We start from the raw sequence: 72,089 nt of genomic DNA on the forward strand, positions 1-72,089 counted from the left end.
CCTCCTGGTTGGGGCCGTCGCCCCTCCTCTTCCTCACGACCGAGGCCGCTGTGGTCCCTCTTCCTCCCGGAATCGCCATCGCCCCCTGGTTCCCCTTCTTCCACCTTTCTTCGCCGCCCACGGGCGGCCCACCGCGCCTCTCCTAGTCGCCGCATCCCTCACCAATTCCTGGTCGGCATCGCCCAGATCCGGTGGAGCACGCACCCGGTCAGCCACCGGGCTTTGGTGGCCAGGGGTGACCGCTGTCGGAGGAGGAGGTTGGGGGAGGTGGTGAGCCTGTCGCGGCGCCAGGGTCGCAGGTTTTGAAGATGGCCGGAGATCGCCGTCCGCCTCAGCCCCTCGTGCAGGTCTCTCCTTCCCCTCGTGCAGGTCTCTCCTTCCCATCGTGCAGGTCGCGGCCGCAACCCATGCCTCTGGCGCTGGTCGGGGTAGCGCTCCAACTCGCTGCCGCCTGGATCCGGCGAGGCCCGAGGCATCCGCAGCCACCTGGACTCCCGGCGACGGGTCCGATCCGGAAACCGCCCTGGCGTGCTCCCCGGCAACGGATCCGGGTCGGCAACCACCCCCCTGCGTGGCCACGACCAACCTCCGCCGCAGGATCCGTCCGTCGACAGGACCCCCAACGCAAGCCACTCCCCTGACGCCCCGATCCAAGCGCCGCCGAGCCTCCCAGGTGACATCTGGCCGCATCCTCCCCCACGAGCCTCCTCCTAATCCCGCGCTGTTCACCCAGATGGAGCTGCCTCGATGCGTCGAGCATGCCTCTCCCCCTCGCTCAACCTCAACGAGGGGCTCCTCCCAAGGCCCCAGTGCCCCGGTGCAACCTATCTAGGCCATTACGCCACCACCGTGGCCTACACCAGCCATGGCCACTGCGACTTGCTGCCTCTGCCGCCGCATCCCGCACTGGATCCGCGAGAACAAAGGTCTTCACCGCCCCGACCGCATCGAATCAGCAAACTGCACACCCGAATCCGCTCTGGATTGATTGCGCGCGTGCTCCCACGTTCCTCTGCTCACCTTGCAGTTCGCGGTACGTTCCTGTGTAGTTTGCCCGTCGCCCTGGTCCTCTCAGCTCCTGCACTGCCTGCTGTCGATCGTGGCGTCTCCCCTCCTGCTCCGCTGTGCAGTTTTCCGCGTGGGGCATTGCAGTGCGTGCGTGTCGTGGGATCATGATTACCTTTTTGTGTGTTTTCAGATTTTTGTTGTTGATTTTAGTGAAATCAGTGCAGTAAAATCTCTAATGCAGTTTAATAAACTCTCTATGCAGTTCGTCAGACGTTTTTTGTGTGGCTCGCACTGCAGTTCATTCTTTGTTTTTCCTAATGCAAATCCATGCCGAAGGGTTCGCGGATCACTTCAGTAAAAAAACGTTCTCGGAGTTCAGCGGATGACATGTTGCCTTGCTGGTCATTATGTGAGAAGAAAAACAAAACAACGAATGTGGTCCACGTCCTCAAATTGTAATTTGGTTGGCTGGTGGTGCTGACATTTTTATCTGACTAGTGCTAATTTTCTGTGTATGTATGTGTGTGGCTGTGTAAAACAACAGATGGATGTATTGTGTCCATGAGCATCGTCAGCGGCCATAGACAGTGGGGCAAAAACATAAAGTGTGCGTGCAGCTTGGTTAGCTCGGCCATGGAGTACTTTATTTTTGTTATGTGTGGTTCACTTGTTTGCTAAAAAATACAAAAGAATATTGGTGGGAGCTAATATTCTTTGGATGCAATGTAATTTTAGATGCAGTCCGGTTGCCTCATCTATATATCTCACTAACATTAACCATGTAGTTTAGATGAATTTATGTGCAGCTCACTGTACATAATTGTGCAGCTCGCTAAACCCTGTTTGAAACTTTGAAAAAAGTGAAGTCCCTGAGTGGTTCACTTTGTAAAAGAAAGAGAGAAATCTCCACGGGAGGTTCACTTCTTTCTCTAATGCAATTTGTTTTGTTTTTGAAAAAGAAATTCACTCCAATTGTGTGTAGTAGCTCGTTACCCCTATGTATAAAGTGCAATTTATTTAGTGTGTTTCAAAAATCAGTCGACTACATCAACACCTGCAGTGCATTTGGTCCTCGAATGTGGCTCACTTTTGAGAGTGATGATGTTCACTTGCGCGCACACGTGTAAGTGCGGAAAAAATAGCAAAACAACAAAAAAGTAATGGGGTTCACTTTGATATATGTTGTGGTTCACTTGCCCCATCTCTGCGGTCTACTCTCGTTCGTAAAAAATGTTGAAAAAAGACAACAAAAACTCGTCTGAGAAAAATTACGTCCGACAAAAGAAATTATGCAGCTCGCTTGCCCATCCAATGCAGTGCAGTTATCATTCTGTTCATCCCGTAAGTGCAAAAAATTATTACCGAAGCGAAAAAAGTAAGGCGGTTCACTTGTTAATAGTGTTGTGGTTCATTTACACCCGATGTGAAGTACACTCTACTTTCTCGTTCTTGAAAAAAATACGTTTGAATAAAAGAAAAACCATGCAGTTCTCTTACCCATGTGATGCAGTGCGGTCTTTCGTCCGTTGCAGTGCGGTTTTCAGTCGGATGAAGTACCCACGTCGATTTGGGTGTCGTGAAAAACAGAGTGTCCGCATTTTGGTAAATTCGAAATTTCTCTTAAACCGTAAAGAATTAGAGAGAGTGTTCTACATGAAAAAGTTGCGCCTCGTCGATACCTTTCCAACGGCGTATCGTTTGAATCATTCCGACCAGCGGTTTGCAAAAAATTTGCGAAAAACGGCCGCTGCCACTCGTCGTCCGCCGCATAATTTTCAAAATTAACTTAAAACCGTAAGGAATCTCAAAAACATTGTAACATATGAAAGTTGCGCCTCGTTCGTAGCTTTCCAACGGCGTATCACATGCCTCGTTTCGACAAACGGTTCAAAAACTGGAGCGAAAACAGTACCGAAAATTTTAAAAAACTTCAAAAAACAGAATTCCGCGATTTAGTAAAGTTGAAACTGCTCTTAAATCGTAACGAATTAGAGAAAGATTTATATATGAAAAAGATGCGCCTCGATGATATGTATCGAACGGCGTATCATTTGCTTCATTCCGACAAGCGGTTTAGGAAAAAACGCGAAAAAACGCTCGCTGCCACTCGTCATCCGCCGCACCATTTTCAAAACTGCTCTTAAACCGTGTGAAATCTCGAAAAATGTTCAACATGTCGAAGTTGCGCCTAATCCATAGCTTTTCAACGGTATATTACACGCCTCATTCCGATAAACGGTTAAAAAATTAGAGCGAAAACAGTACCGAAAAAACACCGCGTGCAGTTTTTTCCGACGAGAAATTCACTAGTCTATATTGCAGTGCTCGTCGTCAAAAAGATGCAGTGCACTTGCGTTCAGCGTGCAGCGCGGAAGTGGTGTGCAGAATAGTTATTCTGCTAATATTAGCAGAATAGACTGTCTGTCTTTATTATATATAGACACACACACACACACTTCACAGTGAAGACACCGGTACTAGTCAACCTTTATTGGAATGTATCTGATGTCCGAGTTAGATTGATGGACATCAACCTATTAACTATATTTATTTGCAAGAAATATACAACCGTATTAATTTTACATTCTCAATCGATATATTTTTGTATATATTAGTGGTCAAAGGTCCAAAAACATCTACTGTACACATAATTGTGTGCCCAATGTTTTGGAATGGAGGTGTAGATGCTACTAACAACTAACAATTTTCTTATATGCCTCTAGAAAAATGGATCCTAGATAAAACATGGGTTCAACGTAAAGGCAAAATTTTGGAATTCCAAATCGGTCATGACTCATTGCCATAAGAACAAATTTTATTGTTCATAGCAGGGTGCATGTGTGTTGCGAACAACATACCAACGTGCATACCGTGAGACTTGTGGCTACAGAAGATCTATGTAGATAAAACTTAGTCTTGTGGCTAGCCACAACGAATATAGACTATTTATGTTTATTGGCACACCGAAACCACTACCAGAGAAACTTACAAAGATGTAAAGTAGACTCGCTCAGACCACAAACTGGAATGTTCGTCGACGCTATCATTTAACAAAGACAACATGCTATGGTTATGGTTGATAACATTTCACTCCAGTAAAGAAACTAAGCGATGGTGATGGTCGGTTCACATTGGCTTCATACCAACCATCCAAGTTGCTACCAATCGATGATGTTGAAATGCGGTTGCTTAATACCCATATGTTTTGCAAAATTCCGATCTACCAAGTATTTTGTGGATGTACCAAGCAACACCTCGAATCAATAATCAGTTGATTCAATGGATTTTTATAGTAATTTTTGGAAGATCAAAATCCATAGGAATTTTCCAGTGCAAGTTATTTGATTTGTATGATTGCATCCAATGGGATTTTTTTTCTAAAGATTTTATTCCACTAAATTCCAAAGGATTTCCATCTCATTTTTTTCCAATGGGTTGTTTCTATCCGCTTGAGAGCTTCTTTGGTTAAAGGATGTTTTCCTATGGAGGTTCGTTGATCCGATAAGATTCGAATCCTTAATTTTTTTTTCTCCCTAAGGACTCCCATGCACTTTATTTTGGGGGACATGCACGTCCACTCATACCTCTTACTACAGTTCCATGGCGTGTGTTGAACAAACAACTTTGTACTAATTCATCCATTTCTGAAATCCTATAAGGTTCGAGAGTACTTGGCGTCCTAATCATGTATTATTCATGCTCATGTGTTTTAGAAATCAAGCAAACAAAAAGGTGCTCAACCCTATTGAAAAAAAATCTTTTATCTTTTCTATTCATGTTTTTTTAGATAGGATGGATCAAAGTGTTCTTTGCTAGTAGTAGTATTTAGTCACCAATAGGGTGTTTGTTCTTTACCAGCAGTAATGTTGAGTCACTTGTTTGACTGTTTGATCTGTGTGAAAATCACTCAAGTTGAGGCATTGACACATCGGAACCACTACCGGAGAAACTGACAAAGATGTTTGAAATAGCGAACTCGCTCTGGCCACAAGCTGAAATGCCCGTCGATGCTAGCATTTAGCAAAGACCACATGCAATGTCTTTTTTTATAGGTGTCCAATGGTTGTGGTTGATAATATTTCATACTTGTAAAGGAACTAACCAATGGTGATGGTTCGTTCACATTGGTGATGGTCCGTTCATATTGGGACCGTACCAGCTGCCCAATTTGCTACCGATCGCTCATGTTGAAATGTGGTTTATCAATACCCACTATGCTTTTGTGGACCATTCCGGTCTACCATGTATTCTGCAGTTTCACCAAGAAACACCCAACTTAATAATCAATCAAATCAAACATATTAATACTCATATTTATTGTCAGTATGTACATTCCTTTTTATCTCATCACTTGGTGGACATGTCCGCTTTGATCAAGTTGAAGAAAGAGGCGCTTGGGGCTGCCCAATTTTACAAAGTTTTAGCTTGGTGGAAATTAAGAGGGAGGCTTACACAGTGGCACGTGAGATTGCAAAGTTTTGTTTTAGTGTGTGTTTTGTTGGTGTTTTAGTAGGCAGTGTTCCATCACGCATGACAAGTTTTGTAGACAATGATTGTAGAAACTTATCTTTATTAATATATTGTTTAGAGGATTTCAATAGTAAGTTTTGAAGGATTGAAATGATTTTTTATGTGAGTTGTTCGATTCATAGTATTGGATCTCAAAGGATTTTTTCCCTGAAGTTCTAACTGCACTAAATTTTAAAGAATTTTCTCCATCTAGTTGAGAGCTTCCTTGACTGAGGGACGTTTTCGTATGGAAGTTGGTTGATTCGTAGGATTCAAATCCTTAATATTTTTTCCTAAGGACTCCTTCACTCTATTGTTTGGAGGAAATGCACATCTACACAAACCACTTACTACAGTTTCATTTGTTTTCTGTGGTATGTGTTGAACAAACAACCTTGTACTAATTCATGCATTTATTTAAGATCCTAAAAGGTTCAAGAGTTCTTGACATTTTAATCCTATATTTTTCTGTTCATGTGTTTTACAAATCGAGCGAACAAAAATGCCCTCATGTCTATTAAAAAAAATCTTGGTTTCTTCTATTAATTTTTCTTTTTAAACAAGTCAAATCAAAGTAGTTCTTTGCTAATAGTATTTTAATAAGGTGTTTGTTCTTTAATAGAAGCAACGTTAATCCACTTGTTTGACTGGCTTATGGTGTGAATAGCACTCAAGTTGAGGCGCAATCCTTGCATTAATCAATTCTCACCACTATCATCAAGTGGTGGAGGTCTAGTAAATCCTCAGTTTGCATCAAATGATCTTACAAAATAGAGCGAGAAAACTCTTAAGGTTGACTACAAGTAGACAGAAAAATCTTGCAAAACAAGGTGCATTCCTCGCGCGCGCGCCTGCGCGCGCGCGTGTGTCAATTCTCGCCACTGTCGTCAAGTCGTGGACCTAGTGAGTCATTGATTTACCTCATCGAACGATCTTACAAAGTAGACCGAAAAAAGACTTAAGGTTAACTACAAGCAGGCAAAATAATCTTACAAAACAAGGTGCAGTTCTCTTACGTTTGTCAATTCTCGTCACCGTCATCAAGTCTTGGAGTTCTAATAAGTCATTGATTTGCCTCATTGAACGATCTTACAAAATAGATTGAAACAAGTCTTAGGGTTAACTACAAGTAGACAAAAAGCTCTACAAAATTAGGTGCACTTCTCGCGTTTGTCAATTCTCACCACTGTCATCAAGATGTGGAGTCCTAGTGAGTCATAAATTTGCGTGATCGAACGATCATACAAAACAGAGTGGAAATTTCTTAAGGTTAACTACAAGTAAAAAAAACTACAAAACTGTTGGAAATATGCCCTAGAGGCAATAATAAAAGTATTATTATATTTCAATGTTCATGATAATTGTCTTTTATTCATGCTATAACTGTATTATCCGGGAATCATAATACACGTGTGAATACAAAGACCACAATATGTCCCTAGTGAGCCTCTAGTTGACTAGCTCGTTGTGATCAACAGATAGTCATGGTTTCCTGGCTATGGACATTGGATGTCGTTGATAACGGGATCACATCATTAGGAGAATGATGTGATGGACAAGACCCAATCCTAAGCATAGCACAAAGATCGTGTAGTTCGTTTGCTAGAGCTTTGCCAATGTCAAGTATCATTTCCGTAGACCATGAGAGCGTGTAACTCCTGGATACCGTAGGGGTGCTTTGGGTGTATCAAACGTCACAACGTAACTGGGTGACTATAAAGGTGCACTACAGGTATCTCCGAAAGTATCTATTGTTTTATGCGGATCGAGACTGGGATTTGTCACTCCGTATGACGGAGAGGTATCTCTGGGCCCACTCGGTAATGCATCATCATAATGAGCTCAAGGTGACCAATGTGTTGGCCACGGGATCATGCATTACGGTACGAGTAAAGTGACTTGCCGGTAATGAGACTGAACAAGGTATTGGGATACCGACGATCGAGTCTCGGGCAAGTAACGTACCGATTGACAAAGGGAATTGTATACAGGGTTTGATCGAATCCTCGACATCGTGGTTCAACCGATGAAATCATCGAGGAGCGTGTGGGAGCCAACATGGGTATCCAGACCCCGCTGTTGGTTATTGCCCGAGAGTGGTCTCGGTCATGTCTGCATGTCTCCCGAGCCCGTAGGGTCTACACACTTAAGGTTCGGTGACGCTAGGGTTATTAGGAAGACTAGTATGTGACTACCGAATGTTGTTCGGAGTCCCGGATGAGATCCCGGACGTCACGAGGAGTTCCGGAATGGTCCGGAGGTAAAGTTTTATATATGGGAAGTTGTTAAACGGGCACCGGAAAGTTTCGGGGTTATACCGGTATTGTGCCGGGACCACCGGAAGGGTTCCGGGGGTCCACCGGGAGGGGCCACCCCTCCCGGGGGGCCACTTGGGCTGCATGGGGATAGCAGCCAGCCCCTAGTGGGCTTGGCGCGCCCCCCTCCTTGGGCCCATGCGCCTAGGGGTGGGGGGGAAACCCTAAAGGGGGCGCACCCCCTTTGCTTGGGGGGCAAGCCCCCCACCCCTTGGCCGCCGCCCCCCCTAGGGTTTTCCCTAGAGGGCCGGCCCCCCTTGCCCTTTCCCTATATATAGAGGGGTGAGGGGAGGGCTGCAATACACCATAACTCAAGGCGCAGCCCCTCCCCTCCCCAACACATCTCCTCCTCCGTACGTGCTTGGCGAAGCCCTGTCGGAATACTGCCGCGTCAACTGCACCACGCCGTCGTGCTGCCGTTGGAGCTGCCTTCCTCAACCTCTCCTTCCTCCTTGCTGGATCAAGACGGAGGAGACGTCTCCCGTCCCGTACGTGTGTTGAACGCGGAGGTGCTGTCCGTTCAGCACTAGGACATCGGTGATCCGAATCACGTTCGAGTACGACTCCATCATCACCATCTCCTTGGCAAGCTTCCGCTCGTGATCTACAAGTGGTATGTAGATGCAAACTCTCTCCCTTGACTCGTTGCTTAGATGAACTCATAGATGGATCTTGGTGAAACCGTAGGAAAAATTTTAATTTTCTGCAACGTTCCCCAACAGTGGCATCATGAGCTAGGTCTATGTGTAGTTCTCTTTGCACGAGTAGAACACAATTTTGTTGTGGGCATGGATCTTGTCATCTTACTTGCCTCTACTAGTCTTTTCTTGCTTCGGCGGTATTGTGGGATGAAGCGGCCCGGACCAACCTTACACGTACGCTTACGTGAGACCGGTTCCACCGACTAACATGCACTAGTTGCATAAGGTGGCTGGCGGGTGTCTGTCTCTCCCACTTTAGTTGGAGCGGATTCGATGAAAAGGGCCCTTATGAAGGGTAAATAGAAGTTGACAAAATCACGTTGTGGTTATTCGTAGGTAAGAAAACGTTCTTGCTAGAACCCAATTGCAGCCACGCAAAAGATGCAACAACAATTAGAGGACGTCTAACTTGTTTTTGCAGCGATTGATCAAGTGATGTGATATGGCCAGAAGTTGTGATGAATGATGAATTGTGATGTATGAGATCATGTTCTTTGTAATAGGATTCACGACTTGCATGTCGATGAGTATGACAACCGGCAGGAGCCATAGGAGTTGTCTTTATTTTTGTATGACCTGCGTGTCATTGAAGAACGCCATGTAACTTACTTTACTTCATTGCTAAACGCGTTAGTCATAGAAGTAGAAGTAGTCGTTGGCGTGACAACTTCATGAAGACACGATGATGGAGATCATGATGATGGAGATCATGGTGTCAAGCCGGTGACAAGATGATCATGGAGCCCCGAAGATGGAGATCAATGGAGCTATATGATATTGGCCATATCATGTCACAACTATATAATTGCATGTGATGTTTATTATGTTTATGCATCTTGTTTACTTAGGACGACGGTAGTAAATAAGATGATCCCTTACAAAAATTTCAAGAAGTGTTCTCCCCTAACTGTGCACCGTTGCTACAGTTCGTCGCTTCTAAGCACCACGTGATGATCGGGTGTGATGGATTCTTACGTTCACATACAACGGGTGTAAGACAGTTTTACACAGTGAAAACACTTAGGGTTAACTTGACGAGCCTAGCATGTGCAGACATGGCCTCGGAACACGGAGACCGAAAGGTCGAACACGAGTCGTATGGAAGATACGATCAACATGAGAATGTTCACCGACGATGACTAGTCCGTCTCACGCGATGATCGGACACGGCCTAGTCGACTCGGATCGTGTAACACTTAGATGACTAGAGGGATGTCTAATCTAAGTGGGAGTTCATAATTTGATCAGAACTTAATTATCATGAACTTAGTCTAAAACCTTTGCAAATATGTCTTGTAGATCAAATGGCCAACGCTCATGTCAACATGAACTTCAACGCGTTCCTAGAGAAAACCAAGCTGAAAGATGATGGCAGCAACTATACGGACTGGGTCCGGAACCTGAGGATCATCCTCATAGCTGCCAGGAAACAATATGTCCTAGAAGGACCGCTAGGTGACGCTCCCGTCCCAGAGAACCAAGACATTATGAATGCTTGGCAGTCTCGTGCTGATGATTACTCCCTCGTTCAGTGCGGCATGCTTTACAGCTTAGAACCGGGGCTCCAAAAGCGTTTTGAGCATCACGGAGCATATGAGATGTTCGAAGAGCTGAAACTAGTTTTCCAAGCTCATGCCCGGGTCGAGAGATATGATGTCCCCGACAAGTTCTACAGTTGTAAGATGGAGGAAAACAGTTCTGTCAGTGAACACATCCTGAAGATGTCTGGGTTGCACAACCGTATGACCCAGCTGAACATTAACCTCCCAGATGAGGCGGTCATTGACAGAATCCTCCAGTCGCTCCCACCAAGCTACAAGAGCTTTGTGATGAACTACAACATGCAGGGGATGGAAAAGACCATTCCTGAAGTGTTCTCAATGCTGAAGTCAGCAGAGGCTGAAATCAAGAAAGAACATCAAGTATTGATGGTCAATAAGACCACTAAGTTCAAGAAAGGCAAGGGTAAGAAGAACTTCAAGAAGGACGGCAAGGAGGTTGCCGCGCCCGGTAAGCCAGTTGCCGGGAAGAAGTCAAAGAATGGACCCAAGCCTGAGACTGAGTGCTTTTATTGCAAGGGGAAGGGTCACTGGAAGCGGAACTGCCCCAAATACTTAGCGGATAAGAAGGCCGGCAACACCAAAGGTATATTTGATATACATGTAATTGATGTGTACCTTACCAGTACTCGTAGTAACTCCTGGGTATTTGATACCGGTGCCGTTGCTCATATTTGTAACTCACAGCAGGAGCTGCGGAATAAACGGAGACTGGCGAAGGACGAGGCGACGATGCGCGTCGGGAATGGTTCCAGAGTCGATGTGATCGCCATCGGCACGCTGCCTCTACATTTACCTACGGGATTAGTTTGAACCTTAATAATTGTTATTTAGTGCCAAGTTTGAGCATGAACATTGTATCAGGATCTCGTTTAATACGAGATGGCTACTCATTTAAGTCCAAGAATAATGGTTGTTCGATTTATATGAGAGATATGTTTTATGGTCATGCTCCGATGGTCAATGGTTTATTCTTAATGAATCTCGAGCGTAATATTACACATGTTCATAGTGTAGATGCCAAAAGATGTAAAGTTGATAACGATAGTCCCACATACTTGTGGCACTGCCGCCTTGGTCACATTGGTGTCAAGCGCATGAAGAAGCTCCATGCTGATGGACTTTTAGAGTCTCTTGATTATGAATCGTTTGACACGTGCGAACCATGCCTCATGGGCAAAATGACCAAGACTCCGTTTTCCGGAACAATGGAGCGAGCAACCAACTTGTTGGAAATCATACATACCGATGTGTGCGGTCCAATGAGCGTTGAGGCTCGCGGAGGATATCGTTATGTTCTCACTCTCACTGATGACTTAAGTAGATATGGGTATGTCTACTTAATGAAACACAAGTCTGAGACCTTTGAAAAGTTCAAGGAATTTCAGAATGAGGTGGAGAATCAACGTGACCGAAAGATAAAGTTCCTACGATCAGATCGTGGAGGAGAATATTTAAGTCACGAATTTGGCACACACTTAAGGAAATGTGGAATCGTTTCACAACTCACGCCGCCTGGAACACCTCAGCGAAACGGTGTGTCCGAACGTCGTAATCACACTCTATTGGATATGGTGCGGTCTATGATGTCTCTTACCGATTTACCGCTATCATTTTGGGGATACGCTCTAGAGACAGCTACATTCACTTTAAATAGGGCACCGTCTAAATCCGTTGAGACGACACCGTATGAATTATGGTTTGGGAAGAAACCTAAGCTGTCATTTCTAAAAGTTTGGGGATGCGATGCTTATGTCAAGAAACTTCAACCTGAAAAGCTCGAACCCAAGTCGGAAAAATGCGTCTTCATAGGATACCCTAAGGAAACTGTAGGGTATACCTTCTACTTAAGATCCGAGGGCAAGATCTTTGTTGCCAAGAACGGATGCTTTCTGGAAAAAGAGTTTCTCTCGAAAGAAGTAAGTGGGAGGAAAGTAGAACTTGATGAAGTACTACCTCTACAACGGGAAAGTGGTGCAGCTCAGGAAAATGTTCCTGTGATGCCCACACCAACTGAAGAGGAAACCAATGATGATGATCAAGGTACTTCGGATCAAGTTGCTACTGAACTTCATAGGTCCACAAGGACACGTTCCACACCAGAGTGGTACGGCAACCCTGTCATGGAAATCATGTTGTTAGACAACGGTGAACCTTCGAACTATGAAGAAGCGATGGCGGGCCCAGATTCCAACAAATGGCTAGAAGCCATGAAATCCGAGATAGAATCCATGTATGAAAACAAAGTATGGACTTTGACTGACTTGCCCGATGATCGGCGAGCGATAGAAAACAAATGGATCTTTAAGAAGAAGACGGACGCGGATGGAAATGTTACCATCTATAAAGCTCGACTTGTCGCTAAGGGTTATCGACAAGTTCAAGGGATTGACTACGACGAGACATTCTCTCCCGTAGCGAAGCTTAAGTCCGTCCGAATCATGTTAGCAATTGCCGCATACTATGATTATGAGATATGGCAGATGGACGTCAAAACGGCATTCCTTAACGGGCATCTTAAGGAAGAGCTGTATATGATGCAGCCAGAAGGTTTTGTCGATCCTAAGAACGCTAACAAAGTATGCAAGCTCCAGCGATCCATTTATGGGCTGGTGCAAGCATCTCGGAGTTGGAATATTCGCTTTGATGAGATGATCAAAGCGTTTGGGTTTATGCAGACTTATGGAGAAGCCCGCGTTTACAAGAAAGTGAGTGGGAGCTCTGTAGCATTTCTCATATTATATGTGGATGACATACTCTTGATGGGAAATAATATAGAATTTCTGGACAACATTAAGGCCTACTTGAACAAATGTTTTTCAATGAAGGACCTTGGAGAAGCTGCTTATATATTAGGCATCAAAATCTATAGAGATAGATCGAGACGCCTCATAGGTCTTTCACAAAGCACGTACCTTGATAAGATTTTGAAAAAGTTCAAAATGGATGAGTCCAAGAAAGGGTTCTTGCCTATGTTACAAGGTGTGAGATTGAGCTCAGCTCAGTCACCGACCACGGCAAAAGATAAAGAAGAGATGAGTGTCATCCCCTATGCTTCAGCAATAGGATCTATTATCTATGCCATGCTGTGTACCAGACCTGATGTAAACCTTGCCGTAAGTTTGGTAGCAAGATACCAGAGTAATCCCGGCAAGGAACACTGGACAGCGGTCAAGAATATCCTGGAGTACCTGAAAAGGACAAAGGACATGTTTCTCGTTTATGGAGGTGACGAAGAGCTCGTCGTAAAGGGTTACGTCGACGCTAGCTTCGACACAGATTTGGATGACTCTAAGTCACAAACCGGATACGTGTATATGTTGAATGGTGGAGCAGTAAGCTGGTGCAGCTGCAAGCAGAGCGTCGTGGCGGGATCTACATGTGAAGCGGAGTACATGGCAGCCTCGGAGGAAGCGCATGAAGCTATTTGGGTGAAGGAGTTCATCACCGACCTAGGAGTCATACCCAATGCGTCGGGGCCAATCAAACTCTTCTGTGACAACACTGGAGCTATTGCCCTTGCTAAGGAGCCCAGGTTTCACAAGAAGACCAGGCACATCAAGCGTCGTTTCAACTCCATCCGTGAAAATGTTCAAGATGGAGACATAGAAATTTGCAAAGTACATACGGATCTGAATGTCGCTGATCCGTTGACTAAACCTCTCTCGCGAGCTAAACATGATCAACACCAAAACTCTATGGGTGTTCGATTCATCACAATGTAACTAGATTAGTGACTCTAGTGCAAGTGGGAGACTGTTGGAAATATGCCCTAGAGGCAATAATAAAAGTATTATTATATTTCAATGTTCATGATAATTGTCTTTTATTCATGCTATAACTGCATTATCCGGGAATCATAATACACGTGTGAATACAAAGACCACAATATGTCCCTAGTGAGCCTCTAGTTGACTAGCTCATTGTGATCAACAGATAGTCATGGTTTCCTGGCTATGGACATTGGATGTCGTTGATAACGGGATCACATCATTAGGAGAATGATGTGATGGACAAGACCCAATCCTAAGCATAGCACAAAGATCGTGTAGTTCGTTTGCTAGAGCTTTGCCAATGTCAAGTATCTCTTCCTTTGACCATGAGAGCGTGTAACTCCTGGATACCGTAGGGGTGCTTTGGGTGTATCAAACGTCACAACGTAACTGGGTGACTATAAAGGTGCACTACAGGTATCTCCGAAAGTATCTATTGTTTTATGCGGATCGAGACTGGGATTTGTCACTCCGTATGACGGAGAGGTATCTCTGGGCCCACTCGGTAATGCATCATCATAATGAGCTCAAGGTAACCAATGTGTTGGCCACGGGATCATGCATTACGGTACGAGTAAAGTGACTTGCCGGTAACGAGACTGAACAAGGTATTGGGATACCGACGATCGAGTCTCGGGCAAGTAACGTACCGATTGACAAAGGGAATTGTATACAGGGTTTGATCGAATCCTCGACATCATGGTTCAACCGATGAAATCATCGAGGAGCGTGTGGGAGCCAACATGGGTATCCAGACCCCACTGTTGGTTATTGCCCGAGAGTGGTCTCGATCATGTCTGCATGTCTCCCGAGCCCGTAGGGTCTACACACTTAAGGTTCGGTGACGCTAGGGTTATTAGGAAGACTAGTATGTGACTACCGAATGTTGTTCGGAGTCCCGGATTGTTGGAAATATGCCCTAGAGGAAATAATAAAAGTGTTATCATTATATTTCTTAGTTCATGATAATAGTCTTTTATTCATGCTATAACTGTATTATCCGGAAATCGTAATACACGTGTGAATACATAGACCACAATATGTCCCTGGTGAGCCTCTAGTTGACTAGCTCGTTGTGATCAACGGATAGTCATGGTTTCCTGACTATGGACATTGGATGTCGTTGATAACGGGATCACATCATTAGGAGAATGATGTGATGGACAAGACCCAATCCTAAGCCTAGCACAAAAGGTCGTGTAGTTCATTTGCTAGAGCTTTGCCAATGTCAAGTATCTCTTCCTTTGACCATGAGAGCGTGTAACTCCTGGATACCGTAGGAGTGCTTTGGGTGTATCAAACGTCACAACGTAACTGGGTGACTATAAAGGTGCACTACAAGTATCTCCGAAAGTATCTATTGTTTTATGCGGATCGAGACTGGGATTTGTCACTCCGTGTAAACGGAGAGGTATCTCTGGGCCCACTCGGTAGGACATCATCACATGCGCAATGTGACCAAGGAGTTGATCACGGGATGATGTGTTACGGAACGAGTAAAGTGACTTGCCGGTAACGAGATTGAACAAGGTATTGGATACCGACGATCGAATCTCGGGCAAGTAAAATACCGCTAGACAAAGGGAATTGAATACGGGATTGATTAAGTCCTTGACATCGTGGTTCATCCGATGAGATCATCGTGGAACATGTGGGAGCCAACATGGGTATCCAGATCCCGCTGTTGGTTATTGACCGGAGAACGTCTCGGTCATGTCTGCATGTCTCCCGAACCCGTAGGGTCTACACACTTAAGGTTCGATGACGCTAGGGTTATAAAGGAAGCTTGTATGTGGTTACCGAATGTTGTTCGGAGTCCCGGATGAGATCCCGGACGTCACGAGGAGTTCCGGAATGGTTCGGAGGTAAAGATTTATATATGGGAAGTCCTGTTTTGGTCACCGGAAAAGTTTCGGGCGATATCGGTATTGTACCGGGACCACCGGGAGGGTCCCGGGGGTCCACCAAGTGGGGCCACCTGCCCCAGAAGGCTGCGTGGGCCATGTGTGGGAGGGGACCAGCCCCTAGGTGGGCTGGTGCGCCCCCCACAAGGTGCCAAGGCGCAAGGGAGAGTGGGAGGGGGCAAACCCTAGTCCAGATGGGCCTTAAGGCCCACCTAGTGGGCGCCTCCCCTCTCTCCCCCTCCTGGCCGCCGCCCCCTTTGCCATCTAGGGCTGGCCGCACCCCTTGGGGGTGGGAAACCCTAAAGGGGGCGCAGCCCTCCCTTTCCCCTATATATATGAGGCCTAGGGGCTGCCCATAACACGCGATTTGATCTCTCGTTAGTGCAACCCTGCCCCTCTCCCTCCTCCTCCTCTCCCATGGTGCTTGGCGAAGCCCTGCGGGATTGCCACGCTCCTCCACCACCACCACGCCGTTGTGCTGCTGCTGGATGGAGTCTTCCTCAACCTCTCCCTCTCTCCTTGCTGGATCAAGGCGTGGGAGACGTCACCGGGCTGTACGTGTGTTGAACGCGGAGGTGCCGTGCGTTCGGCACTTGATCATCGGTGATCTGAATCACGACGAGTACGACTCCATCAACCCCGTTCACTTGAACGCTTCCGCTTAGCGATCTACAAGGGTATGTAGATGCAAACTCTCCTCCTTTCTACTCGTTGCTGGTCTCTCCATAGATAGATCTTGGTGATTCGTAGGAAATTTTTTTGAATTTCTGCTACGTTCCCCAACAGTGGCATCATGAGCCAGGTCTATTGCGTAGATTCTTTGCACGAGTAGAACACAAAGTAGTTGTGGGCGTTGATGTTGTTCAATATGCTTACCGTTACTAGTCCAATCTTGTTTCGACGGTATTGTGGGATGAAGCGGCCCGGACCGACCTTACACGTACTCTTACGTGAGACAGGTTCCACCGATTGACATGCACTTGGTGCATAAGGTGGCTAGCGGGTGCCAGTCTCTCCCACTTTAGTCGGAACGGATTCGATGAAAAGGGTCCTTATGAAGGGTAAATAGCAATTGGCATATCACGTTGTGGTCTTTGCGTAGGTAAGAAACGTTCTTGCTAGAAACCCATAGCAGCCACGTAAAACATGCAACAACAATTAGAGGACGTCTAACTTGTTTTTGCAGGGTATGCTATGTGATGTGATATGGCCAAGAAGAATGTGATGAATGATATGTGATGTATGAGATTGATCATGTTCTTGTAATAGGATTCACGACTTGCATGTCGATGAGTATGACAACCGGCAGGAGCCATAGGAGTTGTCTTTATTTATTGTATGACCTGCGTGTCATTGAAGAACGCCATGTAAACTACTTTACTTTATTGCTAAACGCGTTAGTCATAGAAGTAGAAGTAGTCGTTGGCGTGACAACTTCATGAAGACACGATGATGGAGATCATGATGATGGAGATCATGGTATCATGCCGGTGACAAGATGATCATGGAGCCCCGAAGATGAAGATCAATGGAGCTATATGATATTGGCCATATCATGTCACAACTATATAATTGCATGTGATGTTTATTGTGATTATGCATCTTGTTTACTTAGGACGACGGTAGTAAATAAGATGATCCCTTACAAAATTTCAAGAAGTGTTCTCCCCTAACAGTGCACCGTTGCTACAGTTCGTCGCTTCTAAGCACCACGTGATGATCGGGTGTGATGGATTCTTACGTTCACATACAACGGGTGTAAGACAGTTTTACACAGCGAAAACACTTAGGGTTAACTTGACGAGCCTAGCATGTGCAGACATGGCCTCGGAACACGGAGGCCGAAAGGTCGAGCATGAGTCGTATAGTAGATACGATCAACATGAAGATGTTCACCGATGTTAACTAGTCCGTCTCACGTGATGATCGGACACGGGCTAGTTGACTCGGATCATGTGATCACTTAGATGACCAGAGGGATGTCTATCTAAGTGGGAGTTCATAAAATGAACTTAATTATCCTGAACATAGTCAAAAGACCTTTTGCAAATTATGTCGTAGCTCGCGCTTTAGTTCTACTGTTTTAGATATGTTCCTAGAGAAAATATAGTTGAAAGTTGACAGTAGCGATTATGCGATCAGTAGAAAGCTTATGTCCTTAATGCACCGCTTAGTGTGCTGAACCCCAAACATCGTTTGTGGATGTTTCGAACATCAAACATACACGTTTTGATAACTACGTGATAGTTCAGTTAAATGGTTTAAGTAGAGGCACCAAAGACGTTTTCGAAACGTCACGGAACATATGAGATGTTTCGAGGGCTGAAATTGAGATTTCAGGCTCGTGCCCACGTCAAGAGGTATAAGACCTCCGACGATTTTCTTAGCCTGCGAACTAAGGAGAGAAGCTCAATTGTTGAGCTTGTGCTCAGATTGTCTGAGTGCAACAATCACTTGAATCAAGTGGGAGTTGATCTTCCAGATGAAATAGTGATAGTTCCTCCGAAGTCATTACCACCAAGCTGCTAGAGCTTCATGATGAACTATAATATATCAAGGACATATATGATGATCCTTGAGATATTCGTGATGTTTAACTCCGCGAAAGTAGAAATCAAAAGGGAGCATCAATCGTTGATGGTTAGTAAAACCACTAGTTTCAAGAAGGGCAAGGGCAAAGAAGGGATACTTCATGAAACGGCAAATCAGCTGCTGCTCAAATGAAGAAACCCGAGGTTAAACCCAAACCCGAGACTAAGTGCTTCTGTAATAAGGGGAACAACCACTAGAGCAAGATTACCCTAGATACTTGGTAGATGAGAAGGCTGGCAAGGTCGACAGAAGTATATTGGATATACATTGTGTTAATGTGTACTTTACTAGTACTCCTAGTAGCACCAGGGTATTAGATACCGGTTCGGTTGCTAAGTGTTAGTAACTCGAAATAAAAGCTACGGAATAAACGGAGACTAGCTAAAGGTGAGCTGACGATATGTGTTGGAAGTGTTTCCAATGTTGATATGATCAAGCATCGCACGCTCCCTCTACCATCAAGATTAGTATTAAACCTGAATAAGTGCTCTTGCACCTATAGGAATGGTTTATTGAATCTTGATCGTAGTGATACACATTTTCATGCCAAAAGATATAAGATAATAATGATAGTACCACTTGCTTGTGGCACTGCCATGTAAGTCATATTGGTATAAAACGCATGAAGAAGCTCCATGTTGATGGATCTTTGGACTCACTCGTTTTTGAAAAGTTTGAGACATGCGAACCATGTCTATTGGTATATATGCATGAAGAAACTCCATGCAAATGGACCGTTTGAACTCACTTGATTTTGAATCACTTGAGATATGCAAATCATACCACATAGGCAGGATGACTGAAAAGCCTCGGTTTCAGTAAAATGGAACAAGATAGCAACTTGTTGGAAGCAACACATTTTGATGTGTGCAGTCCAATGAGTGCTGAGGCATGCAGTGAATATCGTTATGTTCTTACTTCACAGATGATTCGAGTAGATGTTGAGAATATTTACTTGATGAAACACAAGTCTGAATTATTGAATGGTTCAAGTAATTTCAGAGTGAAGTAGAAGATCATTGTGACAAGAGGATAAAAATATCTATGATATGATCATAGAGATGAATATCTGAGTTACGAGTTTTGGCACACAATTAAGACATTGTGGAAATTGTTTCGCAATTAATACCGCCTGGAACACCATAGTGTGATGGTGTGTCCGAACATCATAGTTGCACCCTATTGGATATGGTGCGTACCATGATGTCTCTTATCGAATTACCACTATTGTCCATGGGTTAGGCATTAGAGACAACCACATTCACTTTAAATAGGGCACCACATAATTCCGTTGAGATGACACCGTATGAATTATGGTTTAGAGAAACCTAAGTTGTCGTTTCTTGAAAGTTTGGGGCTGCGACGCTTATGTGGAAAAGTTTCAGGATTGATAAGCTCGAACCCAAAGCGGATAAAATGCATCTTCATAGGACACCCAAAACAGTTGGGTATACCTCCTGTCTCAGATCCGAAAGCAATAAGGGATTGTTTCAAGAATCAGGTCCTTTCTCGAGGAAAAGTTTCTCTCGAAAGAATTGAGTGGGAGGATGGTGGAAACTTGATGAGGTTATTGAACCGTCTCTTCAACTAGTGTGTGGCAGGGCAGAGGAAGTTGTTCCTGTGGCACCTACACCAATTGAAGTGGAAGCTTATGATAGTGATCATGAAGCTTCGGATCAAGTCACTACCGAACCTCGTAGGACGACAAGGACACGTACTACTTCGGAGTGGTAAGGTAATCCTGTCTTGAAGGTCATGTTGCTAGACAACAATGAACCTACGAGCTATGGAGAAGCGATGGTGGGCCCGAATTCCGACAAATGGTTAGAAGCCATGAAATCCGAGATAGTATCCATATATCAGAACAAAGCATGGACTTTGATGGACTTGCCCGATGATCGGCAATCCATTGAGATAAATGGATCTTTTAAGAAGAAGACGGACGTGGATGGTAATGTCACCATCTATGAAGCTCGACTTGTGGCGAAGTGTTTTCCGACAAGTTCAAGGAGTTGACTACGATGAGATTTTCTCACTCGTAGCGATGCTTAAAGTCCGTCGGAATCATGTTAGCATTAGCTGCATTTATGAAATCTGGCAGACGGATGTCAAAACGAGTTTCCTTACCAGTTTTCGTAAGGAAAGGTTGTATGTAATACAATCAGAAAGTTTTTGTCGATCCTAAGGATGCTAAAAGGTATGCTAGCTCCAGCGATCCTTCTAAGGACTGGAGTGAGCATCTCGGAGTTGGAATGTATGCTTTGATGATGATCAAAGATTTTGGGTTTGTACAAAGTTTATGAGAAACTTGTATTTCCAAAGAAGTGAGTGGGAGCACTATAGAATTTTTGATGAGTATATGTTGTTGACATATTGATGATCAGAAATGATGTAGAATTTCTAGAAAGCATATAGGGTTATTTTGAAAGCGTTTTTCAATGGAAAGCCTGGATTAAGCTACTTGAACATTGAGCATCAAGATCTATAAGGATAGATCAAAATGCTTAATAATACTTTCAAATGAGCACATACCTTGACATGATCTTGAAGGTGTTCAAGATGGACCAGTCAAAGAAGGAGTTCTTGCCTGAGTTGTAAGGTACGAAGTTAAGACTTAAAGCTCGACCACGGCAGAATAGAGAGAAAGGACGAAGGTCGTCCCCTATGCTTAAGACGTAGGATCTTCAGTATGCTATGCTGTGTACCGCACCTGAAGTGTGCCTTGCCATGAGACAGTCAAGGGGTACAAGAGTGATCCAAGAATGGCTCACAGTACAACGGTCAAAGTTATCCTTAGTAACTAGTGGACTAAGGAATTTTCTCGATTATGGAGGTGGTAAAAGAGTTCGTCGTAAAGGTTACGACGATGCAAGCTTGACACCTATCCGGATAGCTCTGAGTAGAGAGACCGGATACATATAATGGAGCAATAATTTAGAATAGCTCCAAGTAGAACAATTGTTTGGAATAGCTCCAAATAGAGTGTGGTAGCTGCATCTAGGAGATGACATAGAGATTTGTAAAGCACACACGGATCTGAAAGGTTCAGACCCGTTGACTAAAACCTCTCTCACAAGCAACATGATCAAACATAAAACTCATTGAGTGTTAATCACATAGTGATGTGAACTAGACTACTGACTCTAGCAAACTCTTGGGTATTAGTCACATGGCGATGTGACCTGTGAGTGTTAATCACATGGCGATGTGAACTAGATTATTGACTCTAGTGCAAGTGGGAGACTGTTGGAAATATGCCCTAGAGGCAATAATAAAAGTGTTATTATTATATTTCTTAGTTCATGATAATAGTCTTTTATTCATGCTATAACTGTATTATCCGGAAATCGTAATACACGTGTGAATACATAGACCACAATATGTCCCTGGTGAGCTCTAGTTGACTATCTCGTTGTGATCAACGGATAGTCATGGTTTCCTGACTATGGACATTGGATGTCGTTGATAACGGGATCACATCATTAGGAGAATGATGTGATGGACAAGACCCAATCCTAAGCCTAGCACAAAAGGTTGTGTAGTTCATTTGCTAGAGCTTTGCCAATGTCAAGTATCTCTTCCTTTGACCATGAGAGCGTGTAACTCCTGGATACCGTAGGAGTGCTTTGGGTGTATAAAACGTCACAACGTAACTGGGTGACTATAAAGGTGCACTACAGGTATCTCCGAAAGTATCTATTGTTTTATGCGGATCGATACTGGGATTTGTCACTCCGTGTAAACGGAGAGGTATCTCTGGGCCCACTCGGTAGGACATCATCACATGCGCAATGTGACCAAGGAGTTGATCACGGGATGATGTGTTACGGAACGAGTAAAGTGACTTGCCGGTAACGAGATTGAACAAGGTATTGGATACCGACGATCGAATCTCGGGCAAGTAAAATACCGCTAGACAAAGGGAATTGAATACGGGATTGATTAAGTCCTTGACATCGTGGTTCATCCGATGAGATCATCGTGGAACATGTGGGAGCCAACATGGGTATCCATATCCCGCTGTTGGTTATTGACCGGAGAACGTCTCGGTCATGTCTGCATGTCTCCCGAACCCGTAGGGTCTACACACTTAAGGTTCGATGACGCTAGGGTTATAAAGGAAGCTTGTATGTGGTTACCGAATGTTGTTCGGAGTCCCGGATGAGATCCCGGACGTCACGAGGAGTTCCGGAATGGTCCGGAGGTAAAGATTTATATATAGGAAGTCCTGTTCCGGCCATCGGGACAAGTTTCGGGGTCATCGGTATTGTACCGGGACCACCGGAAGGGTCCCGGGGGCCCACCGGGTGGGGCCACCTGCCCCGGGGGGCCACATGGGCTGTAGGGGGTGCGCCTTGGCCTACATGGGCCAAGGGCACCAGCCCCAAGAGGCCCATGCGCCTAGGGAACCCTAGAGGGAAGAGTCCTCAAGGGGGAAGGCAACCCCGAGGTGCCTTGGGGAGGATGGACTCCTCCCCCCCTCTTGGCCGCACCCCAAAACCCATCTAGGGCTGGCCGCCGCCCCTAGGGGGTGGGAAAACCCTAAAGGGGGCGCAGCCCCCTTCCCCCCTATATATATTGAGGCATGGGGCTGCCCATAACACGCGATTTGATCTCTTGTTGGTGCAGCCCTGCCCCTCTCCCTCCTCCTCTTCTCCCATGGTGCTTGGCGAAGCCCTGCGGGATTGCCACGCTCCTCCACCACCACCACGCCGTTGTGCTGCTGTTGGATGGAGTCTTCCTCAACCTCTCCCTCTCTCCTTGCTGGATCAAGGCGTGGGAGACGTCACTGGGCTGTACGTGTGTTGAACGCGGAGGTGCCGTCCGTTCGGCACTTGATCATCGGTGATTTGAATCATGACGAGTACGACTCCATCAACCCCGTTCACTTGAACGCTTCCGCTTAGCGATCTACAAGGGTATGTAGATGCACTCTCCTTCTACTCGTAGCTGGTTTCTCCATAGATAGATCTTGGTGACGCGTAGGAAAATTTTGAATTTCTGCTACGTTCCCCAACACGGATGAGATCCGGGACGTCACGAGGAGTTCCGGAATGGTCCGGAGGTAAAGTTTTATATATGGGAAGTTGTTAAACGGGCACCGGAAAGTTTCGGGGTTATACCGGTATTGTGCCGGGACCACCGGAAGGGTTCCGGGGGTCCACCGGGAGGGGCCACCCCTCCCGGGGGGCCACTTGGGCTGCGTGGGGATAGCAGCCAGCCCCTAGTGGGCTTGGCGCGCCCCCCTCCTTGGGCCCATGCGCCTAGGGGTGGGGGGGAAACCCTAAAGGGGGCGCACCCCCTTTGCTTGGGGGGCAAGCCCCCCACCCCTTAGCCGCCCCCCCTAGGGTTTTCCCTAGAGGGCCGGCCCCCCTTGCCCTTTCCCCTATATATAGAGGGGTGAGTGGAGGGCTGCAATACACCATAACTCAAGGCGCATCCCCTCCCCTCCCCAACACATCTCCTCCTCCGTACGTGCTTGGCGAAGCCCTGTCGGAATACTGCCGCGTCAACTGCACCACGCCGTCGTGCTGCCGTTGGAGCTGCCTTCCTCAACCTCTCCTTCCTCCTTGCTAGATCAAGACGGAGGAGACGTCTCCCGTCCCGTACGTGTGTTGAACGCGGAGGTGCTGTCCGTTCAGCACTAGGACATCGGTGATCCGAATCACGTTCGAGTACGACTCCATCATCACCATCTCCTTGGCAAGCTTCCGCTCGTGATCTACAAGTGGTATGTAGATGCAAACTCTCTCCCTTGACTCGTTGCTTAGATGAACTCATAGATGGATCTTGGTGAAACCGTAGGAAAAATTTTAATTTTCTGCAACGTTCCCCAACAAAAACATGGTGCATTCCTTGCGTGTGTCAATTCTCGCCATTGTCATCAAGTTGTGGAGTGCTAGTAAGTCATTGATTTGCCTCATAGAACAATCTTACAAAATGAACCCAAAAAGTTCTTAAGGTTAACTAGAAGCAGTCATAGAAAACCACGCAAAACAAGTGTAGTTCTCACGTTTGTCAGTTATCATCACCGTCATAGAGTCGTTGAATTCTAGTAAGTCACTGATTTGCCTCATCGAATGATCTTACAAAATGGACTGAAAATATCTTAAGGTTAACTACAAGTAAACAAAACTCATTCCAATTTCATATTAGCACTTTATCTACTGTATTCCAACTTCACCATGGTTCATACCCCCCGATACTACCCATGGATTCATCAAAATAAGCGAACAACACATAGAAATTTATGACTCGAGGTGTTTTCTTACTGTCCTAAGCCAGACATCTCCATCGCGGAGGTAGCGGCCGAATAATTGGGATCTGGCTTTTCGTCGTTCCCTGTCTCCTAAAGAGTTGGAAGATTGGCAAAGTCTCTCTGCCCTCTTCGCTGTGCTCTCGGAGTCGTCCGATTCTGTGGTTTGGCCTCTTACGGCCTCTAGCAGGTTTTCGGTTAAGTCATTGTACACTAGGCTTATCGGTGGTAACCCTTCGAGTAGATTCACTTGCGTATGGCAATCTAAAGTGCCTCCTAAGATTAAAATTTTCCTTTGGCAAGCTTTTCGTGGCCGCCTCCCGGCGGCTGACCAGATTCGCAAGCGCAATGGGCAAGGCTCGGAGTTCTGTCATCTTTGCGGTGCCTTGGAAAACTCGGAACACATCTTTTTCCACTGCGTGCTGGCCAAGTTGGTGTGGAGTTGTGTCAGATCTTGGCTTCAGGTTTCTTGGAACCCTTCTTCATTCTCTGAGCTTAGAAACCTAGCCAAAGTTTTGGTTGGGGTTACCAAGAGGGTGTTCTGGGTAGGCCTGGGTGCCTTGTGCTGGGCTTTATGGACTATTAGGAACAAATTTACTATTGAGCATATTTTCCCATCTAAGCCTGCTGACGTTCTTTTCAAATCATGTATTCTATTGTAGCAGTGGAGATTCTTGACTAAGGAGGAAGAGCGGGATGCCCTGGACTTGCTCATCGCCAAAATTCGGGCTTCGGCATCCCACATCTTCGGGTTGGATCCTGCCGTTTGATCATGGTTCTGTTCTCTTCGTCGGGTTTAGTCTTCTCCCTTCTGGCCTGCGCGCTGAGTATGGCAGGTTGCCATGTATCCCCCAAAAACTTCCGTTCATTTGCCTGTCCCTGACTTTCTGTTCGGTGGATTCGCTTTGTTTCGCCTGTTGGTGGTGTTTATGTTCGGGTCTGTGACGCTGTCGTGTGGCTTTATTTATAAAATCGGGCTATGGCCTTTTATCTAAAAAAACCCTACAAAATGAGGTATAGTTCTTGCATCTTTCAATTCTTGTCACCTCATCATGTTAGTGGAGTTCTAGTGAGTCCTCAATTTGCCTCATCGAACAATCTTATAAAAAAGACCAAAAAGGTCTCAAGGTTAACTACGACTAGACAAAAGACTCTACAACACGAGTAGAACAAAAGAACATACATGTTGTTATTAACTAGGAGAAAAACGAGGTGCAGTTCTCACGTTTGTCGGTTCTCGCCACCGCCATCAAGTCATAGAATCACCTATTTGCCTCATCGAACGATCTTAGAAAATAGACTAAAAGAATGTCTTAAGAATAGACAAAAAAACTACAAAACAAGGTGTAATTCTTGTGTTTGTCAATTCTTGTCGCCTCATCAAGTCAACGGAGTTCTAGTAAGTCATCTTCGCCTCATCGAACAACAACAAAGCCTTTTAATCAAACAAGTTGAGGTAGGTCAGAGTTGAAACTCATAAGATCTTTGAAACTAACTCATGATTATGGCACGTGGATAACTAACTTTCACGCACCCTTGTACATAATTAGCTCACTGATGATATTATAGTTCTTCAGATCTCTCCTAATGGACTCCTCACATGTCAAGTTTAGTCTACCTGACCTCTCTTGACATTATTAACATGCTTTAACCGTCTGCTATGCACTAAAGCTTCTAGTGGTCGGCGTTATGCACAAATCGTCTCAGACGATGTTGGTAATTTTTTTCTTCATTCTAAAATCATCAAACAATCTTACAAAACAGACCAAAAAAGCCTCAAGGTTAACTACAAGTAGACACCAAAAAACCCTACAAACAGTACAACAAAGAACAACATAAATTTGCTGCCACACTAGGAGAAAAAAATTATAGGTTGAGCCCACAAAAATTTGTATGAACGATCAATCTTACAGAATAGACATAAAAAGTCTCAAGGAAAAAAAGGTAGACAAAAAAAACTACAAAACGAGTAAATTTTTCTTCCACACTAGGAGAAAAATATAAATTGATTAAATAAAAATATTTAATAATGCTTTAACCGTCTGCTATGTACTGACGCTTCTAGTGGTCTACGTTGTATATGCACAATTCATCTCAGACGACGTTGAACAATTTTTCTTCATTCTGAAATTATCGAACAACCTTACAAAATAGACCAAAAAAAGTCTCAAGTTTATTTTTTATGGGTCAAAACTTATATTACTGAAGCATCAACCATACAATCATTCTTACATAATAACTCAATGACTTCTTGGAGGCCAAATCCCGACCGAACTAAATAAATTTGGTGCCACACTAGGAGAAAAAAATAGGTTGAGCACACAAAAATTTGTATGAACGAACAATCTTACAGAAGAAACCCAAAAAAGTCTCAAGGAAAAAAAAGTAGACAAAAAACCCTACAAAACGATTATATTTTTGATTTTTCTGCCACACCAGGAGAAAAATACAATAAATTCATCAAATAAAAACATTATGACGCGCCAGGTAGGGGTCGAACCTACGACTTTCCGCTTAGGAAACGGACGCTCTATCCACTGAGCTACAGGCGCCTTTGTTGAAATAAAATCACTCCGTACTTTAATAAAAGCAAATTCATCTATCATCCCCAATCACACCGGGTCTTCTCTTCAGTACCCCTGCAAAGCTGTCGCGATCTGGTCGTTTCGCTCGCGTCCTCCTCCTCGTCGGCGGCCATGATCCAGGCGGTGATGGTTATCAGCACTCTGGGCAAGCCCCGCCTCCTCAAGTTCTACAGTTTCCAGGTCCTGAACCTTCTCCAGTCGCCGCCCCTTTCTCCCCCTCTCTTCTTCTTCAGGCCCTCTTTAGTCTTCCCCTGTCCACCAACTGCTCGTCCAATTTCCCCACCCAAATCCAGAACCGCTTCATCTTTAGATCTTTATTATGTGCTTGATGAAATGCCTTAGAGACTAGGATTTGTACTTTGATTTTCTCTGTTCTCCGGCTCACGGATTATTCGATGGCTGCAGGACCCGGAGAAGCACCAGGAGCTGGTCCGCGGCGTCTTCCAGTGTATGTGTGCACACAGTTCGCTTTCCCTTTTCTTTTCGCCCTTTGTATATAGATGATGTGGTTGAGTTACGGAGCCTGTTCTTGCAGTGTTATCTGCGAGGCCGGAGGGTGTGAGCAATTTCGTCGAGGCCGATGCAATCTTTGGACCGGTAGTGAACCTTCTCCAGCTATCCTATGCTAATCCGGTAGTACTATATGTGATGCAAAAGGCAGAATGGTAGGCAACGACAGCAATGAACAAGGAAATTTGAAATGTCTGTCAATTTGTTGTAAACAGACTAAACTACTCCCTCGGTAAAGAAATATAAGACCGTTTAGGTCACTAAAGTAGTGATCTAAACACTCTTATATTTCTTTAAAGAGGAAGTATTAACTAGGTATACAAATGCTCAGAAATCTTTTTGAAGGAGAGTGTCGAACAGCTATGTAGCATGTGTTTCTGCAAACATTTGCTAATTGTAAAACTAAATATTCCCCTAAGTTAACTATGTGACGGAAAGTCGGAAACAACTGAATTATTAGTGTAGCCTTTTTCCATTTTACCTACAATGAACTGTAAGGGGGAAAAGCCGTTTGATTTTCTTGTTTACACTTTGCAGGGAACGAGACTGGTCTACAAGCATTTGGCGACACTATACTTCGTCTTTGTCTTTGATAGCTCTGAGAATGAGCTTGCCATGCTCGACCTCGTACAAGGTAACTTAACTCCTTCCCCATGGAATTGCTTCTTCCATTAGTATAATCAATAACTGTGTGCAATAGAAAAATGAGGCTGCATAGATTTGCATGAGGAACTAATTACGTTCAGTGTGTTATCATGCTTTGCGTTATTTGAAATGTTTAGGTACAGAGTCTACTTCCTCCGGTGGCTGTTTATCTCATTACTGTCGTTCTTTCAGTTCACTATCCTTACACTACTTGTTTACATTTTTGTATTCCGTATTTCTAGTGCAAATTCAGATTGTTGCTAAACACTTATGCATACCACTGCACTACTATCGGTTCTAAAAAAATGTCACTGCGCTACCACAAACATGTGTTCCTTTTTACACCTAATGCTTGGTGAATTATTCATCTTCTTTTTCCTCTGTTTGTCACTTTAAGATTCTTCTATTACCTCTTTGAAGAGATCAACTAATCTTCTTGTCACAGTTTTTGTTGAAACATTGAATAGGTGCTTCAAGAATGTATGTGAGCTTGACATTGTATTTAACTTCAACAAGGTACAGTGATTCTCTTTGTTTGGTATTTTATTCTGGATAGTCACTGCTATAGTAAATAAGGTCCACAATAGCATTGGTGTTTTTTATCCTCGTCTGTAGCATGTAATAGTTTTTTGATACACGGGTCATATAAAATCATATGCAATTGCCCAATGTAACAAATACTTGAATCTAACAAGACTTACAATGCTGGATTACTGCATATCTGTTTCATTTTGCACTACTGACCAAATTATTACAGTTGGAATTCGAAGAAGCATTTTCTGACTTAAAAGTATATGTTGTTAAATCATGCTGGTGTTTCACTGAAGTTCTGTAGTACCTTGGCAGTGGGCACCTCAAACTTACAGAAGCATGTAGCTAGATACATCCGTTTCTCGTCAATTAATACAGGGCGGAGGGAGTAGTATTTAGTTTACATCTCAACCAAAGATCAACATCATAATTGAAATGGTAACTTAAAAATTCTATACAGATTAGGATAAACAAATAGGTATGAGATACCAAATCTTCTGGAGCTGTTAGACAACATATAACTATAAATGAGCATTAGTGTCCTGTAGTCCATTGGCAGTCTGGCAGAGAGCTTGAAGAAAAGTGTAGGAAGGGCCAATCCAATATAACATGCCAATGGACCTGTTAAAAGAGGGTCGATAACATTTTTTTAGTAAGCAATGCTGACAATCGATACTTGAGAACTTTTGGAATGGAAGGGTAGGGCCACCTCTTGCCCTGAATAAACTCTAAACCTGCTGATGCCTATGATGCCATTGCCCTCCATGGCTCCATCCCCTGCTTCCTGTAGTGTCTACACCATGTAACTGCTGAGAGTATGCATATATGTAGAGATGCACGTTCTTTCTTTTCAGAGTTCAGATCGAACTCCAATGGTTCATCAACTGCCTTTTCTTTCTCATGTCATAGTGATGGGTAATACTACTTCAAAATAACGACCATTCTTCTCTTGGTTCATTATAATATGATTAAATGCAGCTTCACACAGTTTTGGACGAAATGATACTGGGAGGACAAGTGATTGAAACAAGTTCAGAGCAAATAATGAAATTTGTAGAAGAGATTGCGAGGTTTTTACTCCCTTCTGCATTCAACTGCCATATCATTTATTCACGCGCATGTGCAATTTTATAACAGCGATGGTTGCTACTTGACACAGGTTAGAGAAACAATCAAGCACAACTAGCCTCATACCAAAGTCGATATCGGAGCGTTTCAGCCGTTAAATTTTTTCGCTTGTGTTTAGGACTGACAGTTTTGGAGACTTGAGCAAAAGAAATCAAATTGATGATCATATCTCCAATGGTCTTTCAGTTCTCTGAAGTCTTGAGCATCTGCCATTCAACATGAAAACCTATTGGCTGACGTGCACATCATATTGTCTCCCTCCCCAGAGTTGTAAGTTGTAACCTGAAATGTGAAGCTGGCATGCCCAGTCTATACAGCTGTTATGTGTAAACTTATACAGTTGGAGTACTAGTCTAGTTATGTCGCCCTTATTAGCGTTTTGTACCTATTTGAAATACTGTCCAGCCAATGACCAAAAATATTGGCAACACTTGTGGGCGGATACAAATTTGATGCTATTTGGATGGCTGGCCACGTAGAACGGGCAAACTTACATTGAAAAAGAGGTGTTTAATTGTCTCGCCATGAGTACAAAAACAACACTTCTTACTTCCTGACCAGTTGCATTATGCGAGGTTGACTTTTGTTAGCATAACTCCTCTGCGGAAATACCACATGAATATTTTAAACTGAATATTTTAAACTCCCCTGAGGAGATACCACATGAATATTTTTAACTTTAAGTGGTACCTGCGCTTTCCAATTTTTTTTGTTATTACTCATTGGTACCTCAGAATGCGTGAGTGCATTATACATAGAGTCTACTGTGAAAGACCCAGATGTAGTAAGGTTTTAGTGCAACACATCCCGGCCTTGTGTCAGGTTAATCGATCCAGACGGGACAAGAGATTATTCCATGACATAAGTCGGGTGCCAATCAAATCACGCCTGAGCGGAATATTTGGCGGGGATGAGCTGAACACTTGCGCAATAGTATTATTCTTATCACGTGCAATATTGTATAAGGCTGGGTATCGTTATCGAAGACTAGCATTGCCTAGCCAGATGTCTTTCCAAAAACGAATCTCTAACTCATCCTTTATCGTGAAAGACCCAATGCGAAAGAGATGTTTCTTTGCCGCCATTAGGCCAGCCCAAAAGTGTGAGACTTCAGGTTCCTAATATACATGAGACACCGCCTTTTGGTCTACTCCTGTAATCTGGGCATCTTGCTTGGCACGCTCAATCAGAATAGCCAACATGTCAACCACAATATTAAATAACATTAGGGACATGGGGTCACCTTGCCGTAGTCCTTTTTTTGTCTGAAACTAATGGCTGACATCATCATTGACTTTGATGGCCACGCTACTCCAGTTACAAAATTTTGGATCCACTTGCGCCATTTATCGAAGAGGCCTTTCATCCTTAGGGCCTGTTGGAGGAAAGACCATTTGACCTTGTCATAGGCTTTTTCAAAGTCAATTTTGAATACTACTCACTCATGTTTTTCAGGTGCATCTCATTGACGGTCTCATGCAGGATTACTACGCCATCGAGTATATTCCTTCCTTGCATAAAAGTTGTTTGAGATGTCCGGACAACATGGTCAGCTACCGAGTTTAATCTATTCATCACCACTTTGGTGAAAATCTTGAAGTTGACATTAAGGAGGCATATGGGTCTGAATCGTTGAATCTGTTCGACCTCCTTAATCTTCGGCAACAAGACAATCTCGCCAAAATTAAGCCTGGATAGGTCAAGTTGGTCGACATGAAGACAATTGAACAACTCCAAAAGGTTAGACTTGATAATATCATAGAAATTCTAATAGAATTCCGCGGAAAACCATCAGGGCCTGGAGCTTTGTTATGTTCCATTTGGAACACCGCAGCTCTTACCTCCTCTTCTGAGAATGGTGCCGTGAGGATATCGTTTTCTGCTGTCATGACATGTGGAATATCATCTATTCGGGTCTCATCAAGGATGAAATTCCCTTCAGTCGGTGCTCCGAAAAGAGATTTGTAGCATTTGGTGATATACTTCTTTAGCTCCTCCTGACCTTCGATCCTCCCCTCATCTTGTTGGAGACTATAAATATATTTCTTTCTACGTCGCCCATTGGCGACCAATTGGTAGTATCTTGTATTACTATCACCCATCAAAATGAAATCAACTTTGGATCTCCAATAGTATTTGATCTCCTCTTCTTGCAGTAGACGGGCAACCATCTCATTAGATTGATTTTTCAGTTTAATCTCTTACTGAGATAATGTGTGCGTCTCTACAATTTTGTTGAGGTCATCAATGATTGACAAGACATGATGTTTGCCTTTTGACCAGGTTCTTTAAGCTGAAGGAAATATGCCCTAGAGGCAATAATAAAGTTGTTATTTTATATTTCCTTATTCATGATAAAGATTTATTACTTATGCTAGAATTGTATTGATTGGAAACTGAAATACATGTGTGGATACATAAACAAATACCGTGTCCCTAGTGAGCCTCTACTAGACTAGCTCGTTGATCAAAGATGGTCAAGGTTTCCTAACCGTGGACATGTGTTGTCACTTGATAACGGGATCACATCATTAGGAGAATGATGTGATGGACACGACCCATTCATTAGCTTAGCATATTGATCGTTCAGTTTTATTGCTATTGCTTTCTTCATGTCAAATACATATTCCTTCGACTATGAGATTATGCAACTCCCGGATACCGGAGGAATACCTTGTGTGCTATCAAACATCACAACATAACTGGGTGATTATAAAGATGCTCTACAGGTATCTCCGAAGGTGTTTGTTGGGTTGGCATAGATCGAGATTAGGATTTGTCACTCTGAGTATCAGAGAGGTATCTCTAGGCCCTCTCGGTAATGCACATCATAAGAAGCCTTGCAAGCAAAGTGAAGAATGAGTTAGTTGCAGAATGATGTATTACGGAACGAGTAAAGAGACTTGTCGGTAAAAAGATTGAGCTAGGTATGCCGATACCGACGATCGAATCTCGGGTAAGTAACATACCGATGGACAAATGGAATAACGTATGTTGTCATAACGGTTCGACCGATAAAGATCTTCGTAGAATATGTAGGAGCCAATATGAGCATCCAGGTTCCGCTATTGGTTTTTGACCGGAGAGGTGTCTCGTTCATGTCTACATAGTTCTCGAACCTGTAGGGTCTGCACGCTTAACGTTCGATGACGATATTGTATTATACGAGTTATGTGATTTTGTGACTGAATGTTGTTCGAAGTCCCGGATGTGATCACAAATATGACGAGGAGTCTCAAAATGATCGAGAGGTAAAGGTTGATATATAGGATGATAGTATTCGGACACCGAAAGTGTTCCAGAGTGTATCATGTATTTATCGGAGTATCAGAGGGGTTACCGGAACCCCCGGGGGAGGTATATGGGCCATATGAGCCATAAGAGGGGAGCACGCTAGCCCACAAGGGGTGCCCCCCCTTGCATGTGGCCGAATTGGAGAAGAAAAAGGGGGGGGGGTTCGGCCCCCCTTCCTTTCTCTCTTCCCCCTTCCTTTCTTCTCCAGTGGAAAAAGGAAAGGGGGGCGCCACTTGGGGAAACCCCAAGTAGGATTCGGATCCTACTTGGGGCGCCCCCTGGCTGCCATTCCTCCTCTCCCACCTATATATATATATATGTGTGTGTGTGTGGGGGGGGGGGGGGCGGGGCGCCTAGAACATACAACATCAATTGTTAGCCGTGTGCGGCGCCCCCTCCACAGTTTACACCCTGGTCATATTCTCGCGGTGCTTAGGCGAAGCCCTGCACAGATCACTTCACCATCACCGTCACCACGTCGTCGTGCTGAGGAACTCATCTACTACCTCGACACCTTGCCGGATCAAGAAGGCGAGGGACGTCACCGAGCTGAATGTGTGCAGAACTCGGAGGTGTCGTTCGTTCGATGCTTGATCGGTACGCTTCCGTTTTCGGTCTACGAGGGTACGTAGACACACTCTCCCCCTTTTTGCTATGCATCTCCATGGATAGATCATTGCGTGTGTGTAGAATTTTTTTTGTTTTCGATGCAACGTTTCCCAACAGTGGCATCATGAGCCAGGTCTATGCGTAGATGATATGCACGAGTAGAACACAAAGAGTTGTGGGCGGTGATAGTCATACTGATTACCACCAACGTCTTATTTTGATTCGACGGTATTGTCGGATGAAGCGGCCCGGACCAACCTTACATGTCACACCGGTTCCACTGATAGACATGCAACTAGTTTTGCATAAAGGTGGTTGGCGGGTGTCTGTTTCTCCTACTTTACTTGGATTGAATTTGACTGCGGCTGGTCCTTGAAGAAGGTTAAAACAACAGACTTGACGAAACACCATTGTGGTTTGATGCGTAGGTAAGAACGGTTCTTGCTAGAAGCCCGTAGCAGCCACGTAAAACTTGCAACAACAAAGTAGAGGATGTCTAACTTGTTTTTGCAGGGCATGTTGTGATGTGATATGGTCAAGACATGATGTGATATAAGTTATTGCATGAGATCATCATGTTTTGTAAAATTTATCGGCAGCCGGCAGGAGCCTTATGGTTGTCTCTTTATTGTATGAAATGCAAACGCCATGTAATTGCTTTACTTTATCATTATGCGTTAGCGATAGTTGTAGAAGCAATAGTTGGCGATACGACCACGACGCAACGATGGAGATCAAGGTGTTGAGCTGGTGACGATGGAGATCATGACGATGCTCTGGAGATGGAGATCAAAAGTTGTAGGACCTTGAAGTATATCTAGAGGGGGTGTGATTAGACTACTTGACCAATTAAAAACTTAACCTTTTCCGAATTTTAGGCTTTGGCAGATTTTATCTATCTTTGAACAAGTCAAGCAATCTTCACACAATTCAAGCAAGCATGCAAAGAGTATATAGGCAGCGGAAATTAAAGCATGCAACTTGCAAGAATGTAAAGGGAAGGGTTTGGAGGATTCAAACGCAATTGGAGACACGGATGTTTTTGTCGTGGTTCCGATAGCTGGTGCTATCGTACATCCACGTTGATGGAGACTTCAACCCACGAAGGGTAACGGTTGCGTGAGTCCATGGAGGGCTCCACCCACGAAGGGTCCACGAAGAAGCAACCTTGTCTATCCCACCATGGCCGTCGCCCACGAAGGACTTGCCTCACTATAGGTAGATCTTCACGAAGTAGGCGATCTCCTTGCCCTTACAAACTCCTTGGTTCAACTCCACAATCTTGTCGGAGGCTCCCAACTGACACCTAGCCAATCTAGGAGACACCACTCTCCAAGAAGTAATAAATGGTGTGTTGATGATGAACTCCTTGCTCTTGTGCTTCAAATGATAGTCTCCCCAACACTCAACTCTCTCTCATAGGATTTGGATCTGGTGGAAAGAAGATTTGAGTTGAAAGCAACTTGGGGAAGGCTAGAGATCAAGATTCATATGGTAGGAATGGAATATCTTGGCCTCAACACATGAGTAGGTAGTTCTCTCTCAGAACTGGTAAGTTGGAAGTGTAAGTTTGTTCTTATGGCTCTCTCCACGAATGAAGAGGAGGTGGAGGGGTATATATAGCCTCCACACAAAATCTAACCATTACACACAATTTACCAAACTCGGTGGGACCGACTCAACAGACTCGGTCGGACCGATTTAGTAAACCTAGTGACCGTTAGGGTTTTTGGTGGGACCGACATGCAACTCGGTAGGACCGATATGATTAGGGTTAGGGCATAACATAATCTCGGTGAGACCGATTACACAAACTCGGTGAGACCGATTTTGGTAATAAGCTAACCAGAGAGTTGGTCAGGTAAACTCGGTGGGACTGATTCGCTTATTTTGGTGAGACCAAAATGTTACGAAAGGGAAACAGGGAGTTTACATTGCAATCTCGATGGGACCATCGCTCACTTCGATTAGACCGAAACGTTACGAAGGGAAACAGAGAGATTACAATCCCATCTCGGTGAGACCGAGATCCCTATCGGTGAGACCGATTTGCCCAGGGTTTGTGGCAGTGGCTATGACATTTGAACTCGGTGGCGCCGGATAGAAAGAATCGGTAGGGCCGAGTTTGACTTTAGGTTTAGGTCATATGTGGATGTGAGAAAATAGTGGATGGTTTTGGAGCATATCACTAAGCACTTGAAGCAAGAGGCTCATTAAGCAACACCTCATCCCTCCTTGATAGTATTGGCTTTTCCTATAGACTCAATGTGATCTTGGATCTAAAATGTAAAATGTAGAGTCTTGAGCTTTTGAGCTTGAGCCAATCCTTTGACCTTGATATTTCGAGGGATCCACTTTCATCATCCATGCCATGCCATTCATTGAGCTTTCTTGAAATAATAGTCTTGGAATAGCATTAGCTCAATGAGCTATATGTTGTTATGAATTACCAAAACCACCTAGGGATAGTTGCACTTTCAATCTCCCCCTTTTTGGTAATTGATGACAACATATAGATCAAAGCTTCGACAAATGATAATAAGATTGAAAAACATCGTCGCTTTGAGAAGTATGTGATAAGCAAGAGCTCCCCCCTAAATTTGTGCATATTTCAAGATTTGCTTTGGACTGCAAATGCATAAGGAATTAGGCTCATGGGTTACTCTTCCATGTCACATACATCTTGGTGGAGCGCTCAAAATAATGAAGATTGAATACATGCACTCATCACCAAGCAAAGTGAATGATCATATAAGGATAAGTAAGATAATAACATATAACAAGCATAAGTGTAGCTTATGATCAAACACATGATCATCAATATCTCATAGGTAATAGCATAGTATCTCAAGCAATCAAAAGCAAACAAAGTTTAACCACCAAAGCAAGAGAGAACAAAAGCAACACACTCTCTCTCTCGAAGCCTATGATCTATACATTTTTCTCCCCCTTTGGCAACAAGTTACCAAAAAGTTCCTAGAAAATGCATAGGACAATATCGTCTCTCAGGCTCGATCTTCAGGTGGTGGTGTAGAGATGGCTCCTTGGACGAAGACTTCAGTAGATGTGGATGGGGCTGGAGGAGTTGGTGCTGGAGCTGGTTGCACTGGAGCTGTAGAAGTTGTAGCTGGTGCAGATGATGTGGCTCTAGTGTCTGTCATAGGCACTGGAGCTGACCTATGAGCTCTAGGTACTCTGGAAAATACATCAGTGGTTGTCTTGCCCTTCCTCTCCTGCATGTCATCCTGAAGCTGCTCCACAACTGACTGAATCTTAGTTACTTTGACATCTAAATCATAGAATTTTTGTTCCATGATTCTTTCCAGGCTCTCCTGATTTTGTGTTAGGGTGGCCAACCCCTTCTCAATCCTCAGTGTTGGTGCTATCAAGTAACCAAGCTGCTCCTGCTTCTTCTTCAAAAAGTACTCAGATGCCTCCTCTTGAGTTGGCATCTTGGCAGCATTCTCTTTCCTTGCCTTTTCCTTCTTCTCTTGGGCTTGCACTGATGATGGTGTTGGAAATATGCCCTAGAGGCAATAATAAGATGGTTATTATTATATTTCTTTGTTCATGATAATTGTCGGTTATTCATGCTATAATTGTATTATTCGGAAATCGTAATACACGTGTGAATACATAGACCACAACATGTCCCTAGCGAGCCTCTAGTTGACTAGCTCGTTGATCAACAGATAGTCATGGTTTCCTGACTATGGACATTGGATCTCATTGATAAGGGGATCACATCATTAGGAGAATGATGTGATGGACAAGACCCAAACCTAAGCATAGCTCAAAGATCGTGTAGTTCGTTTAGCTAGAGCTTTTCCAAATGTCAAGTATCATTTTTGTAGACCATGAGATTGTGCAACTCCCGGATACCGTAGGAGTGCTTTGGGTGTGCCAAACGTCACAACGTAACTGGGTGACTATAAAGGTGCACTACGGGTATCTCCGAAAGTGTCTGTTGGGTTGGCATGAATCGAGACTGGGATTTGTCACTCCATATGACGGAGAGGTATCTCTGGGCCCACTCGGTAATGCATCATCATAATGAGCTCAATGTGACCAAGTGTCTGGTCACGGGATCATGCATTATGGTACGAGTAAAGTGACTTGCCGGTAACGAGATTAAACGAGGTATTGGGATACCGACGATCGAGTCTTGGGCAAGTAACGTACCGATTGACAAAGGGAATTGTATACGGGGTTGCTTAAATCCTCGACATCGTGGTTCATCCGATGAGATCATCGAGGAGCATGTGGGAGCCAACATGGGTATCTAGATCCCGCTGTTGGTTATTGACCGGAGAGGCGTCTCGGTCATGTCTGCATGTCTCCCGAACCCGTAGGGTCTACACACTTAAGTTTCGGTGACGCTAGGGTTGTAGAGATATGAGTATGCAGTAAACCCAAAGTTGTTTGGAGTCCCAGATGAGATCCCGAACGTCACGAGGAGTTCCGGAATGGTCCAGAGGTAAAGAATTATATATAGGAAGTCAGGTTTCGGCCATCGGGAAAGTTTCGGGGGTCACCGGTATTGTACCGGGACCACTGGAAGGGTCCCGGGGGTCCACCGGATGGGGCCACCTATCCCGGAGGGCCCCATGGGCTGAAGTGGGAGGGGAACCAGCCCCTGGTGGGCTGGTGCGCCCCCCCTTGGCCCCCCCCTGCGCCTAGGGTTGGAAACCCTAGGGTGGGGGGGCGCCTCCACTTGCCTTGGGGGGCAAGGCACCCCCTTGGCCGCCGCCCCCCTTGGAGATTCAATCTCCTAGGGCCGCCCCCCCCCTAGGGGCCCTATATAAAGAGTGGGGAGGGAGGGCAGCCGGACCCATGCACTTGGCGCCTCCCTCTCCCCTTGCTACACCTGTCCCTCTCGCAGAAGCTTGGCAAAGCCCTGCCGAGATCGCTGCTGCATCCACCACCACACCGTCGTGCTACTGGATCTTCATTAACCTCTCCTTCCCCCTTGCTGGATCAAGAAGGAGGAGACGTCTCCCTGACCGTACGTGTGTTGAACGTGGAGGTGCCGTCCGTTCGGCGCTAGGATCTCCGGTGATTTGGATCACGACGAGTACGACTCCCTCAACCCCGTTCTCTTGAACACTTCTACTCGATCTACAAGGGTATGTAGATGAACTCCTCTCTCTCGTTGCTAGATGAACTCATAGATTGATCTTGGTGAAACCGCAGGAATTTTTTTATTTTCTGCAATGTTCCCCAACAGTGGCATCATGAGCTAGGTCTATGCATAGTTCTCTTTGCACGAGTAGAACACAATTTTGTTGTGGGCGTAGATGTTGTCAACTTTCTTGCCACTACTAGTCTTATTTTGCTTCAGCGGTATTGTGGGATGAAGCGGCCCAGACCGACCTTACACGCACGCTTACGTGAGACAGGTTCCACCGACTGACATGCACTAGTTGCATAAGGTGGCTAGCGGGTGTCTGTCTCTCCCACTTTAGTTGGAGCAGATTCGATGAAAAGGGTCCTTATGAAGTGTAAATAGAAGTTGACAAATCACGTTGTGGCTTTTACGTAGGTAAGAAAACGTTCTTGCTAGAACCCTATTGCAGCCACGTAAAACATGCAACAACAATTAGAGGACGTCTAACTTGTTTTTGCAGCATATGATTTGTGATGTGATATGGCCAAAAGTTGTGATGAATGATGAATGATATATTGTGATGTATGAGATCATGTTCTTGTAATAGGAATCACGACTTGCATGTCGATGAGTATGACAACCGGCAGGAGCCATAGGAGTTGTCTTAATTATTGTATGACCTGCGTGTCAATGATTTAACGCCATGTAATTACTTTACTTTATTGCTAAAGCATTAGCCATAGTAGTAGAAGTAATAGTTGGCGAGCAACTTCATGGAGACATGATGATGGAGATCATGGTGTCATGCTGGTGACGAAGATGATCATGGAGCCCCGAAGATGGAGATCAAAGGAGCTATATGATATTGGCCATATCATGTCACTGTTTAATTGCATGTGATGTTTATTATGTTTATGCATCTTGTTTACTTAGAACGACGGTAGTAAATAAGATGATCCCTCATAATAATTTCAAGAAAGTGTTCACCCTAACTGTGCACCATTGCGAAAGTTCGTCGTTTCGAAGCACCACATGATGATCGGGTGTGATAGATTCTAACGTTCACATACAATGGGTGTAAGACATATTTACACATGCAAAACACTTAGGTTAACTTGACGAGCCTAGCATGTACAGACATGGCCTCGGAATACAAGAGACCGAAAGGTCGAACATGAGTCGTATGGAAGATACGATCAACATGGAGATGTTCACCGATGATGACTAGTCCGTCTCACGTGATGATCGGACACGACCTAGTCGACTCGGATCATGTATCACTTAGATGACTAGAGGGATGTCTAATCTGAGTGGGAGTTCATTAAATAATTTGATTAGATGAACTTAATTATCATGAACTTAGTCTAAAAACCTTTGCAAATATGTCTTGTAGATCAAATGGCTAACGCTCATGTCCACCTGAACTTCACCGCGTTCCTAGAGAAAACCAAGCTGAAAAGATGATGGCAGCAACTATACGGACTGGGTCCGGAACCTGAGGATCATCCTCATAGCTGCAAAGAAAGATTATGTCTTAGAAGCACCGCTAGGTGAAGCTCCCATCCCAGAGAACCAAGACGTCATGAACGCTTGGCAGTCTCGTGCTGATGATTACTCCCTCGTTCAGTGCGGCATGCTTTACAACTTAGAACCGGGGCTCCAAAAGCGTTTTGAGCAACACGGAGCATATGAGATGTTCGAAGAGCTGAAAATGGTTTTCCAAGCTCATGCCCGGGTCGAGAGATATGAAGTCTCCGACAAGTTCTTCAGTTGTAAGATGGAGGAAAATAGTTCTGTTAGTGAGCACATACTCAAAATGTCTGGGTTGCACAACCGCTTGACTGAGCTGGGAGTTAATCTCCCAGATGACGCGGTTATTGACAGAATCCTTCAGTCGCTTCCACCGAGCTACAAGAGCTTTGTGATGAACTTCAATATGCAGGGGATGGAAAAGACCATTCCTGAAGTATATTCAATGCTGAAATCAGCAGAGGTTGAGATCAAAAAGGAACATCAAGTGTTGATGGTGAATAAAACCACTAAGTTCAAGAAAGGCAAGGGTAAGAAGAACTTCAAGAAGGACGGCAAGGAAGTTGCCGCGCCCGGTAAGCCAGCTACCGGGAAGAAGTCAAAGAATGGACCCAAGCCTGAGACTGAGTGTTTTTATTGCAAAGGGAAGGGTCACTGGAAGCGGAACTGCCCCAAATACTTAGCGGACAAGAAGGCCGGCAACACTAAAGGTATATGTGGTATACATGTAATTGATGTGTACCTTACCAGTGCTCATAGTAGCTCCTGGGTATTTGATACCGGTGCCATTGCTCATATTTGTAACTCAAAGCAGGAGCTGCGGAATAAGCGGAGACTGGCGAAGGACGAGGTGACGATGCGCGTCGGGAATGGTTCCAGAGTCGATGTGATCGCCGTCGGCACACTACCTCTACATTTACCTACGGGATTAGTTTTAAACCTCAATAATTGTTATTTAGTGCCAGCTTTGAGCATGAACATTGTATCTGGATCTCATTTAATACGAGATGGCTACTCATTTAAATCCGAGAATAATGGTTGTTCTATTTATATGAGAGATATGTTTTATGGTCATGCCCTGATGGTCAATGGTTTATTCTTAATGAATCTCGAACGTGATGTTACACATATTCATAGTGTGAATACCAAAAGATGTAAAGTTGATAACGATAGTCCCACATACTTGTGGCACTGCCGCCTTGGTCACATTGGTGTCAAGCGCATGAAGAAGCTCCATGCTGATGGACTTTTAGAGTCTCTCGATTATGAATCATTTGACACATGCGAGCCATGCCTCATGGGCAAAATGACCAAGACTCCGTTGTCCGGAACAATGGAGCGAGCAACCAACTTATTGGAAATCATACATACTGATGTGTGCGGTCCAATGAGCGTTGAGGCTCGCGGAGGATATCATTATGTTCTCACTCTCACTGATTACTTGAGTAGATATGGGTATGTCTACTTGATGAAACACAAGTCTGAGACCTTTGAAAAGTTCAAGGAATTTCATAATGAGGTAGAGAATCAACGTGACCGAAAAATAAAGTTCTTATGATCAGATCGTGGAGGAGAATATTTAAGTCACGAATTTGGTACGCACTTAAGGAAATGTGGAATCGTTTCACAACTCTTGCCGCCTGGAACACCTTAGCGTAACGGTGTGTCTGAACGTCGTAATCGCACTTTATTGGATATGTTGCGATCTATGATGTCTCTTACCGATTTACCGCTATCTTTTTGGGGATACGCTCTAGAGACAGCTACATTCACTTTAAATAGGGCACCGTCTAAATCCGTTGAGATGACACCGTATGAATTATGGTTTGGGAAGAAACCTAAGCTGTCGTTTCTGAAAGTTTGGGGATGCAATGCTTATGTCAAGAAACTTCAACCTGAAAAGCTCGAACCCAAGTTGGAAAAATGCGTCTTCATAGGATACCCTAAGGAAACAATTGGGTATACCTTCTACCTTATATCCGAAGGCAAGATCTTTGTTGCCAAGAACGGGTCCTTTCTGGAGAAAGAGTTTCTCTCGAGAGAAGTAAGTGGGAGGAAAGTGGAACTTGATGAAGTACTACCTCTTGAAGCGGTAAGTAGCGCAGCTCAGGAAGATGTTCCTGTGGTGCCTACACCGACTGGAGAGGAAATTAATGATAATGATCAAGGTACTTCGGATCAAGTTGCTACTGAACTTCATAGGTCCACAAGGACACGTTCCACACCAGAGTGGTATGGCAACCCTGTCCTGGAAATCATGTTGTTAGACAACGGCGAACCTTCGAACTATGAGGAAGTGATGGCGGGCCCAGATTCCAACAAATGGCTTGAAGCCATGCAATCCGAGATAGAATCCATGTATGAAAACAAAGTATGGACTTTGACAGACTTGCCCGATGATCGGCGAGCGATAGAAAACAAATGGATCTTTAAGAAGAAGATGGACGCGGATGGTAATGTCACCATCTATAAAGCTCGACTTGTCGCTAAGGGTTATCGGCAAGTTCAAGGGGTTGACTACGATGAGACTTTCTCTCCCGTAGCGAAGCTGAAGTCCGTCCGAATCATGTTAGCAATTGTCGCATACTATGATTATGAGATATGGCAGATGGACGTCAAAATGGCATTCCTTAACGGTTATCTTAAGGAAGAACTGTATATGATACAGCCGGAAGGTTTTGTCGACCCTGAGAATGCTAACAAGGTATGCAAGATCCAGTGATCCATTTATGGGCTGGTGCAAGCATCTTGGAGTTGGAACATTCACTTCGATGAGATGATCAAAGCGTTTGGGTTTATGCAGACTTATGGAGAAGCCTGCGTTTACAAGAAAGTGACTGGGAGCTCTGTAGCATTTCTCATATTATATGTAGATGACATACTTTTGATGGGAAATGATATAGAACTTCTGGACAGCATTAAGGCCTGCTTGAATACGTGTTTTTCAATGAAGGACCTTGGAGAAGCTGCTTACATACTAGGCATCAAGATCTATAAGGATAGATCGAGACGCCTCATAGGTCTTTCACAAAGCACATACCTTGATAAGATATTGAAGAAGTTCAATATGGATCAGTCCAAGAAAGGGTTCTTGCCTGTATTGCAAGGTGTGAGATTGAGCTCGGCTCAATGCCCGACCACGACAGAAGATAAAGAAGAGATGAGTGTCATCCCCTATGCCTCAGCCATAGGATCTATTATGTATGCCATGCTGTGTACCACACCTGATGTAAACCTTGCCATAAGTTTGGTAGGAAGGTACCAAAGTAATCCCGGCAAGGAACACTGGACAGCGGTCAAGAATATCCTAAAGTACCTAAAAAGGACAAAGGAGATGTTTCTCGTCTATGGAGCTGACGAAGAGCTCGTCGTAAAGGGTTACGTCGACGCTAGCTTCAACACAGATCTGGATGACTCGAAGTCACAAACCGGATACATGTATATTCTGAATGGTGGGGCAGTAAGCTGGTGCAGTTGCAAGCAAAGCGTCGTGGCGGGATCTACATGTGAAGTGGAGTACATGGCAGCCTCGGAGGAAGCGCATGAAGCAATCTGGGTGAAGGAGTTCATCACCGACCTAGGAGTCATACCCAATGCGCCGGGGCCGATCAAACTCTTCTGTGACAACACTAGAGCTATTGCACTTGCCAAGGAGCCCAGGTTTCACAAGAAGACTAGGCACATCAAGCGTCACTTCAACTCCATTCGTGAAAATGTTCAAGATGGAGACATAGATATTTGTAAAGTACATACGGACCTGAATGTGGCAGATCCGTTGACTAAACCTCTCCCTAGGGCAAAACATGATCAACACCAGAATTCCATGGGTGTTCGATTCATCACAATGTAACTAGATTATTTAACTCTAGTGCAAGTGGGAGACTATTGGAAATATGCCCTAGAGGCAATAATAAGATGGTTATTATTATATTTCTTTGTTCATGATAATTGTATGTTATTCATGCTATAATTGTATTATTCGGAAATCATAATACACGTGTGAATACATAGACCACAACATGTCCCTAGTGAGCCTCTAGTTGACTAGCTCGTTGATCAACAGATAGTCATGGTTTCCTGACTATGGACATTGGATGTCATTGATAACGGGATCACATCATTAGGAGAATGATGTGATGGACAAGACCCAAACCTAAGCATAGCTCAAAGATCGTGTAGTTCGTTTAGCTAGAGCTTTTCCAAATGTCAAGTATCATTTCCTTAGACCATGAGATTGTGCAACTCCCGGATACCGTAGGAGTGCTTTGGGTGTGCCAAACGTCACAACGTAACTGGGTGACTATAAAGGTGCACTACGGGTATCTCCGAAAGTGTCTGTTGGGTTGGCATGAATCGAGACTGGGATTTGTCACTCCGTATGACGGAGAGGTATCTCTGGGCCCACTCGGTAATGCATCATCATAATGAGCTCAATGTGACCAAGTGTCTGGTCACGGAATCATGCATTACGGTACGAGTAAAGTGACTTGCCGGTAACGAGATTAAACGAGGTATTGGGATACCGACGATCGAGTCTCGGGCAAGTAACGTACCGATTGACAAAGGGAATTGTATACGGGGTTGCTTAAATCCTCGACATCGTGGTTCATCCGATGAGATCATCGAGGAGCATGTGGGAGCCAACATGGGTATCCAGATTTCGATGTTGGTTATTGACCGGAGAGGCGTCTCGGTCATGTCTGCATGTCTCCCGAACCCATAGGTTTCGGCCATGGGGAAAGTTTCGGGGGTCACCGGTATTGTACTGGGACCACAGGAAGGGTCCCGGGGGTCCACCGCATGGGGCCACCTATCCCGGAGGGCCCCATGGGCTGAAGTGGGAGGGGAACCAACCCCTGGTGGGCTGGTGCGCCCCCCTTGGCCCCCCTGCGCCTAGGGTTGGAAACCCTAGGGTGGGGAGCGCCTCCACTTGCCTTGGGGGCAAGGCACCCCCTTGGCCGCCGCCCCCTTGGAGATTCAATCTCCTAGGGCCGGCGCCCCCCTAGGGGCCCTATATAAAGAGGGGGGGGGAGGGAGGGCAGCCGGACCCATGCACTTGGCGCCTCCCTCTCCCCTTGCTACACATCTCCCTCTCGCAGAAGCTTGGCGAAGCCCTGCCGAGATCGCTGCTGCATCCACCACCACGCCGTCGTGCTACTGGATCTTCATCAACCTCTCCTTCCCCCTTGCTGGATCAAGAAGGAGGAGACGTCTCCCTGACCGTACGTGTGTTGAACGCGGAGGTGCCGTCCGTTCGGCGCTAGGATCTCCGGTGATTTGGATCACGACGAGTACGACTCCCTCAACCCCGTTCTCTTGAACGCTTCCGCTCGATCTACAAGGGTATGTAGATGAACTCCTCTCTCTCGTTGCTAGATGAACTCATAGATTGATCTTGGTGAAACCGTAGGAAATTTTTTATTTTCGGCAACGTTCCCCAACAGATGGTTCATTCTCATTCATTACAACTTGATTGTCCTCAAATTCTGGATAGAGAGCAAAGTGTTCCTTATCCAACAGATACTTCCCTGTGCCCATCTTTGAGTTAATCAACTCCTGAATCTGTGGGGCATATTCACAACTCCTCTTCTGGTCTGCTACAGTCCTCTTGATATTCTCAACTATGAGGCTCATGACCTTGAATTTCTGGGGTACATAAAAAATGTGAAGCAAGTTTATAGCATGCCCTCTAATCATGTTGTGGTCACCTGATTTGGGCAACAGAGTGTGCCTTAAGATCCAGTTGATCGCTGGCAGCCCTGACAGAAGAAAATGAACTGATCCAAACTTGAAAGTCTCAAGTGCATCATCAGGGATCTCCTTGTACATCTGTGACATTGAGTTATGATCCATTTTCTTCTTGGCATAGATATCCAAGTCATCTTCATTATTGTTTGGGGCATTGATCAGATTGGCCCATTCCTCAATGGTTGACTGGTACCTTGTACCTTCAGACATCCAAACTATCCTCCCATCTAGATAGAAATGTGCCGTGGAGTAGAATTGCATAATGAGTTCATCATTCCAGTTGGTGAGCTTCTGCCCAACAAAATCTGCAACTCCACATGCAATGAAACTGTCTTGCACTCTAGGATAGTGTTCTTCATTTTCTTTCATGTAGGTCCAGTCGACCCACCTCATATCACACACTATGGGCTTCTTGTCCAACAAGATTGTCTCATAGAAGTCCTGTTGTTCCTTTGTATGGAACCTGTAATCAACAACAGTCCTTCTCCTGGTGGCATATGGATCTGTCATTCTCCATAGCCTCAACCCTGAGTCTCTCCTGATCTTCATGTTCTCAGCCACAGGATGATCATCATTGTGGTTTGGAATCTTGGGTTTGAGCTTCCTTAAGATCTGCCCTTCTTCATCTTCCTCAGCAGCAACTTCAGGCATTGGGGCCTTGTTCTTCTCAGCTGCTAGAATACTCCTGGTATTCCTCTTTGGTGCAATCTTGGGCTTGGGGGCAGCTTTGGGTGCTTCCTTGGGCTTTGATGTTGCAGCCCCTGCCTTTATAGCATCACCCATCAGCTTTTGTGCCTTGGGTGCTGGTGCAGCAACCTATTCTTCCTCTTCCATCATGGAAGGTTGACCAACAACTCTGGCCATGGTCTTTTTGACCCTTTCCTTCCTTTTCTTTCCTTCTGCAGCTGGCTCTTTAGGATCAGGCTTTTTAGGTTCTTGTGTTGATCCTCTGACCTTCAGCATAGGTGTCCTCTTGGCAGGAACCTTCCTATTAAGTCCAGGCTTTGTGGTCTTTGCTGAGCCATACTCCTTTTTGAGCACTACCTTCTTGGAAGTAGCCTCATCCTCAGCTGCCACATAGTCCTCATTCTCTGAGTCTGAGGTTCTCTTCCTTCTTGCTCTTGTGGCTGCTTTGGGCAAATTGCTAGGAGTATTTCTGCTGCCTTCATCTGAGGAACTGGAGGGACTAGTGCCCTCACTCATGTGAATCTACTCTTCTGACTTGTTCTGACTATCACTTTGGTCTGACATGCTGCACATACTGACTGCTGACCCTGTGAATAGTTATAGATGAGGTAGAGTGGATGAGCATCACAAAATGCAGAGATTTTTGCAAAAGAATGATTCAAAAAACTTAGTTTTAGTTTTCCACAGAAAGCATTTCGGATCTACCAATTTTCGAACTTGGTGATACCGAAGCAGTTTTGGAACCTAAACTAGTGAACTCGTCAGACCGAGTCACAGTTCGGTGGCACCAAGACTGCTAGGGTTTCACAAAGTTCTAAAATTGGTCACACCGATTTGTAATTCTCGGTCAGACCGAGACTTACCAGTGCAATGGTGTTAGCCAAATAGATGGGACCGAGTTTTTCAACTCGGTGGGTCCGAGATGGTTTCGGCGGAAACCTAACCCTAAATTTTCAAATCGCATCTATTCTAAGGATTGTATTGACTGGATAGGAGTGTTTCAATCGTGGCAAGAATCATAATGAACACAATGTGCTAGGAATCAGACAAGGATAGCACTGTGATCGAGTCCATACCCTAGTTCGGCGGTGAACTCGCTACGGCGGCAACGGCGGAGAAGAATTCCGTTGACGGCAGTGGAGACCAGCGACAGGAGGAGGCTGGCGACGAAGTCGACGATCCGTAGACCTAGTAGGAAGAGTGAGCTATGCGCGGGCGAGGGGTTTCAGAGAAAGTTTTCCAAAATTTGCCCGTGAGTATATATAGCTCGACACTGTCGGTGTGACCGAGTGGAACAACTCGGTGGCACCGAGATGCATAACTGTTAACAGTTACAGCAACTCGGTGTGACCAAAAAGTTCAAATCGGTTGCACCGAGATTGAAAACCTAGATCGACTTAGTTATCTCGGTATGACCAAAATGGAGGAATCGGTCAGACCAAAAATCACAAAGAAGTTTTGGAAGTTTAAGTCTATGACGAATCGGGGACTCCGAGTGCTCCTCACACAGAGTGGTTCGAATCTGACTTGATCAAATTTTGTGATGTAGCATGAATAGAGTTTGAGACGAGAAAAGCATAGATAGCTAGAGAAGGTTCTTAGGCATTCTTGTCCATCCACTTGGCCAAAGAAAAAGAAGCCAATCAATCAAAACAACAAGTGGATGTCCTCGAATGAGTAAAATATGCATCCAACATGCTCTGTGACGCCCCGAGACCGATGCTCCAGAAAACTTCCAGCTACTTCGAGTTTCGTTGTGTGATTTGTTTTGTTTGTTGCATCATTTGCATTGCATCATGCCATCATATCATTAATTTTAATACTCATCTAAATAAATTGTATGGATCTTCGATCCATTTAAATCGAGGGAAGGGTGACTTCTCTTTATAACATATCTTCCAATATTAGGGAGCTATATTAAATATTTCTTTAATTTGGAAATCACCATAACACACTTGCAAATTATCTCAATGCCTTTGTTATCTTAATTCTTGGTCTCCAACCTTGCCCATAATTTCTTTCATCATTTTCCGGAGCTCCACCAAAAATCTCAACATTTTTGGACACTTCAAAACCTAGTCCTAGTTCAAACCCATTTGAATTTCAAATGAGTTTGAATTTAATTCCTGCAATCTTGTCCACACCATTTTTCTTGGAACAAGCGCATTTTTGCGAGTCCGGGAAAAATACCCTCGCGCTCAAGCTCCACCTCTAACATCCTTTTCTTTTCCTTCTCATCTTTGTTCTGTTTTTCATTTTTAGAGTGAGAGAGAGAGAGAGCCCAGCAGGCCATCTAGGCCCATCCGCAGCCCAGCTTCTCCATGGCCCAAGGCCCAGCTCGCCCCAACCCCTAACCCTAGCATCTCCCCTGCTCGATCCACATCTCCCTCGCAGCCTCTCTTCCTCCCCTCGTTCCCCATCGTGCGCCGCACATCCACACACACACCCGCGCCTCACGCCCGATCCCCTCTCCCAATCTTCTTCCTCGCTACGCCGCCATCTCTCCCGCCTGCTGCCCTCGTCCCGACCCCTATGCCTCCTCCTTGTCACCTGAGACCGCGGCTCCTCCCATCCCTACAACTGAAGAACTCGTCCCCATGGTCCAGGCTGCCGCATCGAGCTCTTCCCGACGCCTCCCATGGAGACAGTGCCTTGCCGCCGCTGCTCTTCCGACGCTCGTTCCCCATCATCTCCGTCGTCGCCTCCTCCTTGTCCAACTCTAGTGGCTCCACACCTGCATCTCCACCGGTGCCATCCATCCCCTCGCCCGCGCGTCTCCTCCACCAGCAGCCTGCAACGCCCGAGGGGAGCCGAGCTCCTCCCCGTCCCCATGGTGGTTGCTTCCCTGCAGCCGGCGTCCAAACCCCGCTTCTCCTACCTTGCTGCTCGTCCCAGCCACGTTGACTGCGACCAGCTCCATGCCCGAGCGAGCACGCTCCTGATCCCGATACCCAGCGTCGCCCAAGTCTCGTATGTTGTCCCTGCAAGCCAAGACCACCTCAAGCTCGTCAAGTTCGTCTACGTGCGTGTACAACTACGCGGTCTCGCAAGTGCCACGTTGAACCATGAAGTTCCTCAAGATACCAAGTACCACTACCGTCGCCGAGACCGCAAGTACCACGACAACCCCGAAGGGATTCAAATCTGTCAAGTTCCTCTCCAAACGTGAACGTCTACTTCCACTACCGCTGCGAGAACGACTACTTCCACTACGGCCCGTGTACCACTACCGTCGACCCTCGAAGATTTCGTGGACGTCAACTTCCTCGTCGTGACCCCGAACAACTACAAAACGTGTACAACTACTTCCCACGACGACCCGTGAACGACTACTTCCTTCGTCGAACTCGATCCGCCCTGAAAATGCATGCTTCGAAGGTATAATCCCGAGATGATCACCTGTGGACCGAATGCATGTGTTGTATGAGATGCACCCTATGTTTGGACCATGATCGAATTGTCCTTGCGATGCCTCTCTTTTGCCATGCCACCGTCCCGTGGGAACCCGGAATCCGGGATCACCCCACCATCTTGCATGACTCGCTCACGTCACACTTCCTTTTGCACCGGTACCTCCATGAGTTCCCGGGACCGGAATGTTGCCGTGGCACCATTTCCGTTTCACCGCCGTGGCACCTTTTTCCTTCCGCCATGGCGACAAATGTTTCATAATATGCTCATGTTAACGTTTTCATAAAATTGCATAAACTTGCATATGTCATCCGCATCATGATAAAAACATTTAAAATGTTTAAAATTGTGTTTGCATTATATTGTTAAATGACATATGGGGATTTTCCAAAATTATTGTTTGTTTCCGACCTCATTTAAACTTGCCTAAATAGTTAGTTCAATTATGTTTCACCTCTTGCCATGGTTAACAACATTTAATATTGTTGGGTACATAACCGAGAGAGAACTAAATAATTGATGTGGTGTTCCATCAATATGCAACTCGTTGCATATTGAGCTCCACTTAATTTGTAGTATTGTTTGGTTGCATATTGCCATGCCATGCCTCATTAAACCGGACATGCATCATACTTATTTGTGCATCATGACATGTTTATGCTTGTGTGTTTACCATATTGTTTGCTTCTTTCCGGTTTGCTTCTCTCGTTAGCTTCGGTTTTGTTCCGGAGTTGTGAGGATTCGTTCGACTACGTCCGTTTGTCTCCTTCATGTACTCGTTCTTCTTCCTTGCGGGATTTCAGGCAAGATGACCATTACCCTCGATATCACTTCTATCTTTGCTTGCTAGTTGCTTCGTTCTTTTGCTATGCTGCGCTACCTATCACTTGTTTACCATGCCTCCCATATTTCCATGTCAGCCTCTAACCTTTTTTCACCCTTCCTAGCAAACCATTGCTTGGCTATGTTACCGCTTTGCTCAGCCCCTCTTATAGCGTTGTTAGTTGCAGGTGAAGTTGAAGATTGCTCCATGATGGACAGGATTATGTTGGGATATCACAATATCTTTTATTTAATTAATGCATATATATACTTGGTAAAGGGTGGAAGACTCGCCTTATGCCTGGTGTTTTGTTCCACTCTTGCCGCCCTAGTTTCCGTCATACCGGTGTCATGTTCCTTGATTTTGCGTTCCTTACACGATTGGGTGATTTATGGGACCCCCTTGACAGTTCGCTTTGAATAAAACTCCTCCAATAAGGCCCAACATTGGTTTTAACATTTGCCACCTAAGCCTTTTTCCCTTGGGTTCTGTAGACTCAAGGGTCATCTTTATTTTACCCCCTCGGGCCAGTGCTCCTCCGAGTGTTAGTCCAAACTAGAGCACCGTGCGGGACCATTCCTTGGCAACTTGGATTACGTCGGTACCTGTACACTTAGCTTATCCGGTGTGCCCTGAGAACGAGATATGTGCAGCTCCTATCGGGATTTGTCGGCACAACGGGTGGTCTTGCTGGTCTTGTTTTACCATTGTCGAAATGTCTTGTAAACCGGGATTCCGAGTCTGATCGGGTCTTCCTGGGTGAAGGAATATCCTTCGTTGACCGTGAGAGCTTGTGATGGGCTAAGTTGGGACACCCCTGCAGGGTATAAACTTTCGAAAGCCGTGCCCGCGGTTATGAGGCAGATGGGAATTTGTTAATGTCCGGTTGTAGATAACTTGACACCAGATCCGAATTAAAACGCATCAACCGTGTGTGTAGCCGTGATGGTCTCTTTTCGGCGGAGTCCGGGAAGTGAACACAGTTTTGGGTTATGTTTGACGTAAGTAGGAGTTCAGGATCACTTCTTGATCATTGCTAGCTTCACGACCGTTCCGTTTGCTCTCTTCTCGCTCTTATTTGCGTATGTTAGCCACCATATTTGCTTAGTGCTTGCTGCTACTCCACCTCATTACCACTTCCTACCCATAAGCTTAAATAGTCTTGATCTCGCGGGTTTTGAGATTGCTGAGTCCTCGTGACTCACTAGATACTATCACAACAGTTGCAGGTGCCGATGATACCAGTGCAGATGATGCAACCGAGCTCAGATGGGAGCTCAACGAAGATCTTAGTTGTTGCTATGTGTTGTTTCTTGTTGATCAGTAGTGGAGCCCAGTTGGGACGATCGGGGATCTAGCAGTTGGGTTATCTTCTTTTCTTTTGGCTTCGTCCGTAGTCGGACTATGTGTGTACTCTGAATGATGTACGATTTATTTATGTTCATTGTGTGAAGTGGCGATTGTAAGCCAACTCTTTATCCCATTCTTGTTCATTACATGGGATTGTGTGAAGATGACCCTTGTTGCGACAAAACCACAATGCGGTTATGCCTCTAAGTCGTGCTTCGACACATGGGAGATATAGCCTCTATGTTGTGACGCCTCGAGACCGATGCTCCAGAAGACTTCCAGCTACTTCGTGTTTCATGATTCACATGTTGTCAAGAATGAGGTATTTTAAATCCATCAATCTCTTTGTTGGAGTTATCTTGTGTCATATTTCACCTAAAAGCCTTCCCTAAGGAATGTTGCTATTGTGGTGCTTATCAATGATCCAAGTTTTCTCCTATCCTCTCGGTGAGAGCAGTTTTCATCTCTTCGTCGATCTCAAGCAAGCAATTGTTTCCGTTAGTGGCCGGTTGTCACCTCATAATTTTGAGATGTTTTTCATAAGCCCACTACAAGCTTATTCGTTTCGTTGTTGGTTTCCAACAACTCCGTTATAACCTTCTTGGAAGGGTGCTTTCCATGTTCTTTTGTGGCAGAAGTTGGCATTTTCTTCTTCATTCTGTTATTCCAATGATCTATCTTCTACTCTTTCTTCCGGAGGCATTGTGATGTTGCTCTTTTCACTCATCATCTCGAATTGTGAGGATCATGTTCTTTTCTTGCTTATCCATTTAACCGGAGTGTTGTTCTCATTCAAGTTCTTTCATCTTATCAAGTTTTGCCTCTCTTTTCAACCTAAGTGCTGTCTAAAATCCTTCTTACCCATTGTGCCATTCTTTCAATAGTTCCAGAGGCAGTGTGTTGTTGATTTCATCAAGTATCATCCCATCTTCTCAAGTTCATGTTCTATTCCTTCCATTTTCAACCGGAGTGTTGCCCGAATTCTTCCTCTCTCATCTTGTTTTAACCAGAGTGGGTTCAATTCCTTCTTGTCCATTGTACTTGTCATTCATAGCTTTGCAACCTCCAAGGTTCACATGATGTTCCTTGTTTCTATTTTCTACCGCAGTGCTCTCAATTGTGTTCAACTCCGTTGTGTTCTTTCATTCAATTTGTTCAACCTCTCAAGGTTCTTTGGTTTCACTTTTTGTCAAAGAAGCAACTTAGTTTTACCTCTTCTCTTCCTCTTCTGTTTCTCTCCGATGCCATCCTAGATCTCGGGACGAGATCCTCTTATAGTGGTGGAGTGTTGTGACGCCCCGAGACCGACGCTCCAGAAGACTTCCAGCTACTTCGAGTTTCGTTGTGTGATTTGTTTTGTTTGTTGCATCATTTGCATTGCATCATGCCATCATATCATTAATTTTAAAACTCATCTAAATAAGTTGTATGGATCTTCGATCCATTTAAATCGAGGGAAGGGTGACTTCTCTTTATAACATATCTTCCAATATTAGGGAGCTATATTAAATATTTCTTTAATTTGGAAATCACCATAACACACTTGCAAATTATCTCAATGCCTTTGTCATCTTAATTCTTGGTCTCCAACCTTGCCCATAATTTCTTTCATCATTTTCCGGAGCTCCACCAAAAATCTCAACATTTTTGGACACTTCAAAACCTAGTCCTAGTTCAAACCCATTTGAATTTCAAATGAGTTTGAATTTAATTCTTGCAATCTTGTCCACACCATTTTTCTTGGAACAAGCGCATTTTTGCGAGTCCGGGAAAAATACCCTCCCGCTCAAGCTCCACCTCTAACATCCTTTTCTTTTCCTTCTCATCTCTAACTCCGTGCCTGCGCTTGCCCCCTTTGCACCGAAGAGGAAACAAGGACATTACACAGGCCGGCGCCCGCCTGGTCTCGATCGTCATGGCTTGCGTCACGGGAACCTCGTGAGGTACCCATGCCTTGATCTCTCCGCCTCCTCGCAATCCTGCTTGGCGAGGCCGCTCCTGAGGAAGCCTTGTGTCATCCGCCCCGCGAGGCTTGGCCCCTCGTGAGGGTCTTGAGCTTGAGCTGATGAAGATGGGCCGTACTGGACCACCACTTGAGCCACGCCGCAGGCCGCAGGCAGGCAAGTCTGGGGACCCCCGTTCCCAGAACGCCGACAATATCCTTAAGATATTTCCGTTCTCATTAAAGGGTGATGCTAAAACTTGGTTTAATTCTCTTGATCCTGGTTGTGTGTGTAGTCCCGAGGATATGATTTATTACTTCCACTACAAAAATATACACTTCCATGATGATACGTGTTTGTCACAGTAGGTCGCATTTTTTGTCATGCATGTACATCCATGACAAATTTATGATAGAATCAAGATAGTCATACCTGTGCTGTCGTAGAAGTGTTCCATGACATTACCAAAATTATCATCACGGAAGTGTCCACTTCCATGATGATAAATCGCGTGTCACAGAAGTGCTTTCGTCAAGGGTGACCGACACGTGGCATCCACCGTAACGGAACGCCGTTAAGCTATCGGGTCGGGTTTTGGATCCGATAACCCGTTAACAGCCCCGACCAATGGGAAATTCCCACGTGTAACATTCTTATTGGCCGGACGAAACACGTGTCAGCTCGTCAGTGGGTCAGATAGGCGCCTATGATATGTCGACACGTGCCAGGGCCCACCACTGGCCCATTTAGCTTACAAAGCTTGCCCGTTTGACTTGGTCAAAAGTTAACGGGCTGGCCCATGAAAAGCCTGTTAACGGTCTCTTCGCAGATAGCCCATTTTACGGCCCGTTAACTCACGACCCGTTAGGCCCTGAAGAAAATCAGCCCAACAATGTCATGTGGGCCGTCGAATATAACACCAGCCCATTTCACTTTCGGTCCATGTATGGCCCACGACGTATTTCGGCCCATATGAGGCCTTCGTATCTTTCGGCCCTTTATAGGCCCACGGTGACTCTAGCCCATAATGAACAGTAATTTTCTTTGTACCCGTTAATGGCCCGTGATTTACATGGGCCGTTTCCAGCCCGTGTTAGCTTTCGACATATTGACGGCCCATACGTTCTTGGGCTCCTTTTCGGCCCTTGATTACTTCCGGCCCGTTACTGGCCTATTCCCCTAATGGGCCAAATTCGGCCCATGGCAAGAGTCATCCCGTTACTGGCCTATTACCCTAATGGGACAAATTCGACCCATGGCAAGAGTCGGCCCATTTCTGGCCTGTTCCCCTAATGGGCCAAATTCGGCCCATGACAAGAGTCGGCCCGTTACTGGCCTGTTACCCTAATGGGCCAAATTCGGCCCATGGCAAGAGTCGGCCCGTTTCTGGCCTGTTAACCCATTGCGTCGTTTCCATCCCGTCCTATACTGTGGCCCATTAACGACCCATTATGCATGTGATAGAATTAAGCCTTTGCTGTCCTACGGCCTGTTAACGGCCCGTTACCATGCTGGGCCGATACCAATTACGCCTGTTTACGGCCCATGTAGACCCATTTATCCGACGGCCCGAGGCCGACCGATTCTACGGCCATGTTGGAGGCCCATTTATCGACGGCCCTTAGGAGACCCATGGATCCTACGGCCCGTATATGTCCCATGGTAGTTGCGGCCACTAGCAAACCAGGGAAAAAGAAGACTAGGAAATAAACAAGGCCGAAACTAACACTAGGCTATTAAGGCGATTGTACAGATTACATCCACTCGGCATCAAAGATTGCCACCAGTGCAAATATAGGGAACGCCCTACACTATACAAAAATGGCTTGCTGTTTTCTTCAGCCGGTGGCTGCACGTTAAGAATAAATTTTGTATCGCACCAAAACAAATTACAACTATATAACAAATGGAAGGTTGGCATAAAACTTAACAGTCTAGCAGATAAATGCACCACCAGAAGTTCAGAAGCTCAGTTCATTTGACCTGACTGTTATGTTTTCATGTTGTATTGTCCAATGGAGCACCATAACCGTCGCCCTCATTACCTCTAGGCTCCTGAACAACATAGCAAATGTCTGATAGTCTGGTTTCAAAACCATGCATATATTGACGACATCGAACAATGTCTCTCCTTGTTTTACAAAGGGTCTCTGTTAGGGAATGGACTTGTGTCTGGAGCGCAGATACAACATTGCTTTGAGCTTGCATATCTTGATCATGAGGCAGTTTGGACGATATTGCCTTAACAACCAACCCAGTATTACGCAGGAACGTGCTTTTGGCACTGTTAGTGGACAGGTACTGACCCACTGCAGCAAGAGCTGACATTGCGGTTATAGTTGCCTCGCCACCTTCAGAAGGTGGCGGTTCCACCATTTTTTCCATAGCTCGCTGAAAAGTTGAGGTTTTACATTAGTAGTACCAGAACAGAAGATATTAAGGAGGCAGCAAAACCAAAAAAAATAGCTTTGGTCTATATACGGAACTTATTCTGGTGAACCCATGTAAAATATTAGTTGTATTTTATTGCAAAGTACATAATAAAACCAGGTTCCAAACATATGACCATGTACCATCGCTAATGTATTGTCTGTTTCTTCACATTGTATTGAGGGCTAAGGATAAAGAGACGAAGTTTATAATACGGCAAGCATAGTATGACATCATTCATATCACAAAACAACTGAGAACAGACAAACAGGCAATTGTAACATTGTGTTGGCAAGTCCAGCACGGAACCAGATTACGGGTCAAGACCAAAGGAACATCACTCCTCTCTTTTAAACCTTGTAAGGTGCAATGATACGCTAAGACAATTGTGTATAAAATTGAAAAGAGTAATAGACATTGGCTGCAAACCATGCAGTTCAAGGCACAAATCAGAGTAAGTAGTAGTTAAAAGGCATGAGGATTAAGGACTTACGACAGCGGCTTTGACTGCTGTAGTCATGCCCTTCTTCTTGCTGGTGTGACAGTCCTTGAAGATTTCCACAACATTTGGTTCAGGTACTTTTTGGTCCTTGCGGGCTTTCCTCTCCATTTTGAACAAGCCAATATAGATCTGATAATTTGGTACAACGAAAAGAGTGAAACAACAACTAATTACAAGATCCTCGCAGTGTGCAATATAGCTACGAGATCCTGTCGTTTGTTGGAATTTCACTTTCGTACGGTTGGCCTTGTTCTTTGAACAGTTCACCTACAAGAAGATAGATTTGTGTGGCATATGCGTAAATAGGACTTCAACATGTGATCTGATCACATATATATAATGTACCTGATACTTCAGATCAGACCAGTGTTTAACAAGGCCCCTCCAGTCTTCATCTGATATATTTTCCACCGGAGATGTTTGGGAAAGTTCATTGTTAGCCTTGCCTTCAAAGTGAGTTTTCCTCAAGTTATATCGATACTGTCGCAGAGCAGACTTGAAAACATGGGTGCAAGCTTGTCTGGTTGCATCATCTTGGCTATCCAACTTGAACCTCATCTGTTGAAAATTATGGGAGTCTCATTATCAGCAACCTAGAAAGTATGGGACAGAGCAAGACAATATTACTAGTTTCCATACATAACCATACTTACATATAAATGGTCGAGGAAGGTGTTGAACTGGGTTTCGTCTTTCTCATTCCTGTACTGAATCCATGTTGGGAGGATACGTACATGACACCTAACGGCAATCGCTGCCTCTGATACTAACTTGGCTGACTCTTTAGCATCACGTGGCCTTTTTAAACCTGCCTCAAAACGGATCTCCATTCTTCCTCCTCTAGATTTAGTTAACCTATCGAGCAATATCCCTAATGTTTGTTTCCTCTTGCGCCTAGGTGCTAGTCCAACAACGAACATAGGAAGTGTTAGTGTACATCAATCTGTGAGACTACATATAAAGAAGCATGCAAGTGTAACTTGACTCCAACAACTACCTTCTTGCTGTTGAAGCTCACAAGGTTCATCTGATATTGCCAACTCGTCTTGTGTCAAGAGTGCTTGGGAAGTAGTGTCAGGTGGCAAGGGAGATTGGGAACGTGCTGCTAGCTCAGTTGACGCACGAGCAAGTCATGCAACTGGTAGTACTGTGGTAGGTGTTGCAAGAACTAGGGTTGTCTCTGCTTGTTTGGTGGCATCTATTTGTTTCTGTTTGGCTTTTTTGCAGCTCGTGTAGCATGGGATGGCGTGTTTGTAGAATTTTCCGCTGGACTTTGACCTTCTATTGCACCATCAGTACCAGCAGAATCTGCAGGATTCATCCTCTTCTCATTCCCTGTCATTCTGTGTTTCTTCCTCTTTCTCTATGCCATGTTAGGTCAAGCCGACAAGAAAAATGAATAACAATTTAGTTCTTCAGAACAAATTGATGCGTGATGCAGACGAACTGAAATTTGATGTTAGACAACCACATGATAGGAGGATGTAATATGTATGAAAAACAGGACGGAAGAGATAACCAGAACTATGATGTGTAAACTAAGAAGAAGACATTTCACCAAATTAGAAGCAATGGAATGGAAGGTAGACACCATATGAAAGATGCTACAAATATCGCTCTGCCAAGTTAACAGTGTCTCATCATAAATGACATTTAAACAAATGTGAAGCAGTACAAGAAATAAATCATATGCAAGATGAAAATAACATCACACTACTATGTTAGAGGTCTCTCGTCATTAGTGCCATTGCATATTCACAACATTGCATATTCACAGCTTATGATGTGTAAACTAAGGAGAAGGCATTTCAACAAATTAGAAGCAATGAAAGCTAGACACCATATGAAAGATGCAAAGAATATCACTCTACCAAGTTAAAATTGTCTCGTCATAAGTACCATTTCAACAAATTAGTAGTACAAGCTAGAAAAGAATGTGAGATGTAACCTATATCACACTCCAAAGTCAAACGTGTCTTATGATAAGTGATTGTTGCAGGTTACACAACAGTAGTAATTTGATGTAAGAACATGGTGTGATAGACAGATATTTTATGTTCTAGAAACAGGAACACGTGTCTTATTCAAGTATAATGTGTAAAGTAAGCAGATGGAATTCAACAAAATTAGAAGCAATACAAGCTAGACATCACACATAACATGCAACCACATATAACAGTGCCAGGTTAGAGGGAGCACTGGTGATGCTGCACTAGGGGAGATGTGCTCATCATAAACACAACTTTGTTGAGTGTCTATGCATGTGTTGTCTTGGAAATCATCTTGGGGGTGTGGAGGAGTAGAAACTATAGAGGCCCTCCGTTCGGAAGGAGCACCTTTATCCGCTGCCTTGCTAACTTCCTTCCGCTTTATTGATTTTGAATTGTGAAGTAAAACCGATAAGAAAAAGCAATAAAATTCTCTCTTCAGAACTCATTCATGCATGATACTGACAATCACTACTTTGATGTAAGGCAAACACATGATACCAGGATGGAATATGTACGAAAAACATTATGACATGGCATGTTCACAACTGTTTGTGTAAACTAAGTAGAAACCATTCCAGCAAATAAGAAGCAATGCAAGCTAGACACCACATGAAAGATACAACCAATATGACTCTGCCAAGTTTAAAGCGTCCCATCATAAATGGAATTTCAACAAATTAGAAGCAGCGCATGCTATAAATCATATGAAAGATGCAACTGATATCGCACTGCATATACTAAAGGTGTCTCGTCATATTGATTAATCAAGGATACAAAAAAACAATAGTTTTATGTAAGGACATGCTTAATAGACAGATGTACTATGTACTAAATACAGGAAGACATGTCACATTAACAGGTATAATGTATAAGCTAAGCAGACTAGCACATGTAGTTTAACCAGGTTGGAAGAATTACAATCTAGACACATATGCAACATGCAACCACATATCACGCTGCCAAGTTAGAGCAAGCACCTGCGATGCTAGTGTAGGGGAAATGCTGTAATCAACTACAGAGCTACGTTCACTATCTTCATCTAGCATTTGTGTTTCTTGAGAATCATGTCGGGAGGCTGGCGCTGCATTCTTTAAATGAGACTAGTCCCCTTGCCTGCCTGCCTCATCATAAGTGATTAACGAGGGATACACAAGAACATTAGTTTGATGTAAGAACATGGTTAATACACAGATGTACTAGTATGTACCAAAAACAGAAAGGCATGTCATATTCAAAGGTATAATGTGTAAGCTAAGCAGATGCAATTTAACCAAATTGGAAGCAATACAAGCTAGACATCTGGCTGGAGTGGTGAGCATGATCATCTAGGACCTGAGAGTCTGGTGGGAAGCGGGCTGCTTCGCCACTATCGCAGCTTTGTAGTTGGCTTCCAGGTGGTGCCTATCTTTGCTGGGCTTGTCACTGGCTCGGCCAGTGCCCTGACTAGCTATTTGTCTCACGGGATGGTGGTTCATGTAAAAAATATCTTTCCTTATCAGACCGACTTCGGCCTTTCGAATACAAGCTAGACACCATATGGAACATGCAACCACATATGACACTGCGAAGTTAAAGCAAGCACCTGGGATGGTGGTTCATTGTGAGCGAGGTCATCAACTCCAGAGCTACGTCTACCGTCTCCATCTGCTGGCACTTCACCCTTTATAGCGTTGTAACGTGTCGTGCATACCCGCGAAGAAAGCTGGCGCGACTTCTCTCTTTTCTTTGCTACTTCTCTTTCGGCAGAATCTGAAATACCCTTGCATAAAAACACAATAGTGAGAGTATGGGTGAAGTGTGTGCAGAACTAGTGCACTGTAAAAGTAGCAGATAGCAGGTGGATGAAAAATAAATGACAGGAGACATATGATAGCTCTACAACATTGCATGGCAAACAAAATTAGATTCTACTTTGTATGATTTTGTAATATATGAGCACAGGAAATGCAGGTACTCCTCCAGCACACCACCACATGTGGTCATATCTAAGATAACAGTCGACTGAAAATAAATAGGTCAGTTGATTTTTTTAATGAACCGTCCAATCTATAAGGAATGGGCAGATGGCCTTCGTCTACCTCCCGCCAGTCACTATTGACGATCTTTCTCGAACCGCCAGCGACCACCGGCCTAGACCCCTACCTCCGCCGCCCCACCCTCCCCTCGACCTCACACCACCGCCGTGCTTGGCAGCGCCCCCATGCCATCCCTTTAATCTCGGCCGACCTCTAGTCTCCAGATCAGGCGCTAGTAGATCTAGGCCGCACACGCCCCTAAGATAAAGACCAAGGCGCTGCTTCCCCGGTGTAATAGGCATACTAGCGCCTGTTACGCTGGGGAATGCTTCCGTTAATTGGGAATCAACTAGCCAGAAATTGAAATTCAGGGGGGCGACGGACCTCTAGCTAAGGTGAAATAGTATATGAGGAGAAACCTTGTGCATCATGAGTTGCTAGGAACATCTAGTATGAAGAAGAAGAGGTCAAGTAGTGTCTTCTGTGGGATGAATACCGTGCAAGCAGACACGTAAGATTTGCACGAATAAGAGAAGAGGAGTACCCGTATCGGTTGCCAGTGTGGTGTCGATATGTCGTAGCGATCTTCTTGTTTTTCCCGAGGGAACCGATCTTTTGGAGAGCCGTTGTTCCTTGGACAAACCCATGGCCAAATTCTTGACTGTGTTGCCGTGGCCGTATATCGGCGGAGGGGAAGCAGATCCGAGGCGGCGAAGGACGGCGTAGCAGGAACAACTCCGGTGCGGTGGACGGTGGCGAAGTTGGAGCGGCAGCGGTGAGGTGTAGGACGGCGTGGTTGAACTGGCTCGGGTACGGACTGCTCGGCCTCGGCTTCAACTACTAGCCGTCGAGGGTGTTGCGGTTGAGGTTGCGGTGGACGCCGACGTTGGGGTATCGGCTCCGGCGTGATGGAGGAGGGCGGCGGTTGATGTGTGGGATGGGGTGGCGGACGAAGGACGCCGGGGTTTCACGGCTGGTGGAGAGGTAGTTTTGGCGCCCATGGGGTACGAATGGGGAATCAGACGGGTGGGGGGGACCATGTTTCGGTCTGGGACGCGCTTGTTTTTGGCTTTTTTGAACAGAAGATGGGACGCGCTTGTTTGAAATTTGGGGAAAGTACAAACTTTGCCACCCTCTTAAATTTCGGACCTACTGCGGGTCGGGGGTAGGATGGTAATCCCGGGTGTCCCAAATAGTGGGCCGGAGCGATTTCGGCCTCACGCATGTGTGCTTAGGCGGCCATTGAGTATGAATGTTTTTCGGAGGCGGTTGTGTGGCGTCTAGATGATGCTACAAACCTACCCCGGTTTAGACCTTTGGACGTCGGGCCGGTAGGTTTCACGGGTCAGAGTTATTAGAAAAGTAATTTCCTTGTACTACCAAACATTGGTCTCACGCGGTTTCGGGCGAGTCGAGGCTCTTTTGGCGCTTCGTTCGAAATTTTGAAACACAAGCATTCACGTTTAGAGTACTCTTGAACTATGATGATTGACCTAAATAGACAACATTATATTTGACCTTGTATGTTTGAAAACCTCATTAAATTATCCGCTTCTTTTTGAAATTTTGACACTTGAAAATCCTATAACTACGATTATTTTGGAATGGAGGAGCTAAATTTGAATCTATTTTGTACACGACTACATATGCTATTATGTACAAAATCAGAGCAAAGATTGGTGCCCCCATAATTTAGGTATGGTTTACAAATGCCATGATATCAAATTCAAATAATTGAATGGACTTCATGTTGAATTCGATTTTTTTTAAACCACCTTAAGTTGAATTCAAATGTATGCTAGTTCATAGGTAGCTATTTATAATGTTCATTGTGTAACTTTCATATGTATAATGTGCTTTACACACACAACATGAACTATACTCACGTTTATATTCGATTACTAAAGCGATGCATTGTCTGGAGTTCAAAATACTAACTATGTGGATCAATTGTGTCGAATAATAACATAGACATGCTAAAATTCGATAGAATCTAGATGTCTGATGGATCAATGACCGCTCCTTATGCGAATTGCAATTATCATGATCCCATCCTAATATTTGGATACAATTTATATCTTTAATCAATGTGTACATCAGTTTTTTACGTGTAGTTTCACTCTCCATCGGTGGTCTCTCACACATGCTCACACACTCTATCCTGAGGTGTCTTTCTCGCACACATGCTCTAGATATTACCCTCCCTCCCTCTCGTAACCATTTACAACTGTTTTCACTAACCTTTATCACAAGCACTCTTCCTCTCGCAAACATACACACGCACAATCCCCATCGACCCTTTCTATATACATGGACCTGCCTACGTTTCTCATGTACGCACATTATCTTTAGGCCTGTCTCTCACGCATTGTCTCACACCTCTCTTCCTAATCAACGAGTATGATTCTAGCAGAGCATTCTGTAGGATGCCCCTTAAAAATTTAGGTTGGATGAATAGTAATATCAAAGATAAAGGGGTTACCTTAGTCCGAGAACCTAGGGTTACAAATCCTAGTCGGCTTTGTCAGTGGACATAGAGTCCTTCACAATTCTGCTATCTTTGTCTTGTACGACTAGTCATCCATGGGTCTTCCTAAATGCGTCACGGGCCGACCAACGTGGCGCAAGACGGAACCGAATGAAGGGCCTTACCTCGACCCACCGGACCTCACGCGGTGACACACCCTCTGCCCCCACGTCTCATTATCTTCTCACACCCACACATACCAACACAAACACCACACACACAGAAAATTTCTCCTGTGCCTCTATTCCCTCCCCCTTGCATATACACACTCAAGGGAATGAAATCTCTCGTCATGACGTCATATTCGTCTCTCTCTCTAGACCACTCTCATTTCTCGTGCTATCTCTCCCACGCCCCTCCCCCGTCGGCTCCTCGTAGGCCCCGCCAAATGCATCCACTACACATTCACACATGTTACATCACGTTCCCCATTGATCTAAAAAGCCTTCTCCTCAATTTTATTTCGCATACAACATTCCTTTTGAATAAAGTGTGGCCAAAAAATTATTTTAGAGTTTCTACATATATACAACATTACAAAGTTATATGGAGGAGTACGGATGCTAATTTGCATTGCATGGTTCCCACAATGATATTTATTCTGCACTGTGAATTTGTATATTTTATACTATATACAAAGTTAGCCATAATAAAGAGAAACGAAGAGCATCTCTCTCTCTCCATCGCATACCCCCCCTGTACGCCCCTTTCACGTATGCACACAAAACTATCTCCAGGTCCTCTAAAAGTAAGCACCCAGAAAATTCACGCATGTTTCATCTTTCTCTCGTGATATATGCAATGACGATCATTGTATTTGAAGCAAAAGCACGATACGCACATTGGACTTTAGAATCCACTCATTACGGTCACCATTTACATTTAGTGGTTATTATACAGTCACGGGCTCACCGTACAACTCTGTATTTGCTCATGACATGACTAGTTGACCAGTTAAACGCTCCACGTGGCACCTCTAGTGTTGCATCACATTATCTCACTACCATCATTCCACCTATCAACTTGTATCTACTCTACATATACACTCTTATAAAATACATAAAATACACTCTTATAAAAAACAGAGTTGGTGATGATGGTGTGCCTGCCATCCTGCAATATAGGCCGTCCGATTTATATCTAACGGATTGGAAAGAAACTATGGCAATTTTGCAAAAAGGTACCCACACACCTCTCCACATTTGCAAATAAGGCCTTCCCTCATTCACCCTTTTCTCTCACAAGATAAACAAGTCATACAAATGCATCTTGATGTTACATGCAACGCACGGGCAGCTTGCTAGTAAGAATGAAAACAAACGACAAAAATATATTTGGACGGTGGTTTGAAGTCATGACCGCGGGCACAGCGGAGAAGGTGGCCTTGTATTAGTATGCTGAGCCGTCTGTTTTAACACACAGGAGCTGGTGTGGTGATTATACACACACGCACGCATGCACACGAACTGCATCCACGCAACACTCACACAAACACATGCACCCACGCACGCATGCAACACTCACACGTACACATGCAGCCACGCACGCACGCAACACTCACACGCACACACGCACGCATGCATGCACACACCAGTACACCACACGACCAACACACACTCTCACGCTCAAGTGCTCAACCTACACGTGTATGCGCACACATCAGGCCCTGACAGACACATACACAACCAGGTGATTCCCGCGCACAGGTTGGAGCCTTGTCGCACCTGCGTAAATTTGTGTTTATCTGACCTTTTCCCTATGCAAACTGACAAGTGGGACCCACAAGGAACATGGTCAATTTAACTAGTCAACATGGCGCCACGCAGACTATTTGGCCGGTCAACAGAGTGCAATCCGATGCTGAACCATGAGCAAGCGACCGTATAATCACCGCAAAACGTATATAGTGACCGTAATCAGCTTATCCTGAAGTTCGGTGATCGTATTACGCTTTTCTCTCTGTAGGCCCTCCAAAACTACATCTCTACACGTTCTCGCATGTTACAGCACTACTACTACACTCTAACACAATAAATCATATATGTTTTTCGTTTTACTAGATATCATATTGTTACTAGTATAATTATTCAGTTTGCATACATTAAAATTGCCTTTGAAATGTATGGCCAGTATCATCTACCGCGCGGGAAAAATCCCGTCCTTTCCTGTTTAATCGGGTTTGTATCGATGGATCGTGCGAAACAGCAAAATGATAGTACTATACAGTACAAGTGACAGTTCATTGGGTCGTCGTGTCGTCTACTCCTCCGTCGTAAGAGTGGAGCGCTCGCTTTCATAAATCTTCTAGTCCCTTTCGCTGACATGTGGGACATCAAGCTACCGGGTCCACGTGCCATACCGGAATACAGTGCAGAGTAGCCGGGTTGAAGCACCCCAGTCATGGCGCCGGCGTAGTAATGAGCAATGAGGCATCAAATCACAAAGCTGCACCTTTCCCATAGTTAAGTTGGAGGGACGAAGTAATAATGCTAAAAAGAAGAAGTTGGAGGGACGAAGCAACCATCATTTCACTCGTTGCTTAATCCGCTTCTCCCTCATCTTCTTCAACTTAACCACGTGTTGCTTCTGTCGTTGTTCTGCCTCATGTGGGACGCGGATCGGCTTGGTAAAGCACTGACACGTGGGACCGCATGTTAGCAAACCGCCAGGACAACGTCCTCCGAAAATAAGAAACCTCCCTCGCCATCCGCGCGGCAAAATCACCTCCTTTTTACTAATCTTGATTATATAATTTTTTAGATCAATATAATTGAGATTTGTATAGATAGCACATAGGAGAAAAACAAGGTGGTACGGTTAAGGGCATCCACAATGTGTAGCCAAATGTGAAAATAGCTTTTGGCATCATGGGAACTATTGGGGATATAACTACTGAGTATAAACCGCCCAGGAGGGGCCGGTTCACCCTCAACTATATTAAAGCCCATGAAGACCCAGAAGATGGCGCTTTACTGATGAAGCTTAAAGGCCCAGATCCCAAAGGCGGATTAGGGCCCATAGATGTAAACCGTCGTGATTGTATAACTTGTATTGTAAGTTAGGAAAGGGGAGACCGAGTCGGACACTTGTATGAGCCGGCCTCGGGACTCCGTAAACCGACCAGGCGTTAACCTGTGTATATATAGGGACGACCCGGCGGCGGTTCAGGGATAAGAAACAACAACTCGAGACTCAGGCAAATTGTATTTTGCTCCCTTGTCATCGAAACCCAATCAATTCCATCACAACTAGACGTAGGCTTTTACCTTCATCGGAGGGGCCGAACTAGTATAAACTCTCGTGTCCTTTGTCTGGTTTAACCCCTTCAAGCTAATCCGTCGCGATGGCTCCACAACTAAGTCCTTTCATGAGGACATCTGACGTGATATTTCCACGACAGTTGGCGCCCACCATGGGGCAATCGCATGATGGTTTCGAGTTCTTGAAGAGCAGCTTTAAGGACTCAAAGGGTACACAGTTGGCCGGATGACCAAGAGTCGTCGCGGCAAGCTCTACATCGACGACGCATGATGGGCCCCGAGGCCGGCTCAATTGAGTACGGGTACCGAATCCCCTTTGGAGGAATTCACATTTTCTTCGGCAAGATCGGCGAACTGGGCCCTGAGCCGGACATCTGCACCGACCTCGTCGAGACGGCTCAGCGTGCAAGCCCCGCTCGGATTCAGCCCACCATGAAGCATGCATTCGTAGGATGTGTCCACGGGATCGGATCTGAATGGTGTCCAAAGGTGAGACGATCGCTTATTTCGACGGTGAATCATCCACCGGCGAAACCGAGTCCCTGTACCAAGTTCATGACGGTGTGTTCGAAGGGTATTCCGATGGCACTAGTATTCCGGAATTTCTTGAACCGCCGAACTGGGTCGCAATCTTCATGGCCGGAACACAGCCAACCTTGCAAAATTCTACCGCGGCGGCATTAGGGTCCGGACCAGCAGCTGGGGCAGGAGGCCCCACGCGCCGGCCGGCTCAAGTTCTGTCCGGTTTGTTGGACGCCTAGACGACGTTATTAGCCACAACAGTTACCCCAGAGACGCAAGATCGGAATAACACAGAGGTCACTAAGCTATGGGATCAGATAACGCAGGCCAAGGAGGACCTGGCGGCTGAGGAGACCAGGATGGCAGAGGAACGGGCCGCTTTAGATGCCCAGGCGCAGAGGATCCAGGCCGAGAATTATCACCTTTTGCTGGATCAGAACGCCTCGAATGAAGTATTGAGGAGAAGACATGAGTCTCGTTTATCGGCGGATTACAATGCGATGAATCTCTTCAGTACGCTAGGGGCAGGAACCAGCAATCCGGCAGCAGTAAACCGGACTATCATACCTAGGACCGGAGCGCTGGATCAACCTCAGGTGATGGGTCCACCTTGATGATCCGACAACCCACCGCAGTACACAACACCCCCGCCGAGTCACTTATCTACCCTTTTGGATAACATGATCGCAGCGGCATCCCGGCTAGCAGCTATTCCAATGGAGGGTGAATCACTAGCGGCGGTTGAGACACGGCGGGCCAGGGATCTTCTTCAGACTGCTATGGTGCAGCTGCAGGCTTACTCATATAGCCGAGATAGGATTCACACAACCCCCCGTCCAAGCAAGAGCTATAGCAGGCACATAGATGAACCAGAGGTGTCCAGCAGTGCGCGGTGCCGTAACGTCCCTCAAGGACCTAATCCGGCGCGCGATGAGGTGAATGCTCAGGATGTGGTGGATAATGGCAGAGCACGAAGGGAGGCCGCTTTGGCAGCACAATATGCGGGTCGTTATCAACCCACCCCAGTTCAGCCAGCAGCTTCAGTAGACCGGGGCATCAGGCTTGCTTTCAGTTCCTGGGGAGTACCGTGCCTCATTCCGGCTCTCTGCAATGTGCGACTGCCCAAGGATTTCAAGGGTCCACGTAAGGTGCCTAATTACACTGCTGATCAGCCACCTGAGGCGTGGGTTGAAAGTTATGAGATGTCGATGGAGATGCTGGATATGGATGAAGCGGCCTATGCAAAATACTTCACGATGATGTTGGAAGGGACAGCCCGTACCTGGTTGAAGAACCTGCCAGCTAACTCCATCGAGTCATGGTACCAATTGAAGGCCCGGTTTATAGCAAATTTTAAGGATACATGCAAATAGCCTTTGTCCATTGTGGATCTGGATGCCTGTGTTCAAGGAGAGAACGAGTCAACAACTCATTGGGTGCGCCGGGTTTTAGAAGTTTTTCATTCGTCGGACCGGATTAATGCTGGCCAAGCAATCATAACTTTGGAGCATAATTGCCGGTTTAAGTCACTAAAGATGAAGTTGGGATGGCTCAAGCGCCACTGAAATGACATGGGAACACTTATGACAGCCTTGGTCAAATATGCCGATTCTGATAATACCAAGGATCCCGATTCTGATGAGGAGAAACCGAAGAAGGGAAAGAAGAACAACGGTGCAAAGGGACAACATCACAACCAAGGAAGCCATGGGAATAATGGTAAGCACAAAGCAGATAGTTCAGATTTTGTTGCTAACACTAATATGCAGCATCGTAAGGGTAAACCGCCCCAGCGCGGTGGAGGGATGAATCTGGAGCGTTTGTTAAACCAGCCCTGCCCAAAGCACGAGACCAAGGAGGTTCCAGCAACACATCTTTGGAAAGATTGTTACATTATGAAGGAGTTCAAAAACTCTGATCTCTTCCGGTATGATCAGGGTCCGTCGGGCGGTTTAGGTCCAGGTTTTCATGGTGGCGGCGGTTCATACTTTGGATTTCAGAATAATCAGGGGAACCAGAACAACCAAGGCGGTAGTAACCAACAGAATAATCAAGGGAATCAGCATCAATCAGGTTATCAGAGTCACCCAAAGCAGTTGAATGGCAGACAATATCATGTGTTCACTACTAGTTTGTGCAAGTGTGATCAGAAGCTTCACAAGAGGGCAGTTAATGCTGTTGAACCGATAGTACCACGTTATTTGCGGTGGTCCAAGCAGCCCATTGTGTGGAGCAGAGAGGATCATCCGCCTCGGGTTGACAATCCGGGTCATCTAGCTTTGGTGGTGGCACCTCAGGTGGGAGGTTATAAGTTCACCAAGGTGCTGATGGATGGAGGGAGCAGTATCAACATCCTGTACTATGAGACTTCCCGTCACATGGTTGGACAGATAAGAGTCTTAAACCATCAAACATTGTTTTTCATGGTGTAGTACCAGGTGAATCGGCATATCCTGTTGGCAAGATCGCTTTGGAGGTTGTGTTTGGAGATGATCACGATTCCAGGTCTTAAACTTTGACCTTTGAAGTGGTGAAAATCCAGAGCCCATATCATGCACTTTTTGGACGGCCGGCTTACGCGAAGTTCATGGCAAGGCCCTGCTACATTTATTTACAGCTCAAGATGCCGGGTCATAAGGGGACCATCACAGTCCACGGAAGCCGTAAGATCACTTTGGATTGCAAGGAAGGTGATGCGGCTTATGCTGAATCGGTTTGTGTTGTAGAGGAGTTAAAGTTCTATAAGGACAATGATGATCCGGCAGACATGACCCCTCTGAAGAAGCCCACCACTGAGCATGATCTGACCCTCAAGTTCAAACCGGCAGATGAGACTAAACTTGTTGATTTTGTTCCTGGCGATTCGTCCAAGCAGTTTAGCATCAGCACCAATCTGGATCCGAAATAGGAAAGCGCGCTCATCAAGTTCATCCATGAGAACCGGGACATTTTTGCATGGAAGCCTTCTGACATGCCAGGTGTAACGAGGGAACTCGCTGAGCACACTCTCAATATTGATCCCAAGTTCAAACCGGTCAAGCAGTTTCTTCGCCGCTTTAACAAAGAAAGACGCAAGGCTATTGGTGAGGTGGTAGCCCGACTGTTGGCTGCTGGGTTTATCGTTGAAGTGTTTCACCCTGAGTGGTTGGCTAATCCGGTGCTAGTCCTTAAGAAAAATGGCACTTGTCGCATGTGTGTGGACTACACAGATCTGAATAAAGCTTGTCCAGCAGATCCTTTTGCTCTCCCACGCATTGATCAAATCATTGATGCGACGGCGGGTTGTGAGCGCTTAAGTTTCTTGGATGCCTATTCAGGTTATCATCAAATCAAAATGGCAGTTAAGGACCAGGAGAAGACAACTTTCATCACTCCCTTTGGAGCCTTCTGTTATGTTTCTATGCCTTTTGGGCTCAAGAGTGCCCAGGCAACTTATCAGCCTGTGTGCAGAATTGTCTTCACACTCAGATTGGGCGCAATGTTCATGCGTATGTGGATGACATTGTAGTAAAATCCAGGAAGAAGGAGACATTGATAGATGATATCAAGGACACGTTTGACAATCTGCGCGTTTATAAGATGATGCTCAATCCGGACAAGTGTGTTTTTGGTGTTCCAGCAGGCAAGCTTCTAGGTTTTCTGGTGTCCAACAGAGGCATTGAGGCTAATCCAGAAAATATCAAAGCGATTACGTCTTTGGCTAAAATGGTGTGTATTAATGATGTGCAGCGTCTGGCAGGTCAATTCGCGGCCCTAAGCCGGTTAGCCGCTTGGGAGAGAAGGCGATCCCTCTATATCAGATGTTGAAGAAAACAGATACTTGCGTCTGGAGTAATGCGGCTGATGTGGCGTTTGAAGACTTGAAGCGGCAATTGGCTGAACCGCCGGTCCTTGCTGCTCCGGTTGACAAGGAGCCTTTGTTATACGTGGCTGCTAATGCCCGTGCTGTCAGTGTGGCCATTGTGGTTGAACGCAAGGAGGCTGGGAAGGAATATCCGGTTCAACGGCCGGTTTACTATATCAGTGAAGTGCTTATTGAGTCAAAGCAACGATATCTGCATTGGAAGAAGCTGGTATATGGGGTTTTTATGGCAAGTCAAAAGCTCAAGCAATACTTTCTAGGCCATCCCATCATAGTGGTCAGTTCTGCTCCTTTGGGCGATATAATTCAAAACAGGGAGGCAACTGGCCGGGTTGCAAAGTGGGCAATTAAGCTCGGTCCCCATGGGTTGAAGTATATGCCTCGAACAACCATCAAATCTCAGGCGCTTGTTAACTTCATCAATGATTGGACCGAGTTACAGGCACCAGAGGACAAACCGGA

At 45.1% G+C, this 72,089-nt stretch overlaps 1 protein-coding gene, 1 long non-coding RNA gene and 1 other non-coding gene across 3 annotated transcripts in view; 2 read left to right on the forward strand and 1 right to left on the reverse strand.

Annotated features, from left to right (window-relative positions):
- Window positions 1-1,762, forward strand: part of LOC119291101 — a 1,891-nt gene extending 129 nt beyond the window's left edge. The window contains exons 1-2 of the long non-coding RNA XR_005142204.1: window positions 1-1,155; window positions 1,271-1,762. The exon at window positions 1-1,155 is cut by the window's left edge and continues 129 nt beyond it. This is a non-coding gene — a long non-coding RNA (uncharacterized LOC119291101). The remainder of the gene's footprint in view (window positions 1,156-1,270) is intronic.
- A 25,334-nt stretch (window positions 1,763-27,096) lies between these two features.
- On the reverse strand, window positions 27,097-27,169 carry TRNAR-CCU. Its single transcript has one exon. It is a non-coding gene; the product is annotated as a tRNA-Arg (tRNA).
- A 58-nt stretch (window positions 27,170-27,227) lies between these two features.
- LOC119291102 (AP-3 complex subunit sigma-like) lies at window positions 27,228-30,535 on the forward strand. The gene is made up of 7 exons (XM_037569815.1): window positions 27,228-27,382; window positions 27,608-27,650; window positions 27,738-27,799; window positions 28,250-28,346; window positions 28,803-28,873; window positions 29,867-29,958; window positions 30,048-30,535. The coding sequence occupies exons 1-7, from the start codon at window positions 27,314-27,316 to the stop codon at window positions 30,112-30,114; spliced, it is 501 nt and encodes a 166-aa protein (XP_037425712.1). The 5' UTR covers window positions 27,228-27,313; the 3' UTR covers window positions 30,115-30,535.
- Window positions 30,536-72,089: the final 41,554 nt, after the last annotated feature.

This window comes from Triticum dicoccoides, chromosome 4B (genome assembly GCF_002162155.2).
Source record: "Triticum dicoccoides isolate Atlit2015 ecotype Zavitan chromosome 4B, WEW_v2.0, whole genome shotgun sequence".
NCBI lineage: Eukaryota > Viridiplantae > Streptophyta > Magnoliopsida > Poales > Poaceae > Triticum > Triticum dicoccoides.

Bases quoted from the DNA above. Each gene is read 5' to 3' on its own strand.
- LOC119291102 (XM_037569815.1), top strand. From the start codon at position 27,314: ATGATCCAGGCGGTGATGGTTATCAGCACTCTGGGCAAGCCCCGCCTC. The intron at 27,800-28,249 runs GTAGTGAACCTT...TACACTTTGCAG, and splicing joins CCGATGCAATCTTTGGACCG to GGAACGAGACTGGTCTACAA. The intron at 29,959-30,047 runs GTTTTTACTCCC...TACTTGACACAG, and splicing joins TTTGTAGAAGAGATTGCGAG to GTTAGAGAAACAATCAAGCA.